The following is a 72089-nucleotide window of genomic DNA, read 5'->3' on the forward strand; positions in this document are numbered from 1 at the left end:
CACTTGTGGGGGACCTCCACTGCTTAGGCACCTCAGGGGTTCTCCTAATGCAACATGGCGTCCGCTATTGATTCCAGCCAATTTTGCAGTCAAATTGCACTCCTTCTCTTCTGAGCCCTGTAGTGTGCCCAAACAGTTGATTTCCACCACATACAAGATATCAACAAACTCAGGAGAAATTGCGCAATAAATTTCATGGTGATTTTTTTCCTGTTACCCTTGTGAAAAAAAAAGCTACCTGGTTGAAGTAACAATTTTGTGGTAAAATTTTATTTTTTTATTTTCATGGCTCAACGTTATAAACTTCTGTAAAGCACCTGGGGGTTCAGGGTACTCACCAAACATCAAGATAAATTCCTTGAGGGGCCTAGTTTCCAATATGGGGTCACTTGTGGTGTTTTTTTGCTGTTTACGTACCTTAGGGGTCCTCCAAATGCGACATGGTGCCCGCAATCTTTTTCAGCCAAATTTCCTTTCCAAAATTCAAATATTGCTCCTTCCGTTCCAAGCCCTCCCATTTCTCCAAACAAAGGTTTCAGACCACAAGTGAGGTATCACCGCGCTCATAAAAAAGTGGGTAACAAACATTGGGGTCACATTTTTGGAATTACCTCTTGAAAAAGTGAAAAAATTGATGCTAAAGCAACATTTTTGAGAAAAAAATGAAAATTTTCAATGTGACAACGTAACGTTATCAAAATCTGTGAAGTACCTGTGGATCCAAAATGCTCACTATACCCCTAGATAGAAGCCTTAAGGGGTCTAGTTTCCAAAATGGTGTCACTTGTAAGGGGTTTCTGCTGTTTAGGTACCTTGGCGGACATGTAAATGCAACATGGTGCCCGCAATCTATTTCAGCCAAATTTGCTTTCCAAAATTCAAATATTGCTCCTTCTGTTCCGAGCCCTCCCATTTGTCCAAACAAAGGTTTCTGACCACATGTGGGGTATCGGCGCGTTCATAAGAAAGTGGGTAACAAGTTTTGGGGTTCATTTTGTTGTGTTATTTCTTCTAAAAGTGAACAAATTTGGGGTAGAGCAACATTTTAGGTAAAATTTTATTTTTTGCTTTTTTTCATTCCACTTTGCTTTAGTTCCTGTGAAGCACCTGAAGGGTTAATAAACTTCTTGGATGTGGTTTTGAGTACTTTGAGGGGTGCTGTTTTGAGAATGGTGTCACTTTTAGGTATTTTCTGTCACTTAGGCCTCTCAAAGTCACTTCAAATGTGATGTGGTCCCTAAAAAAATGGTTTTGTGAATTTTGTTGAAAAAATGGGAAATTGCTGATGAACTTTGACCCCTTCTAACTTCCTAACCCCAAAACATTTTGTTTCAGAAATTGCGCTAATGTAAAGTAGACATGTGGGAAATGTTATTTATTAACTGTTTTGTGTGACATAACTCTCTGGGTTAAGGGCATAAAAATTAAAAGTTTGAAAATTGCAAAATTTTCAAAATTTTCATCAAATTTCCGATTTTTTCACAAATAAAAGCAAAAAATATCGTTCTAAATTTATAACTATCATGAAGTACAATATGTCACGAAAAAACAATGTCAGAATCACCGGGATCCGTTGAAGCGTTCCAGAGTTATGACCTCATAAAGTGACACTGGTCAGAATTGCAAAAAATGGCCTGGTCATTAAGTACAAAACTGGCTTCGTCCTTAAGGGGTTAAAGAGTGGGACTCTTTGACTAGTAAAATCTATGCACTAATTGCAAGGGCTGCCAAATATTAGAAGGAGGGACTGCAATACATCCTGGAAGACATGTAGAGGAGGGCCTCACAATAGAATTGTTTTACCATTATTAAGGAGTGGGACTCCTAGACTATTAAAACCTATGCACTATGTCCAAGGGCTGCCAAAGATTAGACGGAAGAGGAACTCCAATACACCCTGTATTAGACATAAAGGAGAGGCTCATACACATTCTGTAAAATTGTTAGGTAGTGGGCCTCCTAAAGCCTATGCACTGCTTCTGCAAGAGTTGCCAAAATTTAGAAGGGGGGCTGCAATACACCCTGTAAGACATGTAGAAGAGGGCCTCAGAATTAGAGATAAGTGAACCCGCAGATGTTCAGGTTCGGTGGGTCCAGCGGAACTTAAGAAAAAATCTGGTTCGGAACCAGACTTGAACCCGAGCATCTGCCCAGACACTAAACCCCATATTACCTGAATATTCTGCTGTAAACTGGTGGTAGAAAGGGCTACAGGGATTAGAACAGGAGCGTTATACTTACCGACCTTCCACGCGGCTGTCACACTGCTTCTGGGTCTGCTCATTAACCCTCATACATATTCACTGCTTCCCCCACCTACTGGCAGTCCCGGCGTCTCTGATTGGTTGAAGTTAGACTGATCCCTCACCCTGTGTGGCAGCGTCTCTGATTGGTTGGAATCACACACACTGTCTGCATCCCTATAGTGGTCTAAAAATAAATAAATAATTCTCATAGGGTCCCACCATATTGTGATACCCAGTGCAGATAAAGAATAAGGCTACAGTCTGCAGCCCTCAGCAGTGTGCTTATCTTGGCTGTATATCAAAATAAACTCTATGCAGTTTTTTTAACTATTTACATAAATATTTTTTTAAAAATCAGCGTGAATTCCACCCAATTTTGATACCAAGTCAAGAAAAGCCAACAGCTGGGGCTGGTATTCCTAAGCTGGGGAGACCCATGGTTATTGGCCCTCTCAGCCTAAAAATAGCAGCTTGCAGCCACCTAGAAATGTCGCATCCATTAGATGTGACAATCCTGGCACTTTACCCAGCTCATCCCGATTGCCCTGGTGCAGTGGCAATCAGGGTAATATAATAATAATAATAATAATAATAATATTTATTCATTTATATAGCACTGTTAATTCCACAACACTTTACATACATTGGCAACACTGTCCCCATTGGGGATCACAATCTAAAGTCCCTATCAGTATGTCTTTGAAGTGTGGGAGGAAACCGGAGTAAACCCACGCAAACACGGGGAGAACATACAAACTCCTTGCAGATGGTGCCCTTGGTGGGAATTGAACCCAGGACCCCAGCGCTGCAAGGCTGCAGTGCTAACCACTGAGCCACCATTTCTTTTAAGTGTTTTTAACAGTGTTGGTGAATAGATGCTGCGAATTAAGGATTTTTGAATTTTTCTACCATTAAAATATTGAACCTTTATAAAAGTCTCCGGTTGCTGGATTTTCTTTTTCCTCATTTATTATATACAGTGGCTAATGACAGCCCACAGCCGCCACTAAGCCCTAGCTTAGTAATGTGAGGCATCTATGAGATCCCCTGATTACTAGCTGTGGGCTGGTATTCTCTGTCTGAGGAGACCCAAGGCTATTGGGCCTGCCTCCAGCCTACAAGTAACGGCCAGCAGCCACCCAGAATTGTTGCATCCATTATATGCGACATTCCCTGCACTTCCCAATTGCCTTGGTATGGTATAAATCGGGGGAATATAAGAGGTTAATGACAGTGCACAGCTGCCGGTAAGCCATAGAGTAGTAACGGGAAGGGTATATAAGACCCCTCATTACTTCACTGTGTGCAGAATTATTAGGCAAGTTGTATTTTAGAGGATTTCTTTTATTTTTGATCAACAACTATGTTCTCAATCAAACCAAAAGACTCATAAATATGAAAGCTTAATATTTTTGGAAGTTAGAGTGGGTTTTTTTTAGATTTGGCTATCTTAGGAGGATATCTTTTTGTGCAGGTAACTATTACTGTGCAGAATTATTAGGCAACTTAGTAAAAACCAAATATATTCCCATCTCACTTGTTTATTTTCACCAGGTAAACCAATATAACTGCACAAAATTTAGAAATAAACATTTCTGACATGCAAAAACAAACCCCCCAAAAATTAGTGACCAATATAGTCACCTTTCTTTATGATGACACTCAACAGCCTACCATCCATAGATTCTGTCAGTTGCTTGTTCTGCTTACGATCAACATTGCAGCAGCCACCACAGCCTCCCAGACACTGTTCCGAGAGGTGTAGTGTTTTCCCTCCCTGTAGATCTTACATTTTATGAGGGACCACAGGTTCTCTATGGGGTTCAGATCAGGTGAACAAGGGGGCGATGTCAGTATTTTTTCTTATTTTAGATCTTTACTGGCCAGCCACGCTGGGGAGTAGTTGGATGCATGTGATGGAGCATTGGCCGCCATGAAAATCATGTTTTTCTTGAACGATACCAATTTTTTCCTCTATTACTGCTTGAAGAAGTTGTCTTTCAGAAACTGGCAGTAGGTCTGGGAGTCTCCATCCTCAACCCAAAAAGGTCCCACAAGTTCATCTTTGATGATACCAACCCATACCTGTACCCCACCTCGACTTTGCTGGTGTCTGAGTCGGAGTGGAGCTCTCTGCCCTTTATTGATCCAGCATCTGGCCCATCCATCTGGCCCATCAAGAGTCACTCTCATTTCATCAGTCCATAAAACCTTTGAAAAATCAGTCTTAAAATAGTTCTTGGCCCAGTCTTGACGTTTTATCTTATGTTTCTTGTTCAAAGGTGGTCATTTTTCAGCCTTCCTTACCATGGCCATGTCCCTGAGTATGGCACACCTTGTGCTTTTTGATACTCCAGTAACGTTGCAGCTCTGAAATATGGCCAAACTGGTGGCAAATGGCATCTTGGCAGCTTCACGCTTGATTTTCCTCAATTCATGGCCAGTAAATTTTCGCCTTTTTTGCCCAACACGCTTCTTGCGACCCTGTTGGATATTTGCCATGAAACGCTTGATTGTTCAGTGATCATGCTTCAAAAGATTGGCAATTTCAAGACTGCTACATCCCTCTGCAAGACATTTCATAATTTTGGAATTTTCAGAGCCCGTCAAATCTCTTTTCTTACCCATTTTGCCAAAGAAAAGGAAGTTGCCTAATAATTAAGCACACCTTATATAGGGTGTTTATGTCATTACACCACACTCCTCCTCATTACAGAGATGCATATCACCTGATTTACTTAATTGGTAGTTGACTCTCAAGCCTATACAGCTTGGAGTAGGACAACATGTATAAAAATTATCATGTGATCAAAATACTCATTTGCCTAATAATTCTGCACACACTGTAATCGGTAAGTGAAAAGAAATGAACACAAACACCGAAAAAATCCTTTATTTGAAATAAAATACAAAGAAAACACCCTCTTTCATCCCTTTATTAATCCCCAAAACACCCTGGTCGGATGTAATGCACATGAAAACCCATGATGATTCAGGCTCTGCTACATCCTGAAACAGAACATAACTGCCCGCTGTGGCTGCAGGCAGAGACTGACTGAGCTGCAGTTGTGTGCGGTGGCATCACTAAGTTTATCTGCGGTCACAGCTGGAAGTTTCCATGGTACCCCTCCTGTAACTGTAGGAAAACTCACTTCAAGTGACCTGAGTAAACTCAGTGACCTCACCTCAGGTGATCAGTTCAATCAGGCCTGCATTTCCTGGAAAAAAAAATGCATTTTTTTCCCAAGATATGCAGGTTTGGCAAAAAAAATCACATGAAAAGCGCATCACGATTTGATGCGATTTTTTTGCTAGAAGATGCATATTTGGTGCAGGAATTTAGTGTATAAATTTCTGCACCAAATCTACATCTCTTGGAAAAAAACCACGGTTTTCTTCCAGGAGATGCAGGTTGAAGTCACTGAGTTCAATCACTTCACCTGAGGTGAGTTTTGCTATGGTCACAAGTTGGGTACCGTGGGAACTTCCAGCTGTGACCGCATATTATCTCAGTGATGTCACCGCTCACAGTGCAGCTCAGTCAGTCTCTGCCTCTTAGCTGTTTTATTTCTTTCCACTTACAGGATTAGTAATTGGGAGTCTCATAGACCCTACTCATTACTAAACTAGGGCTTAGTGGCAGCTGTGAGCTGTCATTAACCTCTTATATTACCCCGATTGCCACATCACTAGGGCAATCGGGATGAGCCAGGTAAAATGGAAGGATTGTGGCATCTAATGGATGTGACAATTTTGGGTAGCTGCAGGCTGCTATTTTTAGGCTGGGGGCCCCAATATCCATGGGTCTCCCTAGCCTGAGAATATCAGCCCCAGCTGTCGGATTTATCTTGGTATCATAGTATCATAGTATCATAGTTTTTAAGGTTGAAGGGAGACTCTAAGTCCATCTAGTTCAACCCGTAGCCTAACATGTTGATCCAGAGGAAGGCAAAAAAAACCCAATGTGGCAAACAAGTTCCAATGGGGAAAAAATTTCCTTCCTGACTCCACATCCGGCAATCAGACTAGTTCCCTGGATCAATACCCTGTCATAAAATCTAATATACATAACTGGTAATATTAAATTTTTCAAGAAAGGCATGGTGGGGGACCGCATGTTGTTTTTTAATATTTATTTAAATAATTAAAAACAAAATGCATAGGGTCCCTCTTATTTTGACACACAGCCAACATAAGCACACAGCTGGAGGCTGCAACCTGTAGCCATATGCTATATCTGCGCTGGGTATCACAATATGTGGGGACCCTATGCCAATTTGTTTATTTTTATACCATCATAGGGATGAAGTCAGCATGTGCGAATCCATCCAATCACAGATGCTTTGACACAGGGTGGGGGAGTTGTCTGACTGCAACCAAGCAAAGCTGCTGGGACTGCTGGTGGGCGGAGGAAGCAGTGAATATGTATGAGGATTAATGAACAGACCCGGAAGCAGTGGGTTAGCCACGGAAAAGGTCAGTAAGTATAATGCTTCTGCTTTAGTTCTTATTTTCTTTCTTTTTCCTTTTTTTAAATTTTTATCATTATACGGGTGGCTGAACCCACACATGGATTTCCCTGAAAAGTCCTTGTTCGGAGTATATGTACCAGGTGTCCAGTACAAACCCCAAATTTTACAGTTTGGGCTCGCCCATCACTACACAGAACACAATTTTTTCCCATTATGAAGGAGTGGGACTTCTTGACTAGTAAAGCCTATGCACTATGTGCAAGGGCTGCCCAACATTAGGAGGGACTCGTGGAAGATAGGTCTTGGGAATAAGCTTGTTTCTTGTGATCCCACAGAAGGCAAAGTTTCAACTGGCCCACAGTTTCGGCCTCTGCACCATCAGCAGCATGTCCACTTCCCCATCTTTTACTGAATGTCTTGCACATATTAAATTAAGTAGATGATATATCCCTGCAAAGTTGTATTAATATGGAATATTATATATGTAGCCCTAACAAAGCACTTTTGCTTTTAGGTAGCATCAGCAAGAACTGTAAGGCTATAATCCCTGCCTATATGCCTGTAATCCAAACCTATCTATCCTATTGCAGCTATCCCTACATTGTTTCTGGCATAGAGTGTGCCAAGTGTCGCATCACCAGATCTTATATAGACCCGATGCATCCAGCCAATTACAGTTATGAAAGTAGCCAACATGGCTATGGAATTACTATGATTGGGAGACAATGCCTGTATATTTAGTGGCTGAGAAACAGCTACAAAACATGTGGGGCGGGGAGTAAATCATGGTGCTCAAACACCTACGATACTCAATCGAGAATTGAGCAGTACCAATTTTCAAATCTTTAACAACAGGTTCTCTGTAAACCCCGCCCACTTGAAAACCACACCTATTCTGTAACCACACCCATTTTGTTAACCACACCCATTTTTACGCACTTGACCAGGCCATTTTGTGCAATTTTAACTAGTGTCATTTTACGAGGTTATAACTCTGGAACGCTTCAAGGGATCCCAGTGATTCTGAGTTTTATCGTGACATATTGGGCTTCATATTAGTGGTAAATTTAGGACAATATTTTTTGTGATGCACAATTTTGGGGAAAAAAAAAATTATAAGGAAGTTATAGGGGTTCAAAGTTTATGAGCAATTTCTCATTTTTACAACAAAATTTACAAGGCTCTTTTTGTTTTTAGGGACCACATCACATTTGGAGTGATTTTGAGAGGTTTACATGACACAAAATAACCAAAAGGGACACCATTGCAAAAATGGCACCCCTCAGGTTACTCAAAACCACATTCAAGAAGGATATTAACCCTTCAGGTGCTTCACAGGAACTAAAGCAATGTGGAAGGAAAAAATGAACATTTTACTTTTTGCAACAAAAATGTTAATTTAGCCTCAAGTATTGCATTTTCACAAGGTTAACAGGATTATATGGACCCCAAAATTTGTTGGACAATTTCTTCTGAGCACGCAGATACCTCCTATATGGTGAAAAAGCACTGTTTCGGTGCACAGCGGGACTCGGAAAGGAAGGAGCGTCATTTGACTTTTTGAATGGAAAATTAGCTGGAATCGTTAGCCGCACCATTTTGCATTTGGAGAACCCCAGATGTGCTGAAACTTTGGAGCTCTCCCACATGTGACCCCATTTTGGAAACTAGACCCCCCATGGCATAAGAAAAAATCAGGATGCACGCACAGATGTGCTGCAAAAAGGGAGGGGGGGGGCTAGGTGGGATGAAAAAAAGAAGTCCTCTCCAAAGTAGAGTACGGCTGCAAGACGCTTGCTGATCAGGTACCTAATTGTTCAAGTTTTGTCTTTTTTTTTATTTGGGGTGCACAAAAAGCAAAAACTTAAGCAATTACATACCTCATCAGCCAATCACGTAGCTGATCAGCGCTTGGCAGCAAGCAGGCGGGGGGGGAGGTGGGGGGGGAGGTGAGATTGGGGATAGTTAGAAAAGAGCCACGAAGAATACTTATGGGATGGATCAGAACAGCAGCAGGATCACAGGAGAGATGGAGGCAGATCGATGAGGCACCAGATGGAGGGGCAGCGGTAGATGAAGGGGAGCAGCAGATGGGTGGAGCAGCGGCGGATGTGAGAGGGCGGCGGCTGGGAGAGGGTGGCGGCAGATGGGAGAGGTCACAGTAGATGGAAGGGGGCGGTGGTGGATGAAGGAGCGGTGGCAGATGGAAGAGGGTGCAGTGGATGGAGGAGTGGCAGAGGATGGGAGAGGGCACAGCGGATGGAGGAGCGGCGGAGGATGGGAGAGGGCGCAGCGGATGGAGGAGCGGCGGAGGATGGGAGAGGGTGCAGTGGATAGAGGAGCGGCAGAGGATAGGAGAGGGCGCAGCGGATGGAGAAGCGGTGGAGGATGGGAGAGGGCACAGCGGATGAAGGAGTGGTGAAGGATGGGAGAAAGCGCAATAAATTCAGGAGTGGTGGAGGATGGGAGAGGGCGCAGTGGATTGAGAAGCGGCGGAGGATGGAAGAGAGCGCAATGAATGCAGGAGTGGTGGAGGATGGAAGAGGGCGCAGTGGATGCAGGAGCAGCGGAGGATGGGAGAGGGTGCAATGGATGCAAGAGCGGCGGAGGAAGAGGGGGAGTGGGGAGAGTGAAATTTGAGTGGGAGGTGAGATTGGGGATAGCTACCTTACAGGATGGATCTAGGCAGCAGGCTCACAGGAGATATAGGAGGCAGGAGATGGAGGAGGCAACAGAAGAAGGAGGCAACAGATCGGGACGGGTGAGAGGTGGTAGAGGGGGCAGCAGATGAATAGGATGGGAGAGAGCGGGAAGCAGATCGGGGGAGGGGGGCAGCGGCTGATGGGGGAGAGTGGTGGCAGATGGAGGGGGGGCAGAAAATGGAGGAGGGCGGCAGATCGAGGGCAGTGACTGCGGTGGCGGCAGCTGAAAGGGGTCAGTGGCGGCAGCAGCGGCTGATCGCAGGCAGCGGTGGATCGGGGGCAGTGGCTATAACTTACCGATGGGGCACGCATAGGGATCACTCTCCTCAGTTTTCACGGATTGAGTGAAGCTGAGGGGAGAGGTCACCGGCCCCAAATCCACAGTGATTGGAGAGATCGGTCACAAGGGCGGTCTCTTCAATTAGAGCTGGGGGAGGGTGAAACAGAGGTCACCCAGCTGTAGCCAATGATCAGTGCTATAACTGCACTGATCATGGATGGATTTGGGTCCTTAAGTACCAGGGAGCCATAACATACCCAGTACGTCATGGGTTGCTAACACTAACACAGATGAATACAGAGAACCGGATCACCGGAGCCATTTTTTGCCGCTTCGGGGAACCGGCTGCTATTTTAACAACCGGTTCGCCCAAACCGGACAGAACTGGCTGAATCTCACCCCTGTGCACGTCCATCACTAACTGTGTTGTTTCGGTCTGAGCCGACCTTTATCAAACTTTACACTACAACAATAAGAAAATATATAGCGTACGAGTAACAAAAAGCCTAGATATAAATAAAGGGATTCATAGGTGAAATTATTTGGCGTATACAGTGTATCTTATCACGACAGTGCATATAAAAAGGGAATACACCCACAGGGGCATACTAACATGCTAATGGGGCCGACTAACAAGGGAAGCAGGACCTTTGGGACTAGTCCCTGAGCTCATTAGCACTTTAGAAATACTTTTTGTATACACTGACGGATAGGCAGCGATTAGCAATATGCACACAGAACTGGTCGTAGTTGGGTTGCATATTGCACCTTTAAGTTTTGTCACCACAATAGAACAGATACCTTTATACTATGTTTGGGAAATTCTCAATCTCCTAGTATTGAGGAGAACACGTGAGTGTGCAGATGAGTTGAGAAGAATGTGTCTAGACGGACATATATGTCACACACCGTATTTCTAGTTAATGTCTTATCATTACATACAGTGTCTTGCGAAAGTATTCGGCCCCTTGAATTTTTCAGCCTTTTCCCATATTTTAGGCTTGAAACATAAAGATAAAAAATGTTAATGTTATGGTGAAGAATCAACAATAAGAGTGACACAATTGTGAAGTTGAACAAAATTTATTGCTTATTTTAAACTTTTATAAAAAAATAAATAACTGAAAATTGGGGCGTGCAATATTATTCATCCCCTTTAAGTTAATACTTTGTAGCGCCACCTTTTGCTGTGATTACAGCTGCAAGTCACTTGGGGTATGTCTCTATCAGTTTTGCACATCGAGAGACTGAAAGTCTTGCCCATTCTTCCTTTGCAAACAGCTCGAGCTGAGTGAGGTTGAATGGAGAGCGTTTGTGAACAGCAGTTTTCAGCTCTTTCTACAGATTCTAGATGGGATTCAGGTCTGGACTTTGACTTGGCCATTCTAACATCTGGATACTTTTATTTGTGAACCAATTCATTGTAGATTTTGCTTTATATTTTGGATCATTGTCTTGTTGAAATACAAATCTTCGTCCCAGTCTCAGGTCTTTTTCAGACTCCAACAAGTTTTCTTCAAGAATGGTCCTGTATTTGGCTCCATCCATCTTCCCATCAATTTTAACCATGTTCCCTGTCCCTGCGAAAGAAAAGCAGACCCAAACCATGATGCTGCCACCACCATGTTTGACAGTGGGGATGGTGTGTTCAGGGTAATGAGCTGTGTTGCTTTTACGCCAAACATATCATTTGGCATTGTGCCTAAATAGTTCGATTTTGGTTTAATGTGACCAGAGCACCTTCTTCCCCATGTTTGGTGTGTCTCCCAGGTGGCTTGTGGCGAAATTTAAACAAAACTTTTTATGGATATCTTTGAGAAATGGCTTTCTTCTTGCCACTCTTTCATAAAGGCCAGATTTGTGCAGTGTACGACTGATTGTTGTCCTATGGACAGACTCTTCTACCTCAGCTGTAGATCTCTGCAGTTCATCCAGAGTGATCATTGGCCTCTTGGCTGCATCTCTGATCATTCTTCTCCTTGTTTGAGATGAAAGTTTGGATGGACGGCCGGGTCTTGGTAGATTTGCAGTGGTATGATACTCCTTCCATTTCAATATGATCTCATGCACAGTGCTCCTTGGGATGTTTAAAGTTGTGGAAAACGTTTTGTAACCAAATCCGGATTTAAGCTTCTCCACAACAGTATCACAGACTTGCCTGTTGTGTTCCTTGGTCTTCATGATGCTATCTGCGCTTTAAACAGAACACTGAGACTATCACAGAGCAGGTGCATTTATATGGAGACTAGATTACACACAGGTAGATTATATTTATCATCATCATCAGTCATTTAGGACAACATTGGATCATTCAGAGATCCTCAATGAATTTCTGGAGTGAGTTTGCTGCACTGAAAGTAAAGGGGCCGAATAATATTGCACGTCCCAATTTCCAGTTTATTATTTTTTACAAAAGTTTAAAATAAGCAATACATTTTGTTCAACTTCACAATTGTGTCCCACTTGTTGTTGATTCTTCACCATAAAATTTAAATTTTTTATTATTATGTTTGAAGCCTGAAATGTGGGAAAAAGTTGAAAAATTCAAGGGGGGGGGCGAATACTTTCGCAAAGCACTATATATACTGAACAAAAATATAAACTCAACACGTTGCTTTTTGCTCCCATTTTTCATTTGCTGAACTCACAGATTTAAGACTTATATTTTTCTCTCAAATATTGTTCACAAATTTGTCTATATCTGTTACTGAGCCTTTCTCCTTTGCTGAGATAATCCATCCACCGCACAGGTGTGGCATATCAAGATGCTGACAAGACAGTGTGATTTTTGTGCAGGTGTGCCTTAGGCTGGCCACAGTAACAGGCAACTCCAAAATGTGCAGTTTTACAGTATTGGGGTAGCCGGGGAGAAGGAGAGGGGATGTCAGAAAAACAGTCAGTGTCTGGTGTGACCACCATTTGCCTCGTTGCAGTGCAACACATCTCCTTCGGATAGAGTTGATCATGTTGGTGATTGTGGCCTGCGGAATTTTGGTTCACTCCTCTTCAATGGCTGTGCAAAGTTGCTGGATATTGGCAGGAAGATGAACTAACTGTCATATACGCCGACCAAGAGCATCCCAAACATGCTCAATGGGTGACATGCCCAGTGAGTATACTGGCCACACAAACACTGGGATGTTTTCAGCTTGCAGGAATTGTGTACAGACCTTTGCAACATGGGGTGATGGTTGTGGATTAGGGATGATCGAATACCTCAAATATTCAGCTTCACGAATTTCCAACGAATAGGTTGCCGCTATGCAAATATTCGATGCACAATGTAAGTCTATGGGAAGCCTGAATAGTTCCGAATAGTTGTTATTCGGGTTTCCCATAGACTTACATTGCGCATCGAATATTCTCGAATAGTTGAATAGCGGCGACCTATTCGGCAAATATTTGCAAAGCCGAATATTTGAGGTATTCGATCATGCCTATTGTGGATCAATGGCGCAACAATGGGCCATGTCACAGTATCTCTTTCAAAATGCCACCAATAAAATGCACCTGTGTTCATAGTCCATAACATACGCCTGCCCATACCATAAACCCACCGCCCATGGACCATTCGATTCACAACATTGACATCAGCAAACCGCTCACCCATATGATGCCATACATGCCTTTTACCATCTGCCCTGTACAGTGTAAACCGGAATACATCAGTAGAGAAAATACCTCTGCAACCTGCCATATGCCATTGAATATGCATTAGCCCACTCAAGTTGGTGGGACGAGGAACTGCAATCAGGTGGAGAGACCTTGATGAAGACGACGAGCATGCAGATGAATTTCCTTGAGATGGTTTCTGACAGTTTGTAAAGAAACTCTTTGGTTATGCAAACCGATTGTGGCAGCAGCTTTCCAGGTGGCTGGTCTTAGTCGATCTTGGAGGTGAAAATGCAATATATTGAAGTCCTGGGCTTGTGCGTTTACATGTGGTCTGCAATTGTGAGGCTGGTTGGCTGTACTGCCAAATTCTCTGATATCCCTATTAGAGAAATAGAGCACTTCTCCCACAGTGTCATTGTTGCATTTATATTTAGCGTGATTTATGCTTATTAATAATAATAATAAGTTTTATTAAGCTTTACAATTCAGACAGGACTTGTACAGACAATATGAGACAATACAAAATAACAAAATTCAGATACCAAGAGGAGTGAAGGCCCTGCTTGTAAGCCTACAGTCTATGAGGGAATAGGGGAGGCACAAAAGGTGAATGGGGGAGAAAAGCTTGTCATATATGGTCCAGCCATTGATTTAATAGGGGATTCAAAACCAGCTGCATGGACCGGTCGCTAGCCAGAATTTATACAGGTACATAGTGTAAAAAGCCAGAGGAACCAGAAGATACAGGGGACAAGAATTGGAAGTAAATTTTATGAAGGTCAGAAAGGGACTAGATTAGATCAGGGCGGTGAGGTGATAGGCTAGTCTAGCGAAATGCATTTTTAGTGCCCGCTTAAAGGTATGGATGTTGGGAATTAATCGGATTGTTCTTGGTAGTGTGTTCCAGAGCATAGACGCAGCTCGTGGGAAATCTTGAAGACGGGAGTGGGAGTTGTTGAGGATGTCAGTCTTAGGTCATTAGCAGAACGGAGAGCACGGGTGGGGTGATAGACAGAGATGAGGGAGGTGATGTAGGGCGGTGCGGAACAATGGAGAGCTTTGTTGGTGAGAGTGATAAGCTTATGTTGGATTCTGTAGCGGATAGGCAACCAGCGTAATGACTGGCACAGAGCAGAGGCATCAGTGAAGCGGGTGGAGAGGAAAATGATTCTGGCTGCAGCATTCAGAATGGATTGGAGAGGGGAAAGTTTAGTAACAGGGAGACTAATTAGTAAAGAATTACAGTAACCCAGGCAAGAATGAATGAGAACGACAGTAAGAGTTTTTACAGAGTCAACAGTAAGAAAAGGACAAATTCTAGAGATGTTTTTGAGGTGGAATTGACATGAACGAGCGAGTGAACGAATATGGGGAGTGAAGGAGAGATCAGAGTCAAATATAACCCCAAGACAGTGGGCATGCTGCTGGGGCGTAATGGTAGAGCCACAAATAGAAATGGTAATATTGGGTTTCGGAAGGTTAGGAGAGGGAGGAAACAGTTCAGTTTTTGACAGGTTCAGTTTTAGACAGAGGGAGGACATGATGTTGGAGACAATGGACAGACAATCGGTAGTATTTTGTAATAATGCAGGGGTGATGTCTGGAGAAGATGTGTACAATTGGGTGTCATCAGCATAAAGATGGTACTGGAAACCAAATTTGTTGATCATTTGTCCAACAGGGGCAGTGTATAGAGAGAAAAGGAGGGGGCCTAGGACTGAACCCTGAAGAACCCTGACCGTAAGGGGAAGAGAAGAGGAAGAGGTGCCGGCAAAAGATTCACTGAATGAGTAGTCAGAGAGGTAAGAGGAGAACCAAGAAAGAGCGGTGTCCTTGAGCCCGATAGAGCGGAGCATAGTGAGGAGGAGCTGATGATCCACAGTATCGAATGCAGCAGAGAGATCCAATAGGATCAGCAGGGATTAGTGACCATTAGATTTAGCTGTTAGTAGATCATTAGAGACTTTAGTAAGAGCAGTTTCAGTAGAGTGCAAGGAGCAGAAACTGGATTGTAGAGGGTCAAGGAGAGAGTTATCTGACAGATAGCGAATGAAACGGGAGTGGACCAGGTGTTCCAGGAGTTTGGAGATGAAGGGGAGATTAGAGACAGGTCTATAGTTAGTGGCACAATTTTGGTCCAGGGATGGTTTTTTAATTAATGGGTGTATGTTTGCATGTTTGAAGGAGGTGGGAAAGACACCAGAGGAGAGAGAGAGATTGAATATTTTAGTTAGGTGAGTGGTGACAGCTGGGGTAACAGATTTAAGGAGGTGCTTTTCAAATACCGCTGACCACCAATTTTGTGTAAAGTTTGATAAAGGTTGAGTTAGTTCTAAGCATCACAATAATTACTACATAAAATTTATGTTAGACTTCAGAAATAAGAAAGTCTCAACTCTTGCAACATACCTATCTGAGTGCGGGATCTTTTTTCTATGGCATAGCTTGAGCCAGCAGCATGACATTTCCAATGTTTTGAACTGTCAAGTAATTGGTGAAAATACTTAATGGGAGAGCCCTTTAAATGTCAAGAATCTAACTTGGCCATTCCAAAATACAATACAATTTTGTATTCGTACATCACAAAAATCACGGGGGCACAAGGGGCTGTGCAACCGCAATCGCAGCTGGTGACTCAGCTTACCTGGCAGCCAAGCCTCTGCACCGCAGCCATGGATGGTGCCCACACCGTCCCTTGCTGCTTAACCCCCTAATTGCCGCGATCAATACCGATCGGGACACTTAGGGGACAGAGAGAGAGATCGCCTTACCTCTCCCATCTGATCCAGACCCCCGTGATGTAATTGCAAGGGCCCGATCATTGTCATGGTGACCGGAGGTCACCTGACTCCTTTGAGCCTACAGAGAGAGTATGTGATCATTCCTGCTGCGTGATCACACACATTCTCTCATTGCAGCACTGACAGCGGCTATGTTGTGCAGTGATCGAGCACTGCAGAACATTGCAGCTGCGATCACAGCACTGTGTCGTGCTGCCCCATAAAGTGGCTTAGTGAAAAAGTAAAAGAAAAAAAAAGTAAGAATATTAAAAAAAAATCACAAAATAAAGAACAAAAAAAATGTTCCAATAAATAGTTATATTTGTGATTTATTTTTTAAAATAAACAAAAAAGTACCCATATTTGATATTGCCGCATGCGTAACAACCCGAGCTATAAAACTGTCACACTAGTTAACCCTTTCAGTGAACTGAACACGGTAAAAAAAAAATAAAAAACATAGCAAAAACTATGTCTTTTCATCATACAGCAGACAAAAAAGTGGAATAAAATGCTACCATATATAAATAAGTGTTACCGCTGAAAACATCCTAAAAACTTTTCTAGCTCTTAGAATACAGCAGAACAAAAACTGTTTTTTTTTTCCTATCAAATTGTTTTTATGGTGTAAAAGCGGCAAAAAATAAATATTTAAATACGGTATCACTTTAATTATACTGACCTGTAGAATAAAGCTATCTTATCATTTTTAGGGCACGGTGAAGATCATAAAAAAAACCAAAAAAATATTCCTGAGTTGCTGTTTCTTCTTGATTCTGCCTTACAAAAAGTGAAATAGAAAGCGATCAAAAATTATTATGTGACTAAAAATGGTACCAATAAAAACTCCAACTCATCCCGCAAAAAAAAAGCCCTCACATGACTCTGTCAGCAGAAAATAAAAAAAACTGTAGCCTTCAAAATCCAGTGATGCAAAAATCCTTTATTTTTTAAAAAGAGGTTTTTTTAGTGTGATAGTCACCAAACCTGAAAAAAATATATCAACCTGGAATTGCTATAATCGTACTGACCAGAGGAATAAAGGCGCCTAATCACCTATACCACGAGGTGAATGGAATAAAAAAGAAATAAATAAAGCAATTTTTTAACTGGTATTGATTTGTTCATTCTGTCTCTAAAAGATCACAGTACGGCGTGGCTCCTATATATCCTGCGTTCTGCGCTGAGTGTGTGCACTGGGATTACGTGTAGGGGTGCATGTCCACGGTCACGAAAGGCAGCATATTGGACGCAGCATTTTTCATTGAATCCTAACCACTGCGTTGTGCGGTACAAGCACAGTGGATGGATTTATAGAAATCCCATGCCCACTGTGCTTCTTTTCTCCTCAATGAAAACTCCTGACATGCAAGGCAGCTTCCCTAAATGCAGCATGTCAATTTATGCTACAGAGACAGGAGTGTCCTCAGCTTGGAAAACAGTCTGCTGCCTTATTAGTGAATAGATCTGTTATGGGTTTCGCCTGAATCACAAATTTCGGACATGTAGATGGAAACCAAGATGTAAGTGCTCAGCATAGAGCACAAGATAAATTTGAACTGATTCAAAATGTTCTGTACCAAAATTTTCACCAAACAGCATTCAACTCAACCCACAAAAATAGCCCCCACTCAGGTCCATCATCGGCTAACAGAAATATAGGGGACTCTATGTTACAGATAGCACAAAAGCTCTCAAAAACTCTATGGCTCCCCCCCCCCCGCAAAAAAAGAAATCCAGCTAAATCTGCACTACTCCCAATCCTAAATGCCCCCCTCTCTTCTGAGCCCCACAATGTGCCTAAACCACTGTTAGCATCCACATGTTTGCCATTATTGTAGTGGGGAGAGCCCACTTAAATGTACAGGGTGGAGGTTTACAGAAGAACAAGCTGGGCACTACAATGTACTGGGCACAAGATGGGTTTATTTGCAATTTTTAATTCTGCAACATTCACTGTGTTTAACACCATGGGTGTTTTTCAGAGACTAAATAATTACTACACCCATAGATGAATTACCAGAGGTGTAATTTCCAAAATCTGGTCACTTGAGGGGGATTTCTTCTGTTCTGGCATTTAGGGGCCCTGCAAAAGGATTCTGCAAACTATTCTAGGAAAATCTGTGCTCTAAATGTCAAATGGTGCTCCTTCCCCTCTGAGCCCTGTGGTGCGGCCAAATAGTACTGTCAGTTCACATGTGGGGTATTGCCATGTTCAGGAGAAATTGTGTAACACATTACTAAAACAACATTTTAGTGATAAAAATGTAATTATTTTGTATTCATTGCCATAATTGTATAAAGTTTTGTGACACACCTGTAGTGTCAATATGCGCACTTCACCCCTGGATGAATTAATTGAGGGGTACAGTTTGTAAAATGGAAAATAGGGTCACTTGTGGGGGGTTTCTGCTGTTCTGTGGTACCTTAGGGGCTCTGCCAATGTGACATGCCACGCCCACACCAATCCAACTAAATCTGCACTCCAATATGGCACTCCTTCCCTTCTTCAATTTGTGCTGTGCCTCAAAAGTAGTTTTCTACCACACATGGGGTATTGGCATTCTCAGGAGATATTGCACAACAAATTGTATGGTTCATTGTCTTCTGTGACTTTAGTGGATTTAAAAAATTTGGCGTTAACGCAACATTTTTGTGGTTAAAAATTATATTTTTCATTTTCACAGCTCAACGTTATCAAATTCTGTGAAGACCCTGGGGATTCCAGCTGCTCACCAACCATCTAGATAAATTCCTAGAGGGGTCTAGTTTCCAAAGTTGGGTCACTTGTGTGGGAGCGCCACTGTTTAGGCACCTCAGGAGCTCTCCAAACGTTACATGGCGTCTGCTAATGATTTCCGCCAATTTTTTAGCCAAATGGCACTCCTTCATTTCTGAGGCTTGCCGTCCACCCAAGCAGTTGAATTCCACCACATATGAGGAATTTGCTTACTCAGGAGAAATTGCACAATAAATTTGATGGTGCATTTTTTCCTGATACTCTTGTGAAAAAAAGCTACCAGGTTGAAGCAACAATTTTATGGTAATTTTTTTTTTATTTTCAATGCTCAACATTATAAACGGGGTTCACCAAACATCTAGATAAATTCCTTGCGGAGTCTCGTTTACAAAATATGGTCACTTGTGGGGAGTTTCTGCTGTTCAGGTAGCGTTCCAGAGTTATAACCTGTCAAAGTGACACTGACCAGAATTATAAAAAATAGCCTGGTCAGAAACATGTTTTAGTGGCCGGGAGTGAAGGGGTTAAGGTACTTGTGTGCTTTGGACTTTTCCCTTATTGCTTCACCCAACATATCATCTTAAGGTCATAGACTGCTGCCCTAAAATGTCTGGTTTACCTTTCAATCAATTATTTCCTCAATGATCACAAGACATCCAGGCTCTGGGCCTGAAAAGCAGTCCCAGGCCAATTCTTTGAGGATTGGCCATTGTGTTATTGGAGTAATCTTAACAAGAAGTCCACTAGTAGTCCATGTTTGCAGAAATATTTGCTGTGTTTTTTACCTCAGTATTTGTTTGTGAAAACCAGGAGTGGGTAAAAAATGCAGATGTGGTGCCGTGTTTCTATTACAGTTTTCCTCTGATTGTTCCTCTCCTGACTTAGTCTTAGGCCTAAAACACACGTCCTTGATAACCACGCACGTGTAATACGGGCCGTTTTTCATGTCCGTAATCCGTTTTTTGGTCCGTAAATAATGCACGTGTGGTGGCTGTGTCCGGCGTATGGTAACCACGTGTGCGTGTGGAATGGCCGTGTGTGCGTGTGAAACTTAACTGACGTGTGTGTTGTCCGTGTGAAATGTCCGTGTGTGATGTTAAATGTCGTTGATACATGTCGGCTGACAGCAGACAGAGTCGCGCGCTGAGAATGAACTCGGGTGAACTTCACCCGACTTCATCCTCATACCGCGGCTCTGTCTGTGTCGCGTCCTGATTAGCGGTCACCCGTGAAGGACTCACCGGTGACTGCTAATCACCAGAGTGACTGAATGGAGTACCCCTCTCCCATACTCACCGTTCCCCGATCACCGGCGCGGCGCTGCACGGCTGTTCTCTAAACTCCGGCGGCTTTTCCTCTTTTGAAAAAGCCGTCCACTCATTAATCAATCTCGTATTCCCTGCTTTCCCCGCCCACCGGCAAATATGATTGGTTGCAGTGAGACACGCCCACACGCTGAGTGACAGCTGGCTGAGTGACAGCTGTGTCACTGCACCCAATCACAGCAGCCGGTGGGCGTGTCTATACTGTGCAGTAAAATAAATAAATAAATAATTAAAAACAACGGCGTGCGGTCCCCCCCTATTTTAATACCAGCCAGATAAAGCCATACGGCTGCAGGCTGGTATTCTCAGGATGGGGAGCCCAACGTTATGGGGAGCCCCCCAGCCTAACAATATCAGTCAGCAGCCACCCAGAATTGCCGCATACATTAGATGCGACAGTTCTGGAACTGTACCCGGCTCTTCCCGATTTGCCCTGGTGCGTTGGCAAATCGGGGTAATAAGGAGTTAATGGCAGCCCATAGCTGCCACTAAATCCTAGATTAATCATGTCAGGCGTCTCCCCGAGATACCTTCCATGATTAATCTGTAAGTTACGGTAAATAAACACACACACCTGAAAAATCCTTTATTAGAAATAAAAAACACAAACACATTTCCTGGTTCACCAATTTAATCAGCCCAAAAAAGCCCTCCATGTCCGGTGTAATCCAGGATGGTCCAGCGTCGCTTCCAGCTCTGCTGCATGAAGGTGACCGGAGCAGCAGAAGACACATCCGCTCCTGTCAGCTCCACGCAGCAACTGAGGTGAGTAGCGCGATCAGCTGTGCTGTCACTGAGGATTCTTGTGGCCACCGCTGGATCCAGTGACAGCGGGTAACCTCAGTGACAGCTCAGCTGATCACGCGGCTCTCTTCATTTGCTGTGTGGAGGTGACAGGAGCGGCGGTGTCTTCTGCTGCTCCAGTCACCTTCATGCAGCAGAGCTGGAAGCGACGCTGGACCATCCTGGATTACGCGGGACATGGAGGGCTTTGTCGGGCTGATTAAATTGGTGAACCAGGGAATGTGTTTGTGTTTTTTATTTCTAATAAAGGATTTTTCAGGTGTGTGTGTTTATTTACTGTAATTTACAGATCAATCATGGAAGGTATCTCGGGGAGACACCTGACATGATTAATCTAGGATTTAGTGGCAGCTATGGGCTGCCATTAACTCCTTATTACCCCGATTTGCCAACGCACCAGGGCAAATCGGGAAGAGCCGGGTACTGTCCCAGAACAGTCGCATCTAATGTATGCGGCCATTCTGGGCGGCTGCTGACAGATATTGTTAGGCTAGGGGGCTCCCCATAACGTGGAGCTCCCCATCCTGAGAATACCAGCCTTCAGCCATATGGCTTTATCTGGCTGGTATTAAAATTGGGGGGACCGCGCGCCGGTTTTTTTAATTATTTATTTCTATACTCCATAGTGACACGCCCACCGGCTGCTGTGATTGGGTGCAGTGAGACACCTGTCGCTCAGCGTGGGGGCGTGTCTCACTGCAACCAATCATAGGCGCCGGTGGGCGGGGAAAGCAGGGAATACGAGATTGTTTAATGAGCGGCCGGCTTTTTCAAATTAGAAAAAGCCGCCGGAGCTGTGTGAACGACGTGCAGCGCCACACCGGGGATCAGTGAGTATGAGAGAGGGAGGGAAACTTCAGTCACTCGGGGGATTAGTGGTCACCGGTGAAATCTTCACAGGTGACCGCTAATCAGTACATGGCACACAGACAGAGCCGCGGCATGACAATGAAGTCGGGTGAAGTTCACGCGAGTTCATTCTCATCCCGCTACATTGTCTTCTGACATGTAGTAATGACATTTTGCATCACACACGGACATTTCTCACGGACAACATAACCACACAGCCGTGCAAGGAACGTTTTATTCGGACTCCCATAGGCTAACATTATGTCCGTGTGTGCGTGCTCCGTCCCAAAAATGAACATGCTTCCGTGCCAAATGGAGCAAAAAACGTGGGACGCACACGAACACACGGAAAATCAAATAACACGCATGTGTGCCTTTAAACATAAAAAAACATATGTGCACGTTTGGTCGTATCTCCGGTATGTACGGAAATGGACCAAACACGCACGTTTTCAACGGATGTGTGTTGCGGGCCTTACAAATACTGAGGTTAAATACTGACCAAATATTGAACATGTGAACGTGTCCATCGAGAGAGTAGAAACAGTCCTGAATTATCTCCATTAGTAGAAAGTTTGTCTAGCCTTGGATTCGGTCTTTAGCAAAGTGTTATATTCCTTCCAAGCTTCATATATCTCTTTTCTTATAGTCTGAGGTTTCTGAAAGTTGTTTATCTCAAGGTATGGTTCACTTTAACCAATTAATCCAGTAAGTAATTCTGACATTTTCTTCCGATTATGGCACTACTTGGTATTCAAAGTAAATAGCAATGCGCAGGTTCATCTCATGAGCTAAATGATATTTATATGTGCTCAGTCACTTTCCCTGTAGTCAGGTTTCTGTAATTCTCTGCAGAACCAACCAATAAAAATATTAAAATGTTAGGGAGGAATCTACTTCTATTGGATGCTTTATTGAATTTATTCATGTACTCACTTGACTTTACCTCCTCATATTAATTATTTTAGCTAAGCAAATAAACACAGACCCAGAAAAAAATCGTTTATTTGGCATAAAATACAAAAAACACCCTCTTTCACCACTTTAATCCCCAAAACACCCCTGCAGGTCCGACGTAATCCACACGAGGTCCCACAACAATTCAGCTCTGCTACATCCAAGTCACAGCGAGCAGCCATCGAGCATGACTGCCCGCTGTGAGTGAAGAAAGAGACTGAGCTGCTTGATCAGCGGTGACATCACTCAGGTGATTTGCGGTCACAGCTGGAAGTTCTCACAATCCTCCACCTGTGACAGCAGGGCTGTTATTAACCCCTTTTTACCCCCATTGCCACCACATCAGGGCAAAGGGAAGAGTTGGTTAAAGTGCCAACCTTGGCTTGTTGCAGCTAATAGATGTGACAATCTTGGGCGGCTGCAGGTTGCTATTTTTAGGCTGGGGTGCAGCCCAATAAGCATGGACCTCCCCAGTGTGAGAATACCAACTCCCAGCTGTCTTGCTTTATCTTGGCTGAGTATCAAAATTAGGGGGACCGCACATCGGTTTTATTACATTATTTATTTAAAAAAAAAAAAAAAAAAAGCCACATGCAGTTCCTCTTATTTCGATACACAGCCAAAATAAGCGCAGGGCTGTGGGCTATAGCTTGCAGCTGTGGGCTTGTGGGCTTTATCTGTGCTGGGTATCATATCATGCCAATTGTTTTTTTTGTTTTTTTTTATACCTCGATACTTATCCACATACAGTGCCTGTGAGTGGTTGCACTCAGACGCTGTCACACAGGCTGGGGGCACGTCTGACTGCAACCAATCACAGACACTAGGATGGCCGGTGGACTGGGAAAGCAGTGCATATGCAATGAGTATAATGCATGGCACAGGAAGTGAATGCGCGACCTGGAAGCAGTTTGCTGCTATGAGGGAGCCTCGGTAAGTATGAAGCGCGTGATTCATTCTTATTTTCTTTATTTTTCCTTTATTTATTTTTTTAATTTCTTGAGTGCTGGATCCAGATCAAACACCCAGAAGTCTGGCACCCAACTACCTTTGATACCACGCAAATCTGAACTTTTACAGTCTGAGTCCGCTCATCCCTAGTTATCACTTTCAAATACTATTTTTGTTACTGGCTGGATGAGTACTAAAAATCTACAACACTAGTGTGTAGATATGGGAACAATACCATACTATAATTTTTCAGTCTGTCCTTCTGTGAATTGTGCAAAGCAATAAGATATGAACAGTGCAGCAGCATAGATATACAATTATGCGCACGGTACAAACAAAATCTGATCAGTCTTTTGGCCAACCTTAGTCCTCAAAAAAAAAACCTGTCAACAGGTTTTTCCTACCCCATCTTAAAGCAACATAATACAGGGTACGAAACATATTTCCAATGATGTTTAACTTATTTGGTGCCTTGCTATGGGTATTTGATGCTGCAGATTGACCAGTTTTGTTTTAGTACTAAGCTTTGTAGAACCCCAAAGTGAATTGAGTGAGGTTGGATATGTCTAGCTGAAATGCGGCTGGAAGTATGCACGTCACATATGTCCGGTTACATGACTATGTTCCCGCTACCTGAGAATCATGACAATGCACACACTGCATGCTGTGGGTATTCACAAGTCTGCAGTCACATAGAGTGACTGTAGACTTGAACCCCATGCCTGGACAACCTCTTTAATGAGCTCCTACTTATCTCATACTTGCCAAGAGTCCTAATTTTGTTGGGAAAACCCTGTGAACAGGACAATAAAAAGACAAACTTTATGTAAACTCAGCTCAAAAGTTCATGGTTCTGGGATATTCCCCATTTTTATGTCTCATGGGTAGAGGCTAAAATGTCCAATTTTTTATGATTTGTATGAATAGTAAAAGAATAAGGAAAACTGAGTTTCATATGGCCGAACATAATATTGAAAAAATGGCTAGTACACCCAAGTAGATACATAAATATTTATTACAAAAAGATCACATACAGATGGGGGTACTGTTATAGAAACTGGATTTATAAAAGTGTATAACAGTGAAAGGTTACCGAACTAACAGAGATCACCCTTCCAGGGACCTAAACAGCATATATCAACAGTATATATAGGAAGACATAGTGCACAGTCTACAGGATAAAGTATCATGGTGAACCCCACCATACATGTCACACAAGAAAACCCATAGGCTGTGCATAAATTAAAGCAATTGCTTACCCATAGTAAATGCCTATATAGTTGCCGTGTCAGAGGTCCGGTAAAGAAGAGGGAGAAAAGCCCCGACGCGTTTCGCTTGTAGTGCTTCCTCGGGGGGCGATGATGGCTTTAATTTATGCACAGCCTATGGGTTTTCTTGTGTGACATGTATGGTGGGCTTCACCATGATACTTTATCCTGTAGACTGTGCACTATGTCTTCCTATATATACTGTTGATATATGCTGTTTAGGTCCCTGGAAGGGTGATCTCTGTTAGTTCGGTAACCTTTCACTGTTATACACTTTTATAAATCCAGTTTCTATAACAGTACCCCCATCTGTATGTGATCTTTTTGTAATAAATATTTATGTATATACTTGGGTGTACTAGCCATTTTTTCAATATTATGTTCGGCCATATGAAACTCAGTTTTCCTTATTCCTTTCATTGTCTTATTGAGTGGCCTTTTATATTATATTGAATATCCATCTGTTACCCTATCTAATTGCTCATTAACTTGTATGAATAGTAGTAGTATCAACCTCTCTAAGTGTTAAAGTAAGGCGTAAGGAGAGAGTTAATGTCTTCAGGCCTGGAAAAAAGTTCTTAGGGTGTGATATTTGACTTTTAGAACAAGGACTTGTTTAGGGGTTGTGCTAAGCTGGGTGAATGCATAACGTATGTATTCTACTATTTGCTATCATGTAAGGAGTGCCTAAATTTATGCATGATATGTATATATTTCTGAGGACTATAAAGATCTGAGTCTCATTAAAATCATTTGGAGAGGTTTGGAAATCACATGCCTGTGTATTTCTTTAATTCTCCTGATGCCATAGAATGAATCCCAGAAACTTTTAATTGGAGTAAGAATTACTTATACACTCAGTATTTACACAAGTGAGAATACACTTGTTTTTTACTATCCACGTAAACATGAGCAAGGTCGCAATAGCCGCTGATTTAATGATATGAGTGTAATACATTTTCAATATGAGAAATGATGTGAGATAAGATCTTACTGCAGATGAGAAAAAGATTAGAAGGCAACAAGAGGACCTCTCATCTGCTGTTCTTTTTAATTGAATTAGTTTCCAATATGAAAATATTCCCAGATAGAAATCTTTAATGTGAAAACTAAAGAGAAGGGACACCATTTCACTTGTATGCACACAAAGCCATATCACGGTATTATGGTTCCCTGGAAGCACCCTAACACCCTAATGTAATCGAGCACCAAACGGCGTTCATCTATTGCCTACTAGAGATGAGCCACCCCCTAGCGTTCGAGTTCGGTTCAGTTCGACGAACGTTCGACGAACCACTCAAACCCCATTGAAAACAATGGGAGACAAACACAAACACATAAAAACACATACATGTACACATACAGTTAATAAACATTGCCATAATACTTACAGGTCCCCGCAACGCGTCCTGCACTTTGTCTCCCGCCGCTTTTCCTTCCAATAATCACTGCGTCCTCCTGGTAACCAGCACTGATGATAGGACCTATCGTGACGTCAAAATAGCATGTTACCAGTCACATGTCTATTATCTCATTGGCTACAGACTGGTCACATGGCTAGATGTCATGCTAGGTCCTGTCAGTGTCTTCGATACACAGTGATCGTTCCAGCATCTCTGTGTACCGGCGAAATGCTCTGGCACATGGTCGGCTTCCCCGTTCCTGCATGTGTGCACTTTTTACAGAGTCAGCCCACATGCAAGGACTAGTTGCCACAGCCGGTGAATAACGGAGATCACCGTTGCTATAGCAACCCACCTGTCAGCGGTGACGTCACCGCATACAGCCCGCAGCTTCTCACTCACTGAGTGAATAGACTGCACGGGAGCAGCAGCGTTCTTCCTCCCATGCTGTGCTGTCTGATGTAGCAGAGCTGCATGGGTTGAAGGAGAAAGAAGACAGAAGACCATGGATCGTGGAGGGATGAGAGGGAGTAATAAACATGGAATCTCTAAGTGTGTCTGTGTATTTATTTCTATTAAAGTATTTTTTCTCTGTGTGGTGTCTTTTTGTTAACACTTTATTGGAGATTCTTAATGGCTGGGTCAAACTTGCCCGACATTAAGAATCTCTGGCTTAATACTAGCTAGTAAAACAAAGCTAGTATTTACTCATTATTACCCAGCAAGCCACCCGGCTTCAGGGCAGCTGGAAGAGTTGGATACAGCGCCAGATGATGGCGCTTCTATGAAAGCACCATTTTCTGGGGCGGCTGCGGACTGCAATTCGCAGCAGAGGGCCCAGAAAGCTCGGGCCAACCTGTGCTGTGGATTCCAATCCCCATCTGCCTAGTTGTACATGGCTGGCAGGCACTACAACCACCATCATCACCGCAGGCACTACAACCCCCATCATCCTCCACTCAGTGCATACTTAAATTAAATTATAAATAATTAATTATAATTTAAAATTAAAAATAAATTAAATTGTTTCCCGGGACGGCTGGGACTTGAACTAATGCTTCTTAGGCGAGAGCTCTAACCATTCAGCCACTGGCTCTAATGAGAAACATAGGCAGATTTGGTAATCTTGACGTCTGCATTGCAGACTGAAGTCTCCAGTGACAGCGTGGCTCATGTCAGGTGCTACATGGAGAGGACACAGAGCGCTTTCTATCATCTTCATGTAGCAGAGCTGACAGTGTTGTGTGGATTACTTCGGACCTGGAGGGGTATTTGTAGATTTTAATAAAATGGTGAAAGAGGGTGGGTTTTTTTTGTCTTTTATTCCAAATAAAGGATTTTTCGCTGTGTGTGTTTCTTTACTTTCACTTACAGTTTAATCATGGAAGGTATCTCGGGGAGACGCCTGCCATGATTAACTCCTTATTACCCCGATTGCCACTGCACCAGGGCAATTCGGGATGAGCTGGGTAGAGTCCCCGGACTGCCGCATCTAATGGATGCGGCAATTCCGGGCGGCTGCTGGGTGATATTTTTAAGGTGGTGGGCTCCCCCATGACGTGGCGCTCTCCATCCTGACAATACCAGCCTCCAGCCATGTGGCTTTATCCTGGCTGGTATCAAATATGAAGGGAACCGCATTTTTTTTTTTTTTTTTTTATTATTATTTATTTATTTATTTTACTGCACGATATAGAGCCGCCCGGCAGCGGCTGTGATTGGTTGCAGTAAGACAGCTGTCACTCATCGTGAGGGCGTGTCTGACTGCAACCAATCATGGGCGCCGGTGAGTGGGGAAAGCATGGAATAACTAATTGAATAATGAAGCGGCAGCCATTTTCAAAAGAGTAAATGCCGCTGGAGATTTGTGACAGCCATGCAGCAAGACGCCCGTGATTGGTGAGTAGGAAAGAGAGAGGGATTGTGCTGGGGACGCAGGACGCATGCAGATATGAAAGGTGCGCACATACTTACTGTGAAAAGCCACGCTTTTGGTGCTCGAACTGTTCTCGAACGTAACTCGAACTGCCGAACTTTTAGCAAATCGTTCGAGTTCGTCGAACGACTCGAACACCCCCCAAAATCACTCGAACATGAAATTGGCGAACCTCGAACATCACTCATCTCTATTGCTTACTTCTCTACAGTAATGATGAGCAAACCCGTGGATATTTGGGTTTGCCAAATCATTATAAACTAAACGAAAAGTCAGACATGACCCTGAACTTGACGCTGAACAATGAATCCCATACAAGTCAATGGTGATGACAAGTTTAGGGCTCTAAAATGGCTGTAATAAGTGCTAGGGGGCTATGGTAGAAGTTAAATAGTAGTAAGAGCAGGATAGTATTACATACCATGTTTCCCGGAGGATCACTGTCATGGGGTGTGATGGGATAACCGTGGCTTTTAAACTCACCCTCAGGTTAGGGGGGCCCTAGCTGTCCCTGATCCCAGAGATACATCTGATAGTGATGATCTCTGGGCCACCTTACTTGCCCTGCTCGTGTACAGCCTGATCTAATATCCCCTCTTCCTCACCCAAGAGGAGGACTAAGACAGGAGGGGTAGAACCCACAGATAAGGACAAACAGGGGAAACCAAACCTTGATTACACAGCACGCTCACACAGAGGTATTAGACAAAAAATGATAAGGAGGAAAATTAGAACAGGGAGGAAATAATGAGACAAAGAGAAAACTCCACAATAACTCCATGCAGAAAGCAATACAATCACCAGCAGGACTGTGATATAACAGCACATGGACCGATGTAGCTAAAGCTATAAGTCGGTATAGGAAGACAGACTCCTCCAGGTTAAAAAGGCTGGGAGTGACTGTAATAGGTCTCCCACAACATGTGATTCAATAGATAACCAGCAGGCTAGCAGAAATGAGCTCCTGGAAGCCTGATCACTAATAAGAACACTGCTGGTCGACACCCGAGCCTGTCTGTGTAACTCAGAAGCACCAAAGGAGGCATAGTGAGGAGTGTCAGACTGCAGTGCTGCAGTGGGAACAGCATCAGATGCTGCCATGAGAGTCAGCGTGTTTAGAGCCAAACATGTGACAATCACGCTGAGAGACTTTCTTCCAGGCCAGCTTATTAAGGGTCATAAATATTCATTGGTTCCCCTGCCCACCCTCTGTGTATAGCAGTCTTTGATTGGTTACAGGCTGCTATACATCCTGCACACCCTATGTCCCCGTCTGGGATTGGTTGCAGTCAGTTTTCTGTATGCTAGTGTAAAAATAATTTAAAAAATATAATAAAACATTACGTGTGCAAACTCCCTATTATGATAGCCAGCGCGGGTAAAACAGCTGCGGACTGCAGCCCACGCCTGTGAGCTTTACCATGGCTGAATATCAAAATAGAGGGAAAAAAGTAGGGTCCCCCCATTTTTCATATCCAGCCATGGTAAAGCAGACAGGTGGGGGCTGGAATTATCAAGATGGAAGGAGCCATGGTTATTGGCCCCCCAGCTTAAAAATATCAGCCTGCATCTGCCCAGAATTGTCGCATTCATTAGCTTTACCCAGCTCATCCCAATTGCCCTGGTGCAGTGGCAATCGGGGTAATATAAGATGTTATTGACAGCTGAGATTTGTCAAAAAATAACAGCTGCCATCAAGCTCTGGATTAGTAATGAGAGGCATCTATAAGAACCCCCCCATTACTAATCCTGTAAGTGAAAAGAAATAAAACACAATCACTGAAAAAAATCAAAGGATGAGAATAGCAGCCCATAGCTGTCGGCTTTATCTTAGCTGGTTATCAAAATTTAGGGAGAACAGCACATTGTTTTTTTTAATTATTTGTTTAAATAATTAAAAGAAGCCACATGGAGTCCCTTTTATCTTGATACACAGCCAAGATATCGCACACAACTGGGGGCTGCAGCCAGTAGCCGTATGCTTTATCTCCACTGGGTATCTATATATTGGGGACCCTAAATCATTTTATTTATTTATTTTTACACTTTACTTGGACAGACAGACACCCTCTATGAGGGGAACCAATCAGAGATAATGGCACACTGGCAGTCTGACTGAAGTCAATCACAGACACTGTCACAGATGGTGGGCAGGGAAAGCGGTGAATATGTATGAGATGTAATGAGTGGACCCGGAAGCAGTGTTACAGCTCTGCCGCGGAGGCAGCCTGCTTTAACCATTTTGCTTCCTTTTGTTTTCTTTTTACAGTGATTTCCCTCGTCAATCACAGCCATGCCAATATTTGGCATGGCTGCAATGGCCCTAGAAGTGCCCATAGCCTAAAAGCTTGTCAATCACAGACACTGTCACAGATGGTGGGCAGGGAAAGCGGTGAATATGTATGAGATGTAATGAGTGGACCCGGAAGCAGTGTTACAGCTCTGCCGCGGAGACATCCTGCTTTAACCATTTTGCTTCCTTTTGTTTTCTTTTTACAGTGATTTCCCTCGTCAATCACAGCCATGCCAATATTTGGCATGGCTGCAATGGCCCTGGAAGTGCCCATAGCCTAAAAGCTTGCTGCTTGGCTGCTGTGCATCTTTTCAACAAGCTTTATTCAGGTGACAAATCTGAACAGGAACTGGGCGTACAGTCAAAAGTCTGTGTTCGGTGTTCAGCACCGAACACAAGGTTTTCGGTACGGACACTGAACTTTACAGTTAGGCCGGTTTCACATCTGCGTTGTTTTGACGCAAACGGACTCCATCACTAATGTAGTACAGTTCATTTATTTACAGTGGAAGAGCGACAGCATGCCTCATGCACTACCCGCATGTGTCCACATGGTGTCGCGCTTACACTGTAAATAAATGAACTGTACTACATTAGTGACGGAGTCCGTTTGCGTCGAAACAACGCAGATGTGAAACCAGCCTTAGTGTACGCTCATTCTTACTCTACAGTACAAAACCACCAAGATTTTGATTGCCTCCATATAGCCTCTGTCCTTGAGACTTTTGAGAAAGTTTATTGAGAAGCCACATCAATGTGTATCCTTATCTTTATAGCATTTGTATTTGCCATAGAGAATAAAGATTACATTTTCTCATCATCTTGCAATGTACAGAGATATATTTTGTATATTTCTATTTTTGCACAACAAACTTGGGTTGATATTATGTTATTATGGGCTGGGAACAGATGCCCTGTCAAGTCATAGATCACGAGCGCTCATTAACTTTTACAATCCTGTATAAAATGCTGTGCAGTAAAGCATCATTTTCAATGGGAGGAATACGTTAAGCTTCTTATGCCATGAGCCCATAAGAACTATATAGTGTGAACAGCAAGCAGTGTATATCCTGCTTGACTGAGACAATGCCACTATAAAAGGTGGTAATGGCTGCTCTGTCTAGCAATTTTCCAGCATCAAGAAACCCCAGAAGTGATTAGATGTCAGCTTAAAAGAAATATGAAAGTTAAAGCACTTTGCTAAGATCCTGTTTAATGCATTTAAAGTAACCTCAACTATCTTTCAGCAACTTTCGATTTAATTTGATTCCTCCGAGGCGCCTTTTGATCCTTTGCCTTAGGTTATGTTTACAAATAACGGTTGTGGCTAAAAAAAAAAATGTCATCACTTGTCCAGATATTAGAGCTTGTCCTGCTTCTTTTTTCCCTCATGTAGTTAATCTATTATTGCGTTTTTTCAAATCTGCAGCAAATAAAAACGTTTGTTTTTTAAGTGATTATCACCCATTCAAATAAATTCAGATAAATAATCTGCAACTAAAATGCATAAAAAATGAGTGTTTCATGCCAAAAGCCGTGTTTTTAGTGCAGAAAATCCACTGTAAATACCTAACTTGTACACATACCCTTACTGCTTACCAATTAGTTAGAATCAAAAAATATGATGTAGACAAAATAATAAACAACACCGCAAAAAAAAATATTTTCCTTGTTCTGTAAATGATTAACCCCGATTTTCTGATTCTCATTTTTGTTTTTTCATCTCCTTCTTCCAAGAGCCAGAACATTTTTATTTTTCCATCAATATAACCTTATGAGAGCTTGTTTTCTTGCAGGATTAGTATTACTTTTGAACGACACCATTCATTCTGCCCCATATTTTACTGGAATATGGGAAAAAAAAATCCAAGTGGGGCGATATTGAAAAAAAAGTGCAATTGCACAATTGTTTTTCTTTTAATTTAAATTTACCTTGTTCACTATTTTTAGAAACTGACCTGGCATTATGATTGCCCAGGTCAGTACAAGATCGCAGATACCAAACATGTATCGGTTTACTTTTATCTAAGTGGTGAAAATAATTCATAAGTTTGTTAAAAAAAAAAAAAAAAGACTAGCGCTTTTGTAGCCATTTTCTGAGAACTGTAACATGCTATAAGAATGTGCCCGCTATCTGGAGTGTAAAGTTGTTGCAGTGTATAAGCCATTGAGGAAAGTGTTGAAACAAACTGTTGGTCTCCTTGTGAGTACAAGTCATCATCCAGTCCTGGCCACCCGACTTCAGCGCCAGTATGGGACCTGCTTGGGGTCACAGCCCATAGAAAACCTGGGAGGGGTGAGCATACCGCTGGTACAGCCGGTGCAGCTGAAATAGGGCCCTGAAGGAGGGGGGCCCAAATAACTGTCGAAAACTTAGTGGGTTCATTTTGGCCTCATTTGCAGACATAATGGGCCAGCTCTGCTGCAATCTGCAAATGACGCTGTGATGGGCCCCTTCTTCTATTGTTACTGTTGGAGATGCTAATGGCAGGGTCTCTGCAGGAGATGTGCTGCACTGCCAGGAAGGGGTGGTAACATTTACACAGTGTGACAGGACCTGCGGTGGGGTTGGGGGAGCTCTTTTTTCCTGGACACTATCCTTTATGGATGCTACGGGGGTGGGGTATTTTACCGCTATCAGTAGAGGAACAGAGGAACTAAATGGCCAGTTCAGGCCCTTCCTCTGTCTCCTCATATATGAATGTGTGAGCAAACCCATTGATTTCAATTGGTCTACATGTGTTGGTGTCTCTGGTATGTGTGGAAACGGACACCACATGTACCGGAAATGCGGACGTGCGAAGGAGGCCTAAACATCATCATATCTACATGAGTGCTTTGTGTTATATTCTGTTGTTAACCCCTAACCTCCCGATAAGGCTAAATTTTGCAATTCTGAGCAGTGTCAATTTTTGTGGTGCTAACTGTGAAATGCTTCAACGGATTGTGAGTTTGTTTCAAGGGATTCTAAGGGGTATTTTGCACACTACGACATCGCAGGTGCGATGTCTGTGGGGTAAAATCGAAAGTGACGCACATCCGGCATCGCTGTCGATATCGGAGTATGTGAATCCTTTTTACTACGATTAAGAGCGCAAAAGCGTCGAAATCGTATGGTCGGTGTAGCGTCGGTCATTTCCATAATTTCGGATGGACCGATGTTACGATGTTGTTCCTCGTTCCTGCGGCAGCACACATCGCTGTGTGTGAAGCCGCAGGAGCGAGGAACATCGCCTTACCTGCATTCTGGTTGCAATGAGGAAGGAAGGAAGTGGGCGGGATGTTTACGTCCCGCTCATCTCCGCCCCCCTGCTTCTATTGGCCACTTGCCGTGTGACGTCGCTGTGACGCCGCACGACCCGCCCCCTTAGTAAGGAGGCGGTTCGCCGGCCAGAGCGACGTCGCAGGGACAGGTAAGTGCATGTGAAGCTGCCATAGCGATAATTTTCGCTACAGCAGCTATCACAAGATATCACAGCTGCAACGGGGGCGGGGACTATCGCGCTCGGCATCCTACCATTGGCTTGCAATGTCGTAGTGTGCAAAGTACCCCTAAGACTGTTTTATTGACACATTGAACTTCATGTTAGTGGTAATTTTAGGTTGAGTTTTTTTTAGGTTTATTTATGCAAATATCATAATTTTGGCAAAAAATTTTACAATTTTGCCATTTTCAAACTTTTTCAAAATTTGTATGCCTATAAACTAGAAAGTTATTTCACACAAAATAGTTAATAAATAACATGTCCTACATGTCTACTTTACATCAGCACATCTTTTGAAACATATTTTATTTTGTTAGGAAGTTAGAAGGTCTAAAAGCTTATCAACAATTTCTCATTTTTCCAACAAAATTTTAAGAAAACAATTGTTTTAGGGACCAACATTTGAAGTGACTTTGACAGAAAATATCCAAAAGTGTTGAAACCCACATCTAAGACGTTTGCTAACTCTTTAAGTGCTTCACAGGAATTAAAGCAATGTAGAAGCAAACTAGGATAACATGGACCTTAAATTCTGTTGTGCAATTTCTCTTGAGTACATCAATACCTCACATGTGGTTGAAAACTACTGGTTGGAATTGAAGGAGCAAAATTAGACTTTTTGAGCGCAAAATTGGCTTAAATAGATAGCAGACACCATATTGTGTTTGTTGAGCCTCTGATGTCTCTAAACAGTGGAAACCCCTAACAAGTGACCCCATTTTGGAAACTACACCCCTCAAGGAATTTTTTTAGAGGTGGGGTGAGCACTTTACACCAACAAGTGTTTCACAAAATATTATAACCTTGAGCTGTGAAAAGGAAAACATACATTTTTCCCACAAACATGTTTAGCCCCAAATTTTTTATTTTCACAAGAGTAACCAGAGAAAGTAGACTCTACAATTTGTTGTGTAATTTCTCCTGAGTATGCGCATGCGAAAACTATTGTTTGGTACAGGGAATGGCTTTGAAGGGAAAGAGCACCATTCAACTTTTGGAGAGTAAAATTGGCTGAAATAGACTGTGGACGCCATATTGTGTTTGCCGAGCTCCTGACATTCTTAGGCCCGTTTCACACATCAGTGAAATACACTGACATTTTTCACTGGCGTGTAAAACACGCACATTTCCCTCCGTGTGCCGTGAATTACGGCACACGTGGGTTGTCTAAGTGCAATCCGGGCTCCGTTCTCCGTGGCTCGTGATTGCACTTAGAGATTAACCCACCTGTGCGCGCTCCCGCTCTCCATGGTGCTGATCGCTCCCGCAGTGCAGCATCCAGCCGGCGCTGACCCCCGCAGCAGCTGCTTCCGGGTCGGCTGTGTCGTGCATCATGAATATGCACGACAGTAATGAGCCGGCTCAGAAGCAGCAAGCTGCACGGGCTGCAGAGGACATCGCTGGAGCCGGGTGAGTAAAAATGATTTTTATTTTAAAAGCACGTTTTTTTTCTGGCACGTGTTTCACGGACCACACCACTGCGTGGTCCGTGGAACATCAGTGATGCCAGAAAAAAATGGACATGTCTCCATGCGGCAATCACGGACACGCGGGTACGCCGCACGGAGACAAGGTCAGTGAAAAATCACTGATGTGTGAGCAGACCCATTCATTATAATGGGTCTGCGTATGTCAGTGATTCTGGTACGTAGAAAAAAAAGCACAAACATACCAGAATCACTGACGTGTGAAAGGGGCCTTAAACAGTTGAAATTGCCCATAAGTGATTCTACTGTGGAAACTACACCCCTCAAGGGATTTATTTAGCCATGTGGTGAGTACCTTGAATCCACAGGTGCTTCACAGAATTATTTAATATTGAACTGTGAAAATGAAGACATTTTTTTTTCCAACAAACATGTTGCTTTTGCCTCAAATTTTTTATTTTCATAAGGGTAACAGGCTAAAATGGACTGCACAAATTGTTATGCAGTTTCTCCTGTGTTACCCCCATACTCCATATGTGGTAGCATTCTACTTTTTGGGCGCACAGCAGGGTTTAGAAGTGAAAGAGCGCTATTTGAATTTTGGTGCGCTATTTTGGCTGGAATATATTGCTGACATCATGTCACATTTGAAGATCTGCTGAGATACCAAAACAACAGAAACCTCCCACAAGTGACCCAATCTTGGAAACTACACCTCTCAAACAATTTTTCTAGGGATCTAGTGATCATTTTTCACCCTCAGGCAATTCACAGAATTAAATAATATTGGGTTGAGTAAATGAAAATTTCTGAATTTTTCAAATACAATGTTGCTTTGGCCCCAAGTTTATAATTTTTAAAAGAAACAATAGGAGAAATCAAATTGTTGCACACATTATTCCAAGTTCGCTAATACCCCATATGTAGTTCAAAGCTACTTTTGAGGCAAACTGCAAATCTCAGAAGGGAAGGAGCAGCATATTACAGTGCAGATTTTGCTGGAATGGTTGCCCTGTCATATTGGCAGTCTCTGAGGTGCAATAAAGCAGACCCTCATAAGTGACCCCTTTTACAAACTACGCCCTCAATGAAGTCATCCAGGGGTGCAGTGAGCATGTTGCCACCACATGTGCATTACAGAATTTTATACCATTGCATGGGTGGATGGTGTAAATGAAGAATTACATTTTCACCACTAAAATGTTTTTAGCCCCACATTTTTGAATTTTTGTAATTGGTAATAGGAAAAAATGGAGCACACAGTTTGATGTGCAATTTCTCCTGAGTGCGCCAATATACAACATGTAATTGTGAACTACTTTTTATGCATAGTGGAACGCTAAGAAAGGAAGGAGCGCCGTATTGTATTGCAGATTTTACTGTTATGGTTTGCCGGTGCCATGTCATATCGACAGAGCCCCTGAAGTGCCAGAACAGCAGAACGCCCCCATAAGTGATCTCATTTTAAGAAATACATCTCACAATTAATACATCTAGGGGTGTAGTGATCATATTGACACCACAGGTGTGTCTCAAAATTTGATACCATTGAGTGGTGAAGAAAAAAATAATTACATTTTTTTACCACAAAAATGTTATTTAGCCCCAGATTTTATGTTCACACAGAAAAATGGGTAACACTTGCACCAAAATGTGTCACACAATTTCTGCTGATCATGGCAATATCCCATATTTGGCTGTACAGTACTGCTTACTCACACAGCGAACCTTGCAAGGGAGGGAAGGAGCACTATTTGACCCTTGGAGCACAGATTTTCAGACTCCATATTAAAAGATCCTAAGTGCCAGACGCGCAGAATCCCCCCTCAAGTGTTCCCATTTTGAAAATGACATCTGTCGGTGAATTGATCCACAGTAGTGATGGGTGAATCCCTGATGTTCAGTATCGGGAGACTTCCCTGAACGTTTTGTAAAGTTCTAGTTCGGGGTCTGACATAATGCTAACTTGCGCCTGAACACCGAACTTGGACTTTACAGTTATGGGAAGGGGCGGGGGTGGGCTGTAAAATAAAGAATATAGTTAATAACAAACATTGTCATACTTACAGGTCCCGAGATGCGTCCTGCAGACCTACTCAGCCGCTGTCTCCTGGCTGCTTCTGCTTCCGGGTCCGATCATTGCTGTGCCACCGGTTTACCACAACTGACCTACAGGATGATGTCATAGCCATGTGACCAGTGAATGTTGTACAGACATTTGATTACAGACTGATAACATGGGTATCACTTCACGGAAGGTCCTGTAGCCAGCAAGGTAACAACATTCACACCAGATTGGTCACATGGCTATGACGTCATGGAAGGTCCTGTAAGTCAGATGTAGCAGAGCTGAAGATGCTTGCCTGCCTTTGGACTACGTCGAAGGTTTTTTTTTCGGGTAATAAAGATGGAGTCCTAAATGTCTTCTGTTTTATTTCTAATAAAATATTTTTTTCTCTGTGTTGTTGTTTTATTTTACTGTTAAAATAACAGACAATCACAGACGCTGTCACAGAGTGGGTATTTGTGATTGAATGCTGGAGTAACTTGAAACCAGCCCATACATTCTAGCATCTAGAATGTGTGGGCAGATTCCAGGTTACTCCAACAGCCAATCACAGATGCCTATTCTGCGTGACAGCATCTATGATTGGCTGTTGGTTCCCGTACACATATAGTAGTGTAAAAATAAATAAATAATTTAAAAAAATAACATAGTGCTCCCCGGTATTTTGACTCTCAGCGCAGATAAAGTTGACGGCTATGGGCTGCCACCCCTATCTGCCTGGCTTTACTGAAAATACAGGAAGCCCATTAATTTTTTTTAAATAATTTAAAACAATAATTTAAAAAAAAAAAAATGAGTGGGCTCCCGCTGTGTTTTGATCACCAGTCAGGTAAATCCAGGCAACTGGAGGCTGGGATTCTCAGCATGGTAAAGCCCAAGCATTCTGGGCTGCCACTTTAAAAATCGCAGCCCGTAGCTGCCCATGGAAATGGCGCATTGTTTCTTAGTGCCCTTTCTACGTGCTTTACCCGGTTTGTCCAGTGGCCCTGATGGCGGTGGCACGCTGGGTAATAAGGGGGTTAATACCAGCTTTGTATTTTCAGCTGGTACTAAACCCGAAATTCATGGTGTCACGCTATAGCGTCAAATTAGACACTCCCGTGAGTGCTAGCAAACATGTTCATACAGTTAGCGCCTGCAGGGCCATCTGCATATTCACACCTTAGACACTGAGCCACTGATGACAGTTAACTTTTTTGGGGCCTATCTGCCATCAAAGATTCATAATACACTAAACCAACAATGACAGTAAACTCAGTGATCAAGGCCATTCTGGCCGAAATGTCAGAGTAAAAATCTGTCGATTGTTGTTCATCTCTCTTGCATGGTTTTTGGCTCTTTTTCATGTAGTAATAAAAACATATTTTTTTTTCGTTAATCAGCAGATTAAGAGTGTGCAGTGTATTTGATTATATTTCAAGAGGTTATTAACCCAACTAGTAGCACCTCGCTTTTCGCTTTTTACAATGTGCACGTTCTTTCTCATATCTACAAAGCGAGAATCAGGTAGAGCAATGTCAGCTCTGCTTCATCACTCTGTACAGACAAGTGTCTCTACAGAGAAGCAGGGAGAGCATTGTTAGCCCTGCTTTATCGCTCTGTAAAGACAAGCGTCTCTACAGAGAGAGAAGCAGGCTGACACAGAGGGTATGATTCCATTTGCATATGACTCATGCATCATCCCGTACGTCCTGACGCTCTCTTCTGACAGGAGCGACTCAGCTACATGGAAATACATGCAGCCGACCCACTCCTGTAGGGAGAGTGTGCCCCGGGTGATGCAATGTGAGACTCACACAGTAACAGTCAAAGTTCAATCAACTCCATTAGCCATGGACTTGGATGAACCGTGACATCACAGCGAACACTGCTGAAAACAGCCGAAGACTGCCGAGTGATGAGCAGTGCAATGAATACCCCAGAAGTTAACATTACCTTAAATGACGTCATGGCCATGTGACCAGTGTTTGTACAACATTCAAACCAGACTGGTTACATGGCTATGACAACATGGAAGGTCCTTTAGTCAGTGGTGGTTACCTGGGGGCACAGCAATGATCAGATGCGGAAGCAGAAGCGGCCATGAGACAGAGTCTGCGGGACGCGTCGCTGGACCTGTAAGTATAATCATAATGTTTTTTTAATAATGTGCTTTTTTTTACAGCCCCTGGACCCGAACTGAACCCAAACTGTAACACGAGCTTCCCAGGAAAACTCGTGTTCAGGATCGTGTGCACGAACACTATGTGTTCAGTACGGACGCCGAACTTTACAGTTCGGGTTCGCCCATCACTAATCCACAGGTGTAGTGACTATTTAAACTCTATGGGTGTTTTCCACAAATCATCAGCAATAGATATTGTTGAGTGAAAATTGCAAATCTGCCATTTTAGTGCCCATATATTGTAGTGCCCATGAATTGTGCAAAGCGCATGCTTCTGGTTATGTGCACCTGGTAATTTAAGCGGTCTCTCCTTGCTACAGAAATGTGAAACATGTGGATGATACATGTGGTTTAGACACACTGTAGCGCTCAGAAGGGCATTTGGATTTGAGAGCACAGATTTTGCTTGATTTCTTTTTGGGAGAAGCCATAATGCTTTTCCAGAGCCCTTGGGTAACCAGTAACATGGAAGCCCCTATGTTTCCATTGCCATATGAGGTACCTAAGTGAAGGATTGTATTTTTTTGTGGAATGACTTGAAGCTTTTATTCAAAGCATTTTACATGACATTTTAGATCACATTTATCCTGTGCTTTACGCTGAGCGCTTACTTTCGGGTTTACATCTAAATCTCGAAATTATGTGATTTAGATGACACCCATGAGGGATTCATGCACTGTATTGAGGCAGTAGAGTTAGGCGGGCTTTGCACACTACGACATCGCAGGTGCGATGTCGGTAGGGTCAAATTGAAAATGACGTACTTCCGGCATCGCATGCGACATCGTAGTGTGTAAAGGCTCGATGATACAATTAACGAGCGCAAAAGCGTCGTAATCGTATCATCGGTGCAGCATCGGCGTAATCCATGATTACGCTGATGCGATGGTCCAATGTTGTTCCTCGTTCCTGCGGCAGCACACATCGCTGTGTATGAAGCCGCAGGAGCGAGGAACATCTCCTACCGGCGTCACAGCGGCTTCCGTAGGATATGCGGAAGGAAGGAGGTGGGCGGGATGTTTACATCCCGCTCATCTCCGCCCCTCTGCTCCTATTGGCCGCCTGCTGTGTGACGTCACAGTGACGCCATAAGACCCACCCCCTTAATAAAGAGGCAGGTCGCCGGCCAGAGCGACGGTCGCAGGACAGGTGAGTCCATGTGAAGCTGCCGTAGCGATAATGTTTGCTACGGCAGTTATCACAAGGATATCGCAGCTGCGACGGGGGCGGGGACTATCGCGCTCGGCATCGCAGCATCGGCCTGCGATTTTGCAGCGTGCAAAGCCCGCCTTAGTGTGGACTCTGTTCAGTGGTGTCTGTCTTTTCAGAAGTGCTCAAAACTGTGGCTGATCGCGCTTTTATGAACGCATAGAAAGATAGGCACCACTGGATTATAGGCCAGAGACAGTCCACAGTTTCTCCATCTGTCTTCTTCGGGGCGTGGGGATTAAAGTGATACAAGGTTTATATTGGGTTATATCGGATTTTTATGTTTGCCTACACTATCACACACTAAAACAAGGCTTTAAAAATGTTTCTGCACCACCATATTTTGAGAGCTATAATTTTTTAAATTTTCTGGTGGCAGTCATGTGACAGCTTGTTTTGTTGGATGATTTAATGTTTTTACTGGTTCCATTTTCAGGCACATAACATTTTTTTGATCTTTTTTTATTCCAATTCTTGGGAGGCAGATTGAAGATAAACCAGTAATTCAGATTTTTTTTAAAAATGTCGTTCACTGTTTGGTAAAAGTGGTAACACGTTTATTAGTTTGATCAGAACGATTACAGTGATACCACATTTATGAGTTTTAATACTATGCCTGATTCACATAATAAAAACAATTTTAGAGAATAAAAAATTGATTTTGCGCCCTGAACTTCTTTGGATGAGGAGAATTACTGTGCCTACACTCTTTTGACTGCTCCTTGTTTTCATGTTCATACAAATAAGTCCAGGTCTCATCCATAGTGACCAGTCAATCCAGGAAGTTCTTATCAATCCGGAAATGCAGACAAATGGACTGGGAAGTTTTCACTTGCATGCTTATCTGATCTGTTGTCAAACATTTGGGGACCCACTTTGCAGATAGCTTCCTGATATCGAAATGTTCATGTATAATGACACACACATTCATGGGAAATTCCCATGATGTCTGCTATTGCTGTAGCTGAAATTTGTCGATTTTCCAGTATGAGGTTGTGTACAGCATTGATGATCTCCGGAACAACCACCACTCTCAGTTGTCCAGGACGTTCCTCATCATTGGTGCTGAAATAGCCCGTTTTAAATTTGGGAACCCAGTTCTTAACTGTGGAATATGAAGGGCATTGATCCTACATTGTCTGCGACATATCACCATGAATATTCTTTGCGGACTTTCCTTGCAGAAGCAAGAATTTTATCACTGCTCTGCTCTCAATTGCTGTAAATATTGCATTAGACACAGCCATTTTGTTTTCCCGCATGTGTAGAACACTGTTGTCATGAGATTCAAACACAAAATTTTGAAAACATATATTAGAGATAAGGCTTTTATGTGATGTAACATTCGTTACCATAGAAACAAAAAGATCACAAAGCCAAAGACTTATCAGCAGCCCCTTGTATATTTTGACAGCTATAGCTTCTTTATTTTTCTGCTGACTAAGCTGAATGGCATCTTGTTTTTTTGTGGGATGAGATGAACTTTTCAGGGATATCATATTTTTGTTCGCAGTTTGTTCAACTTTTTACTGCAGTTTGAAGAAAAAGACAAATTTTTATACTTTTTTTATGGTGGTCACTGAAGGGTTTAACAAGTGTGTCAAATTTATAGATCGGGTGGTTCTGGGTGCCGTAATACCAAATAGGTGTACTTTTTTGTTATTTATATGAGGCTTTTGAAACAACATTTTTACAATTTTTTTTAAACCTTTTTACTTAGTCCCCCTATGGGACATTAACGTTTATTTGTCTGATTGCTGGTGTAATACATTCCCATGCACAAGCATGGCAATGTCTTATACCTGTCAGTTTGACACTGACAAAACGTTTGTTAGACCATGTTCATGGCATGGTCTTATTTGCTAACCATAGCAAGATAACTCAGAGGTCGTCATTTGATCTCGGGTTGCCATGGCAATGATTGAAAGCCTGTGATCACATTGCAAGGGTACTGATCAGGTGGGAGAGGTAGCCACGTCCCTGTCTTCTAAATGCTGCAATTGTGGCATTTAGGGCATTGAACAGACAGGGGCGGTGTAGGCACCAGCCTTGGCTGTGACAAACAGAGCTCAGCTATCATTTAAGCTAAGCTCCTGGTGGCAATCATGCATGCACAGTGCCTGTACCTGCACGATAGCCAGGAAATATACAGCAATATAGGATGTAAAAGTGCGTCCAATATCTGGAAGGGGTTAAATATGGAACTTGTTTATTGCTTAGGTTTGATACCTGTGACTATACTGTAAATTTATGTTTGTATGGTTTTAGATAACATCATTGGGGTATGAAGGTGGGTGGGGGGGTACAGAAGGCTCCTTGGCAATCTCTGTCTGCCCTTGCATGATGCGACACAAGTCCGCACACCCATCCAGGACTAGTTTTTTCATGTAGCGTGAGAGGGTGTCCAGAGTCAATCCTTCGCCAATGACTACTGCCCTGCGCCTATCTTTAATACCACAAAAAAACACACATGGCTCTGTGACTATTGCATGAGCACATGGTCCACAAAAAGCACAGGCATATGAATAACACCATAGATTATAATAGGTACGTGTTGTATTCGTGAAAATAATGGGTACAACACGTAAGTGCAAGACGGACGTCTGTTGAGGCCTATTAGAGAAAGCTAAAGCTTAATCCCCTAGGCTTTAAAAGAGATAGCTGTATCCCAGTGTGGGCATCCATCTATTTTTTTGGCAGGATAAGCTTATTTGAACACCTATCACAGGATGCCTGTCTTCTTGAAAGTTTAGAGTCGATCAGGTGAGCAGTGTATACACTTGTGACAAGTAGGAACTACACAGATGATCTAAAATCATCGAGCAACTGTGAAGTTAAGGCAGCAGCAGGAGACAAAAAATATCCAGCAGTGACCCAGAAGATGCTGGGAAACAGGGAGTGTGTATTTGTCTCTCTGCAAAAGGAAATAAGTGTTTTTGTCTCTCTGCAAAGAAGGAGCAGTGGTCAGAAAAGTGTAGTGTGTGTATCCAGAGGAGTCAAGCTACATAGACTAGCCAGTTTAAAAAAGAGATTGTCAGGAGTGGAGAATAGACAGGAGAGTTCAAGAGCAAACTGTGCTAAAGAAGGATAGTGGAGAGAAGTGACCCAGTACAGGATTCACCACTCTCTCTCACCTCACTGCATGATAAGGTACAATGTTCTGCTCTGTGTACATCCACTGTGTAAGTAGAAATACTCTGTGTAAGGAGAGAAGATATTCTGTGAACAGACAGTCATGTATGTTATTAAGTAAACCCTGTGTGAAGATTATTGTAGCCTTTCATCTTCTATGACTGGAACAGTGTTATATAGCAGTGTGCTTGCTTTAGACTGTGACATCACCTCATGTATAGAAGATGCTGGTTAAGTGTGCCCTGATTTAATCCTCCAAATTTCCAAAGAACTCATGTTTACTTTGCCCAGCTTCCCTATAGAGAGTGGCGGACATACATCAGAATGCCCCAAGGGCCCTTTGCTGTCCAATAGCTCATTATAATGCATAATTCCTCCTATTTTGGAGGTGTAAGTGTCTCTACTAAGTTGCAACCATGTATCCCCCCCTATACTGCCCATAATATGGTGTTAGTAAACAGGTTTCTAAACCAGATAACCTCTGTAATGATATATATATATTCATGACCAGGTGTGTAAATTATTTTTCAAGACAAGTTATAACAGGCATTAGACTGTACCCTTTGCCTTCGGTCTGTTTGCAGGATGCTTTACAGTTCCACTATTTCAGGCTGCTTGCTTTCCAGCATGGACTTCATTAAAAGAGTATCATAAAAACACAATAGTTAATTTTTGCAATGTCATATGATAATATAGGGTTCAGGCTCTGATACACTGCACCTTATGTACTGCTGCTGGCCCGAGGTGTCCCCAGATATTCTATTAGGTTGCTGGCAACTGTGCTTACAATATGTCTCCATAAAAATCCATTGACGTGGGCAGCATTTTATACCTTGTATGCCAGCGCTCTCCATAGAAGTTGTTATCCAGGCAATGATGCAAGCTCTAGCTCTTCTATCCAAATAATAGCACAGAGTCTGTGGAGTTATTAAATACGAAAACACCAAACCATTTGTGAACATTTGATATATTAATTGACTTATGCTGTGAAAATACATAAAGAACACTTCATTTTGTGAACTGTAACTGAACTTGATTTTTACAATTTATTGTGAAGTGTAAATATGTGTTTTAATAAACAGTAAGCTATGGGCTGATTTGTTCTGTGTATACTGTAGGCACATTTAATTAAAAAAATAAGTTAAATGATGAAAAAGAATGTATCATTTTCCAGTATTTGCTAACCACTGCGGGGTATCTAATTATGATAAATAATAAATATTCTGTTACCGGCTTAATATGCCATTTAGTATATGTGGCAGATGAACAAAACACTTAAAAAGGCATGTAACAGCTTGTGTATTAGTTTAACTAGTGTTTATAGATTTTTATTAGATTTCTTTATAGAGATAAAACCGAACAAGCTCTCACAAGGGAGATTCTGTTCTTTGTTTTCTATTTTGTGGTTCTATTATTATCTTTAACTTAGCAAAGCAACGTTAACTAGACAACTCGTTTAGATTTCCTTCAAGGAAATAGAAATATCAAAAAGAAGGGGTGCCATGTTCGCAACCCACTCTATTAACCAAAGCAGAAAGTGGTTCTCCTCTAAAGGGATTTAGACTGCTATAAATAATTTAGCAATCTTCTGTTTATACAGAATATCTCTATAAAGTACAGATTTACAGTTGTATGATGCTGTTTGGGTGGTATATAGCCACGTTTCTACCATAGGATGTAGTGTCTTCACTGGTAGAATAGCACACGATGGGCAGTTAACACTAGAAGTCCCAGAAATTTCGAGCTCTCTGGGTTCCAAAGGTAGAAATATTAAATGATCCCTCTCTGGGACTTCTAGTGTTAAGGAACAAATTTATTTCCGAAGAGGCGTCAACGTTGATGGTTAAATAAAGGTAGACAGTTGTGTATATAGAAAAGTAGGCTTGCACGTGCCATGTCTTCTTCTGATAGTAGTACAATACACACACAAACATAATTATTGAAACATATTGGTTATAATAGCTGAATTGATTATTTATTTTTTTAATCGCTATACCAACTCTACACTGTCACTTCTTCTCCCACTGAGTAGCTCTTAATGGGAACCTGTCATGTCGGATAATGCTATTAATCTGCAGATACAGGGTTATCTGCAGGAGAATAGCTTTAGAAAGGTGCCCGGCCGCTGTACTGAAGGTGCGGCACCCAAGAAAGAATTATCTGTATTCCTCGTGGGAGCTGCCAGTTGTCAGTTGTCAGTAATACAGGCATAATACTGGGAGTAACAACAAACAAGAAGAAAGGCGATCAGACATCCAATGCAATTAAAAATATATATTTTTATTGGTGCAAGTGCATGGCATAGGGATAGGCATATAGAGAGGGCATACAACGGTGGTGTCAATCAATCATAATAATGCTGACAGTGCTAATAACACCACTGGTGGTGGAGAGTGTCACCGGAGCCCCCCACCCGACGGACGTCAGTTTCGGCGGATGCCTGCGTCAGGGGTGGTGCTGAAACTGACGTCCGTCGGGTGGGGGGCTCCGGTGAGTGTATTATGATGTTCATGGTGGGTTATGTATATACATTGTTATGGGTATTTTGACCTGTTTGGCCGCCGGTTGGTGGGGTGTTTCTGTGGAATCCATAGACATTGTTATGTGAGTTATACCCCATGGTAGGGGATTCAATATGGAGGTTATTACCATTGTCTGCTGCATTCCCCGGACACTCTCCACCACCAGTGGTGTTATTAGCACTGTCAGCATTATTATGATTGATTGACACCACCGTTGTATGCCCTCTCTATATGCCTATCTGTCAGGTTTCCAGGTTTTCCAGTTCTCTTTTGAATGAGCTTGCCCTCAGTTAACATGGAGTTTAAGGTTCTGTTGCCCTACTTCCTGTCCAGCTGCTTAAAAGGCCGCCTCTCAGCCCAGTCCAGTGCCTGAGTATACTGCTTGCTGTGTGCTCCTGCTTTGCTGCTGCTAATCCTGATTGCCTCTGGATCCTCCTAAAGACTACCGACCGACTCTGGACCATACCCGGTTTCTTCAAAGCTGTGCCCGGATTCCGTCTGCCATCTTCGGTCAGCACTCTGCCTGGTTCTCTCCGGTTCGTAACCACTCTGGACAATCATCCCGTACGGACACTCCTGGACTTTACCGCTTGCCCCTTGTGTCCTGGCTGCTGCGCATTTAGGCCTTCCGGGGTGATTGCCGGACAGTCCCTGTATAGGGGTTCGCTCTGGTGGTCTCCCTGGGGGAGTCCGGTGCGTGGCCCCGGGAATTCCCTCCGCTCCGATTCGGGAAGGTATTACATGTGTTATTGTGTTACTGTGTTTGTTCTGTTGTGTATCTACCGTGGTTACATGTTATAAAACATCTTGTACCCAGAACTCGTCTCTGATTGTCATTGCCCTACGCTATCGAAATCCTCAGAACATATAATAAGTATTACACTATCCCTATGCCATGCACTTGCACCAATAAAAATATATATTTTTAATTGCATTGGATGTCTGATCGCCTTTCTTCTTGTTTGTTGTTATATGCTATGCGATTTATCCAAGGTCCTTATATACGCAGGCACCATTAACATAATATACATTGAGTATAAATTGGTAATATCATGATGGTGGAGTGTATGTTAAAAAGTTTATTTATAATACTGGGAGTGGCAGCTGTAATCGCGTCTGCCATTGTAACTAATAGCCAGCTTTTCAATAAAACTCTGCAGAGCATGTGATTGATATCAGTGACAGGATGTGCTTACAGCCACCAGTCACAGTGCTGTGAGCTGTGATTGTAGCCTTGTTCAAATTGTCTCTCCAGGAGAGAGACAAACTCTAGCGCCACCTATTGAAAGTAGCAATCCTAAAAGTCAAAAGTGGCCTTTTAACAAGCCTTTTCATATGACCTAGGATTTATACCAGCTCAGAACCCCAATTTGCAGACATGGTGTTTCTGGGTAATTGTCCCTCATCAGTGCAAAAGTATGGGATCTGATCTGGGTTATGAGAAGCTATAGTGGGGACCACTGGGAAGACTATTCTCCTTGTGGAGACCTGAAAAACCAGTCTAGCTGCCTGTGAGGGGTCTTATAGCTGCAAAGCCCCTCTGGGAAATATTCAAATTGTCTCTCCAGGAAGGAGACAAACTCTAGCACCACCTATTGGACGTAATAATCCTAAAAGTAAAAAGTGGCCTTTTAACAAACCTTTTCATATGACTTAGGATTTTTACCAGATCAGAACCCCAATTTGCAGACACAGTGTTTCGGGGTGATTGCCCTCGTCAGTGCAAAGTATGGGATCTGATCTGGCTTATGAAGCTATAGTGGGGACCAGCAGCTATAAGACCCCTCACTGGCAGCCAGACTGGTTTGTCAGGTCTCCGCAAGGAGAATAGTCTTCCCCGTGTAGCCTTGTTGGCACGCCAGTTTTACTGAAAGTTGGCAGCTCCTCGGAAGAATAAAGTTCATTTCCTCCCGAGTTCTGCATTTTCATTGCAGTGGCTTGGCTCTTTCCTAACGCTATTAACCTGCAGATTAGCCCTATATCTGCAGGTTAATAGCATTGTCCAATGTGACAGGTTCCCTTTTATTTGGATTTCTTAAGAATTAAGACCACTGTTTCTTTTTTCTATTCTTTCTGAATACAATTAAAACAATAGGCTCGAGGACCCAGCAGCACACAACTTATAGTTTTGTCGTGTCTGCATTGTCCCATACTACATATAACTAATTTGGTATTTATCGTAATCTTACAGAGTGAATGTCACAAAAGCGGTACAGAATTGCTGATTTACTCCTCCTGGGCCTCAGAATATAGCAACACAAAAATATTCTTTTTATTATCTACGAAAGTGGTATAAAAAAGGGCTTACATTTGGTAATATTGTAACCTTATTGAACCACAAAATAAGAAATGTTGCGCAAAATAGTGTATGTAAAAAAAGAACAGAATTGTAGTATTTTGTTTATCTTACCTCCAAATTTTTTTTTTTTCAAAAAATGATCGTCATATTTTTCTCCAAACAGTACCAATGGAAAAATTATTGTGCAAAAATAGAATACAAAAAATAAATAAATTAATAATAATAATAAAAAAAATATTTAAAAAATACAGAAATTTGCTCTCAGTGTAAACATGAGCTTAAGAAAATATAAAATGAAAAATTGCCACGTCATTAACCCATTCTGGACTTGCACCATATTTGTACAGGACAGGCAGTAGTGTTCAGATTGTGTGGGCAGCGTAACTACATCCAAATGATCAGCAGCAGGTTCACAGCTGTAATACACAGCCATGTTGCTGCTCGTGATCCCAAGTCACTCAGGCTATGTGCGCACGTTGCGTCGGAGTACCTGCAGTTTATTCTGCACGTTTTCCTTCCCTTGGTTTTTGACCAAATGGCTTTTGACTATTTTTTAGCGCTAAAAACGCATGCGTTTTTTTCGCGTTTTTAGTGCGTTTTTAGCGCTTTTTACATGCGTTTTTCTTCTTAAAAACGCATATGCGTTTGTCATGTCATTGAACTCAAAAATAAAGTTAAATGATTCAAATACAAAAATGTCTGCCTTTCCTGTCTAGTTTATGTTAATTTGTTATGATGTCATTTCCTGAAGCAATGATAACTCTAAAATCATCAAGTTTGAACATGAAAACACTTCATATGTAGCAAAATTAAAGTATACAAACACAGATTTTGGTTCAAAAAATTAATTTATTTCTTTACAAAGCTTTATTAACGTAATAAAGCCATTTTTAAGCACATTACAACATATGTGCAACATATAATTTATATGTATGAAGAATACATAATTTTTTATAAACAGCACACAGAAAAATAAGATTAGAACATTATGAAATTAATGATCCGAAAATAATTGGCTGCTGAAATATCCATGAGGTTGTTGTTGTGAATGCAAATTTACATTTAACGGGGGTTGTATATTCATTTGGCTAGATTGGGGTTTTTGAGTTTGTATGGCTTGTTGCAAATATTGTTGGTGCACATTTTGATTATAGGTATTTTGATTTAGAGAATAAGGTTTGGGTATGTAGATTGGGTTGGTGGCCATAGTTGCAGTATTCTTTTGGGATGGTGGGTTTTTGACTTCGTCAAAAATTTGTTCTATTTTAGAAATGATTGAGCCTGATGAAGGGAAACTACCCTCTTCCTCATAGCAAGTCAGCATCCCACATATGGCTGTCATGCATGTATTTTTTTTCTTCACATCTTTAATTTTTCTAATTCTACCTGCAATACTAATGCCAAAATGATCAATGTCATCTTCTTTGGCACTAGTATTCAATAATTTTAATGTTTCGTTACAAATAACTTCCTCCTCTAATTGTATATTTTTGGTGTTTTTTTTTTGTTTTTTGGCTTGATATATTTTGTGGGACCTGAGGTAATTGTTGTAGGTCTAGGTGGTGATTTCTCTGGGACACTACCAATTTCTATCTCCCCTTCATTTTCAGAGGAAATTTGATCTATATTGCCTGATGGCCCTTCCTGGTGTTGTTGATGAAGGCTCTCTTGCCCTTCTTCATCATCAACAGGTGTTTCTGCTGCTACATTTCCTGAAGTTCTGTTGAAGGGAAAGAAAACATAAAAATCAATTAAATACAATGTAATTTATTGTGATGATAACATTATTTTTATAAAACAATGTTAACATACTGTTACATGAATACTTACTCTCTAGTTTTCCGACTTGTGCATAAAAATGACAGTTCATCATAATAGATGAAATTGGGTTTTTTAAGTGAACTGCCACTTTTCATGCCCTCATTCCTTAGCTTGTGAAATCTGTCCTTAACAGAACGCCACCTTTTCCGCACATCAAGCTCTATTTTATTTTTTCAAGGAAAAAAAAAACAAAAATGAAAAATTAATTCTAAAATGTATAGTAAAATTTTTAAATAATTAATTTAAACCACAAATATACCAATTTTATGTTGTAAGGCTGCATCAGCCTCATGCCATTGTGGGAACAGTTCTGCACAGATTGTTCCCCAACAGTCCATCCTCTTGTTTTTTTGCATATATTCAGGGCATGTGGGATCCCATAGGCATGGCATGGATTCAACCTGTTACATAATTTATAAAAATTGTAATGAAGTGATTACTAAATTTATAAGATTATAAAGCTTGACATTATCATAATAACATTTTTTAAGCAAAATCAAGAAACAAACATCATAGCACATATTCAACAATTAAAGAAGGTATGTATTTCTAACATGTTAAACACACAATTTACTGTAGTTTTAGGATTGCAACAATTTGTGTAGTTGTCAAGGAATATTAAGGTTATTTTTAAAGGCATTTATCAATAAGTTATAAACTATATTTAAAGATAAATATGTATAAAAATGAAAAAAAATCATGTACTTACCATAGCAATTAATTTTGCCACATCGATCTTCATTCGCTGAAACCAAGCCATTTTAAATTTCAGTAGCTCAAACTATTTATATTATGATAAATCACAATAGTAGCAGGCACTGAAACATACTAAACTCTGTATTTATAGTAAAAAGGAAGTGATGTAGGTAATGACGTTTGTGCCTGGGTTCTTTCCCTACTGCACCTGCGTTTTTGATCAGGAAAACGCTGGTAAAAAGCATGTAAAACGCACATTAAACGCAGCATATTCACTTCAACATGCGTTTTGCCATTTCTCATTGACTCCAATGTTAAGGAAACGCTGCAGAAATGGCAAAAACAACTGACATGCTGCTTCTTTTTCAGCATGGTTTTTGACCACAAATATGCAAATTAAACGCTGCTGAACAAAAAGCAAAGTGCAGACAGGATTTCTGCTTTTCCCATAGACTTTGCTGGAAATCAAAAACGCATGCGTTTTTGCGCAAAAACGCTGCAGCCAAAAACGCTGCAGAAACGCGCAAAAAACGCAACGTGCGAACATAGCCTTAGGCTCTCTTTTCCAAATAAACAGCATCTTTTAACAGAGTCATCACCCACGCTGTGATCCTTTCAGAAGTGTATAGAGAAGTACAGCACAAGCCTGATATGTTGATGTGTTTTTCTCTTTCCATAATCAATTGTTTCCAATGTGTCACACGTTTTATGTCATGAATCATTGGAGATGTTGATGAACCCACCCACATGACTGGCAACTAATATTCTTGACTCTCTTTCAGCAATTATGAGCATTTAACAGCACATCCGACCTGTGACTAAACACTAAGCTGGAATAATTAATCATTAATTTGAGATCTGTTATCTCTTGTTTTACCTCTATAACACTATTACCGATTACATTTTTAGTTTTATTTCATAAATTACTTTTTTTTAATAACTTTTATTATTTATTTAAAGTTTCATAACTTTTTATTCATGAAATCCAGGCCCTAAATATTATTTAGTTTCTGACAGTGTAGTTATAAGCATGTTCTATTTTTAAGATTTGGCCAAAATCATACAAGGGTATTCCAGCATGAACGTTTAGAATATATCCACTGGCTAGCTGATGAATATGAGATTTGTAAGAACAGGGAACCCCAGTCTCCCTCTCCTCAACCACTTAACTGTGGCGAGAAGGAGGTTGTATGGAGTGATGGCTCAGGATATGGGCTCTTTTCCACTTGCGATTTTCATGTGCGAGTCTCAGTTGATAAAACATTGGATCGCACTCCCACCAGTGTTAATCAATGAGGCAGTTTCCTCTTTCTTTTTAGTTCTCATCACGAATTGTGCTCTCGGAGCAATCGCAGTATGCTACGTTTGGCAGCAAGTCTCAGCTCATGCACCCCAATGCAAGCCTATGAGAGAGTGTGAAACATCGCACTGCACTCACATATTATGTAACCGCAGTGCAATATACGCAGAGACAGACAGTGGAGGAGATGGAGAGAAAGTGTTCCCTCCCTCTTCTCTGAGGCTGGGATATGATCGCAAGATCGGATCACAGTCACATGACCCTCTGCTGACACCCGCAGCAGAGGGTCATTAGCATATCCCTTCCGATGCTCTCGCAACAGAAGCTGTGCGCAAGTGGAAAAGAGCCCTAAGTGCTAGTCTCACTCATGTGCGCAAATTTCATCATTTCATTTCAGTGTGCCGCCCCCATGCCAGCAGCCGGTGCTGCTCGGGTCCGGGCCCACAGGGGTGGTGGCTCGAGGGTCTCCAGACCCGGGGGTCTCGCGGACATGCCGAATAAATGGGGGGACGTAGATGTACGGGCTGGGCCGTAATAAGTTTGTGACGCCACCCACGGTGTGTGGTGCAGTCATGGGGCACCCGGGGGAGATGTTGTGCAGCAAGTTGTTAACCCCTCCGTGGGCAGGGATGGTGGCACCGGGACCCGGTGGCTCGGTGCAGGGGATGGCGACCACAGGGGGTGCTGGTGTACTCACTGTTAGTAAAACACACAAGTCTCTGGTAAACCAAGGTGATGGTGGCCGGTGTTGCGGCCGGTTGCGTTCAGGTCCCCCACCCGGCTGGTGGTCTCTATCCTGTTCCTGCACTTCTTTGTGTAAGGTGGACTTTCCTGGTGTGAAACACAGGAGTCCACTCCCGGCTGGATGTGGCCTAAGGAGCCGTGCCCGCAGATGCTGGCCCGTGGGATCTATGGGCCCTGGCGGTGACCCCTTATCCCTAATCGGTGGGCTGTTGTCTTCTATGAGGGACTTTGGGTGGGACAAGACTTCCAGTGGCACCAGGGCTCCTACCCTGGTACCGTTCAACTTGAACTCTCTGCTGGAACTACACTTAGCTCCAGCCCACACTCCTCTCCAAATTGAACTTCAGCCTAAGACTCGACTAGACTCACTGTTTTCCCGCCTCGGGCTGTCTAGACCCCTGGGTGGGCATGTCCCAACCACCTGGTCATGCCCACTGGTGTGTCTATCTTTCCCTAAGGGGTTGACTAGGGTTTTTTGGTTGGCTGTGTGTTTCCTAATGAGGGAACGGTGTAATGCGGGGGCCTAACTGTGACTACCTGGTTTTGCCAGGGCGCCACATCAGTGCACAGTGAAGTCGGGAAACAGACACCTGATATTACTGCTCACTGACATGAAATGATGCACATGCGCAAGGCTTGTAGGGGGCCAGCAGGGACCCCGACTTTTGCATGTCCTACTATCACATCTACAGGGACGCTGAGGAAACCAAAGGTCTCTAAACTGGTATGACAATAATTATGATATTGGAAGTGTAGTTTAGCATTCTTTTTTTGCCATGTAGTGCATTTATACTCTACAAAGGATTTGTTAGGCAGTGTGATAACATAAGGATAAACACATTGTCGGGTTTTCTGGGCATGGGGAGCCTGTCAGGGCTAGCAATGTTCTCTGAGCACTCAAGATTTTCTACTTTGTTTATGACATGCCTGCGAGGTCTCTGGGGTTACTTGTCACAGGGCCGGTGTCGATTTGAGATGTCACAGCGGCCTATCCCAGTTTCGTGACCCCGCTGATGTCAATAAAGATGGGGATGGGGGATGATAGGTGTAGTAGTTATTTGTGATGCCACTTGTGGTGCTAGTATGTGAGCTTCCGCTGCAGGGATGATGTCCTCTGGGGCTGATGGTGACGCAGCTCAGATGTTGCAGGTCTCCACAGATAGTGTTATGCCCCAGGGAGGATGTAGGGAGCAGTTGTCCACCCCAGTGTAGGAGCGTGGGTGCAGGAAGGATCAGACAACACAGCGGTTGAAGTTTAAGTTGTTTAGTCACTGAGTTACTCCTGCCGTTGGACTGCCAGACACCACTGTGATGGGCTCCAGCCATTCCCGGATAGTTCAGAAGCCAGAACCGTTTTTTCCTCCACTGAGTCCTTTCTCCCTGCGCTATGTTGTGTGAGTCCCTGCGACTTGAAGCTACGCAGGGACCCGAGTCCTGGGGGTGATTAAGTTCCCCTTCCCGTAAAGCAGGCAGCGCAAGTCCGTTGATGGGGTCGCCCTATGGTCATGACTCCTGACTCTATATGCTGCTTTGCACTGGGCACTGTTGTGGACCAGAAGACTTGAAATCCTCTGCCTGGCGGATTCTGCTGACAGGCCGTGAAGTGCCCACCAGCCTAGGCTCCGCACCCTGAGATGAGCACTGGTCCTGAGGGAGCTATGAGCTCTCCCCTCAGTGACTGTGTTCTTCTGCGTCTCACTTAGTTCTTGGTGGTTTCTCAACAAATTGTGTGTGAGTGTGTCACCTTGCTCCCCAAGTCTGTACTCACTCCTAGTCCTGGGACAAATTCCTCCAGCCGCCTGTCCCAAAGACCTCTCTCCTGCAGCACTGCTCCCTTCTGCCTTCTCAGACTGTCTGCCATGAAACTGCTGACTCACTACTCCCTCTCTCTCTGTGCTGCTCGCCCCTCCCCCCCAGGTTCCTGGATTAGTGAGTAGAAGGTCCACTACATTAGTGATGGCCACCTTCCAATGTCTCTTATCTAGCCCAGTCACAGTGAGAGTGCATCTAACTGTGTGTTGTGGTGGATTGTGGTAGTTTACTGGCAATGACCTCCTCCGTACCTGAGATGAATACTGCACCTCTGGTTAGGTGCAGTACCCTGTGGTGACTGAAGCCTTAGGGGCGCCATATTTACGTACACACTTTCTGCAAGTAGCGGCTGTACTTTTAAAGGGCTAGTAGTGTTTGGTGAGCATTGTAGCCATTTCTGCCATGTTTACATGCACTTTTCCTCCATGTAGCGGCTGTGTTTTTAAATGGCTAGCAATATTTGGTGAGTGTTGCAGGCTCCTCTGCTACATGTACTGTACATGCACACTTTTTGCAGGTGGTGGCTGTGCTTTTAAAGGGCTTATAGTGTTTGGTCATTGTTGCAGCCACTTATACCATGCTCACATGCACTTTTTTTTCACATAGTAGCTGTGTTTTTAAATGAGTACCAGTATTTGGTGAGCGTTGGTGAGTGTTGCAGGCGCCTCTGCTACATGTACTGTACATGCACACTTTCTGCTAGTGCTGGATGTGCTGTCAGTGTTCGTTGAGCATTACAGCCTCTTGTACTATGTTTACATGCATACTTTCTGCAAGTAGCAGCTGTGCTTTGACATGAATAGCAGTGTTCAGTGAGCGCTGCACCTCTTCTGTTTTTTATTGTTATTGGTGCTATATTTTACCGCATTATTGACAGACATGTTTAAATACATGAACTCAGTAGGTTGCAAAAGTGTTATTGTTATGGCATGCATCCAGTGAAATACCAAGCTCAAACTTTCTTGCTAGATGAGGAATTATGAAGTCAAGTCAGTGAAATCTTTCCCTTTGGATTTGTGTTTTTTCAGCTAATGCTACTCACTCCAAGGAAGAACAGATGTTGAAAACCCAATCGTATTATCAGTAATCATATCTTATTAGCTGGAGATTGTGATTCCATATGTGTCAACAAAATCCTAATTAAAGTCATTGTAATGGCACAACAATATATTTGCTGACAGATTGCAATGATGGCAAGTAAGGATATCTTTTTAATAAGGAGATTAATTGTTGACATATAATATATTGTACAGTCCTCCACAGATGTGTATTAAATTACGTATAGGAAATCAACATTCTGAAATTGCCAAATCCTTCTGTGTATTTGTATGTTTTCCTTATTTATACAATAATTTTAGAAACAGGACTGTGATTTTATATTATACAAAAATGATGCATTGTAAATTGTCAGGATCTTCATTCAAAATTATAACTACAACTTTACATAGGATTTTACAGATGGTTAGAAGAATAAAATAAAAGGGTGCACCTGTATCTTCGCATGCAGTTATGGAAGAGAACATATTACCTGATCAGTAGTGTGTACAATATGCTGCAAAAACTTCAGGGTCCCATATATGTATTTAATCAAGAGCAAGTTTTGAATATAGCAATTGGTAAGTCGCCCATAACTTTTAATACCTATGGGTCTAAGGGAGGACATTTCTCCTTCTGGAGAATGCTACGATAGCGTAAGGAGACTTATAGGCCATTTCTGGGAATTTAGATATGTAAAAAGTCACTTCAGAGACGAAGAGTAGTTGGTCTCTAGTGCCACCTATTGGATGTAGCAATCTTAAAAGTCAATATCGAGTCTTTATGACTCTTTAATAAAGCCTTAGTACATGACTTAGGATAAGAAGCCAAACCAGACAAACCATTTGCTGCCATTTTTTTTTGCCCCTCATCAGTTTCAACACAGAGATTTGATTTACATAAATGAGAGACCTCTGACTGTGGGTCTAAGGGTAAATGTTTCTGTGGGAATTTAAATATGCATTTTTTGTTGCAATCTTATTCTAATCATGTGGTAAGGCTCGTTAAAGTGTCAATATGACATTTAGGATTGCTGTATTCAATACTGTGTGCTAGAGGTCATGTCAACATGGGCTGGATAGGTGAAGAGGTGCATATGCCCCCTGGGTTGCTCCAACAGCGACTTTGCTGAGCCGCTGGTTCATAAATCAGCTGGGCCGATCCTATGACTTCAATTGTGTGTGTATGTGTGTGTGTGTGCTGGTCATAAAGCATTGCACATAGCATACGTGGCTACATCTGCTAACTGTGGTATCATGTAGCTTGGTCTGCACTGCAACTTCCTGCCCGAGAGAATTATTGCTAGAGCATGACGGCCAGACTGGTGACAAGCTAGGAGGAAAAAAAAACATGCACAATATGTGTGTGTGTCTATGCTTGTGTATATTTACATGTCTGTCATATATGAAGTTTTGGACATCTGTGTATCAATCTAAGTATGTCTCTGGGTCTATGCATTTGTGCATGTGCATGTCTGTCTGTGTGCATGTGCCTATCTGCTTTCTTGAGCATGCGTTTGCATGTGTGCATGCATGTGCCTGTCTGCATGTCTACATGTGTATGTTTGTGTTCATGTCTGTGTCTATGTATGTGTGCATGTGTGTGCCTGTCTGCATGTCTATGTATGTTTTTGTGTCTATACAAGTGCATGTGCCTGTCTGCGTTTCTGTGTATGGTTGCTTAAGTGTGCCTGTGTGTGTGCTTCTTTACGTATTTGTGCATGTCTCTGTATGTGAATGTCTATGTGTGTCTACGTATGTGTGCATGTATGTGCCTGTCTGTGTGTTTATGTATAAGTATGTATGTGTACGTGTTTCTGTGCATGTTTGCTTGCATGTGCCTGCCTGCTTGCATGTGCCTGTCTGTGTGTGTCTATGTATGTGTGTGTATCTGTGCATGTGTGCTTGCATGTGCTTACCTTTGTGTCTATATATCTGTGAGTGCCTGTGCATGTCTGTGTGCATATGCATGAGTGTGGCTGTCTCATGTATACTTGTGTGTGCATGTCTGCAGGTGTATGTACAGTATGTGTGCATCTCTGTGCTTGTGTGCGCCTGTCTGCATGTTTGGATGTTTTTGTGTCTTCATATCTACATATGTGATTGTGTGCATACCCGTCTGTGTGTGCATGTTTGTCTGCATGTGTGTGCATGTCTATGTGTGTGTACAGTTTTCTATGTGTCTACGTATCAGTGTTTGTACCTGTCTGCGTGCGTGTGCCTGTCTTCATGCATGTGTGTGCTTGACTGCATGTCTGCTTGTCTTTGTGACTGCGTCTGTGCATGATGCCTGTGTATATGTTGTGAGACTGTGACCGGGGTTATCTATGACGGCCGGTACGTCTCGCCCCGGTTGTGCTCACTCCATGTATAGAAAGCAACTCCACTCCAGGGTTAATGCTGTTTCCCGGCAGGCTGAAAGGAGGGTTAAAAGGAAACAGGAACATGGGCGTGGGGCCTTAGTGTGAGGGAGTGAACACAACTCCCTGAGTTTCTGCCCGGGGAACACATGTATATTGTTTTTGGACTTTTGGTTTGTGTAATAAACCGTGTGCTGTGACCCTTGGTGCCTGGATCCCGTGTCTTCTGCCGCGCAGCCGACCACGCTACCTCACAGATGGTGGAGAACGGCGGGCATGCCAGCCCGGTGAGGTGTAGCATCCATCCCTGATGACCCGGTAGCACATGTCCTGGATTCGAGCGGCTATACTACAGCCCAAACTCGGCAACGCCATGGAGGACATACTAAAGCAGCTGGCTCAGGCTAATGCACAGCAACAACAGGCTAATGCACAGCAGCAACAGACCAATGCACACCTGCTCCGGTCGTTGGATCGTCAGCAGCAATCCTTGCAATTGCAGGAACAAAGGCACCAAGAACAGATGGTTCTCCTGGCCAAGTCGATCCATGCCGGACCGGCAGCAACAACCCTGGGACCGGGTGACGACGGCAGCGTCCGGAAAACGGTGAGACAAGCGTTGCAAAAGATGACTCCGGGGGATGGTGTGGAAGCGTTCCTGGCGGTGTTTGAGCGGGTGGCCGAGCGGGAAAAGCTGCCGACCCCCCAGTGGGCTGAGGTATTGTCGCCCTATCTGACGGGGGAGCCCCAAAAAGCGTACCTGGACCTCTGTACCGAGGACGCCATAGAATATGCGACCCTGAAAGCCGAAATACTTGCTCGGTTGGGGGTGAATACCTATGTACGGGCTCAGCGGGTAAATCAGTGGTTCTATGAGGAAGCCAAACCCGTACGCTCCCAGGCCTATGACTTGTTGCATCTGGTAAAGAAGTGGTTGCAGCCTGACATTCTGAGCCCTGCGCAAATGGTGGAAAGGGTAGTAGTTGATCGCTTTGTGCGCACTTTACCCGTCACCATTCAACGGTGGGTAGGACAGGGCGACCCAAGTACCCTGGACCAATTAGTGTGCCTGGTGGAGCAGCATGTGGCTACGCAGGACTTGATACGGGACACTGAGACTTTGCGTGCCGCCCGTCGGTCCAGCCCCTCCAAGCCTCGGACCAAGGACCCACCGCGGACACCGGTGCGGGAGTCCGCTACCATCCCGTCTGAGGCCGCGCCCGCCGTCCCTGAGGTCCGGAAGGTTATGTACCCTAAACGACAACTCGTCAAGGGGGTTTCCTTCCCTATTAGATGTTGGCGGTGCCAGCGGGTGGGACATATGGAAGCCCAGTGTCCACTCACCACGGAGCCCATGGATTGTGGGGTTACCCGGCGGGGTTCAATGTATGCTCAGGCGGTGTGTACCGCGGACCTTGTCTCCCCGGAGACTGAGCCCCACTTGTGCCAAATACAGGTGAATGGATGTCCGGTTACAGGCTTGTTGGATTCCGGAAGCTTAGTGACCCTTGTGCGATCAACCCTAAGGGCTGAAGTAAAAGCCACAGGACGTACCGTGGGGGTGGTTTGCATACATGGGGACCGCCGAGACTATCCCACGGGGATTGTCACCATCACAGCACCATGCGGTCAGGTGCAACATGAGGTGGGACTTATTAACACTCTTCCCTATGATGTGATCCTAGGAAGGGATCTGCCGTATTTTTGGACTCTGTGGAAGGGGCCTCCTAAGTCCCCTCAGGTATTGGACAGCCCGGGACCTGAGCCCGACAATCCCGAATCCGGGATGCCTGCCGTAGGGGTCCCCATGATAGGGACAGAATGTGAACCCGATAGGTCGCCCCTAGAGGTATTGGCAGGAGAGGCTGAGATGGTCGAGCCCATCCCGGAGTTGGAGACGTCCCCGGATACGTTTGGGACAGCCCAACTCCAGGACCCTACATTAATACATGCCCGGAGTCGGGTGACAGTGGTTGACGGGGTGGAACAGCTGCCCGGTGCCCAGGTAAGGTTACCCCCATTTCGCTCTTAAACAGGATTTACTCTACCGGGTAGATGAAATACGGGGCGTGGGGGTAGAGCAGTTGGTGGTGCCCCAGCCATATCGCCGGCGGGTCCTCGACTTACACCTGATGAGTGGCCACCTAGGGGTCAAGAAAACGCAGGAGCGAATATTGCAAAGGTTCTATTGGCCCGGGGTCTTTGGGGAGGTAAAACGGTTCTGCGAAACCTGCCCGGAGTGTCAGCTTACCGCACCCCTGGCCCACTTTCGCAGTCCGTTGGTACCGTTACCCATTATAGAAGTCCCTTTTGAACGGATAGGGATGAATCTGGTGGGGCCCCTCGTAAAGTCCGCTCGAGGGCACCAACACATCCTAGTGATCGTTGACTATGCCACCCAGTATCCAGAGGCGATACCTCTCAGACATACTGCGGCGAAGCTTATAGCTCGGGAGTTGTTTGCTGTGTTCTGCCGGGTGGGGTTGCCCAAGGAGATCCTTACGGATCAGGGGACCCCATTCATGTCTAAAGTGACCAAAGAGCTATGCCGGCTACTCCAGATCAAGCAGTTGCGTACGTCTGTGTATCATCCTCAAACGGACGGTTTAGTGGAGCGATTCAATAAAACCCTGAAAACCATGCTCAAAAGGGTGATTTGCAAAGACGGGAAAGACTGGGATATGATGCTTCCCTATTTGATGTTTGCCATCCGAGAGGTGCCACAGGCATCCACGGGGTTTTCGCCTTTTGAGTTGTTATACGGGCGACATCCCCGGGGATTGTTGGACCTGGCAAAGGAAACATGGGAGCATTGAACACATTTTAGGAATGCAGAACCGCATAAGCGCGGTCATGCCAATTGTGAAGGAGCATTTACAGGAGGCTCAGGCCGCGCAAAGCGGTCGCTACAATAGACAAGCCACCGTGCGGACCTTTAAACCCGGGGATTGGGTGTTGGTATTGATCCCCACGGCGTAGAGTAAATCCCTGGCTCAGTGGCAAGGCCCCTACGAGATAAAGGAAAGAGTCGGGGTGGTGAACTATAAGGTATTGCAGCCCGGTAGGCGGAAACCTGAACAAATATACCATGTCAACCTATTAAAACCTTGGCAGGAACGGGAAAGCCTGATGGTTGCTTTTTCCCCATCTCCCTCCTCTTCGGGTCGTTCAAACCCGGCTCCAGCGACCTCCGGAGAGGACGAACCGGAAGTAAGGATTGGAGAAGCCCTCACCAAGCAACAGAGGCGAGAGGCCAGACGGCTGGTTCAGCAGAACCCCGATGTCTTCTCCGAGCTGCCTGGTAGGACCAGTCTGATAAGACATGACATTGTCACCGAGCCTCACCTGAAGGTACGCCTGAAGCCATACCGGGTGCCGGAGGCTCGAAGACAAGCCATATCAGAGGAAGTGAAGACAATGCTACGCCTGGGGGTCATCGAAAAATCCCGGAGTGAATGGACTAGTCCCATTGTCCTGATACCAAAACCCGATGGCTCCTTAAGGTTTTGCAATGACTTTAGGAGATTGAACGAAGTATCCAAGTTCGATCTCTACCCCATGCCCCGGGTGGATGAGATATCCTATAAACAACAATCAGGTCCACACAGCAAATATACGTGTGATCATACTCAATTTATTAAATGTTACAAAAACATACATATAAAATTGTGACAATGCAAATTCATAGATAGAAGCTACACAGATATGGAATAGGGAAAGAGTCGCACTACTCAGGGTGACCACACGGGACCAGTGCACTCCGCAGACACAATTGTATAATGGCAGATTATCTATGGGCTCTGATTAACATTGAGGGTACTGGTGGTATCAATACACACATAGTTAATTAAGGTTCATCATCCCTTATTAAACCGAGATCCTCAGAATTGCGCTATCACTCAGCCGTCTCTATTAATCATCTATAGTGCCCCTACACTGATACAGGACTATAATAATAAGTTACCTGCAGCCATGTGTCTATTCGGTATGCACCTGCCCGTGTAGCCACTCCCACCTCGACGCGCGTTTCACCGCTTCCGGTTTCGTCAGGAGGCATCAAGACGGTTGGTTCAGCAGAACCCCGATGTCTTCTCCGAGCTGCCCGGTAGGACCAGTCTGATACGACATGATATTGTCACCGAGCCCCACCTGAAGGTACGCCTGAAGTCATACCGGGTACCGGAGGCTCGACGACAAGCCATATCGGAGGAAGTAAAGACAATGTTACGCCTGGGGGTCATCGAAAAATCCCGGAGTGAATGGGCTAGTCCGATTGTCCTAATACCAAAACCCGATGGCTCCTTAAGGTTCTGCAATGACTTTAGGAGATTGAACGAAATATCCAAGTTCGATCTCTACCCCATGCCCCGGGTGGATGAGCTGATTGATAGGCTGGGACAGGTGCGATATTTCACCACGCTCGACCTGACCAAGGGGTACTGGCAGGTGCCACTGACGGAGTCCGCCAAGGAGAAAACCGCTTTTGTTACGCCGGAGGGTCTCTTCCACTATGTTGTCTTGCCTTTTGGGTTACATGGCGCTCCGGCCACGTTCCAGAGGTTGATGGACTTGGTGCTGGAACCCCACCAGGCGTATGCATCAGCGTACCTTGATGACATCATTATTTACAGCTCTGAGTGGCAGACCCACTTGGAACAGGTACAAGTGGTGGTGAACGCGCTCCGAACAGCCGGATTGACAGCCAATCCCAAGAAATGTGCGTTGGGGCTCACGGAAGCCCGCTACTTGGGCTACGTAATAGGCCAAGGAGTGATTAAGCCCCAAATTAACAAAGTTGAGGCGATCCAGAAGTGGCCTAGACCCCTGACCACGAAGCAGGTTAGGGCCTTCCTGGGTATCGTGGGGTACTACAGGAGGTTTGTAAAAAATTTTGCGGGACTTTCAGCCCCCTTGACGGACCTTCTCAAAGGAAAGAAGTCCGTCATGGTGCGCTGGACTCCGCAGGCCGAGGACTCCTTCCGGGCCCTGAAGGGGGTCCTGTGCGGACAGCCCGTTCTTGTCAACCCTGATTTCCGGAAGGAGTTCATAGTACAGACTGACGCCTCGGAGGTCGGCCTGGGGGCAGTGCTGTCTCAGGTGGTTCAGGGGGAGTAACACCCCGTCACCTTCTTAAGTAGGAAGCTCACCCCTCCCGAGCGGAATTATAGCGTAGTGGAGAAGGAGTGCCTGGCGATCAAGTGGGCCTTGGAGTCCCTACGCTATTACCTGCTGGGACGACAGTTTCGCTTGGTGACTGATCACTCTCCGCTGGTCTGGATGAGGTCCGCCAAGGAACGGAATGCCCGGGTTACCCGGTGGTTCCTTTCTCTGCAGAACTTCTGGTTTACGGTTGAACACCGGGCCGGTAGGTTGCAGGGCAACGCCGATGCCTTGTCCCGCGGCCCGTGTTTGATGGCGGGAGTTCAACCCCGCTCGCTTGAACTGAGGGGGGGTATGTGAGACTGTGACCGGGGTTATCTATGACGGCCGGTACGTCTCGCCCCGGTTGTGCTCACTCCATGTATAGAAAGCAACTCCACTCCAGGGTTAATGCTGTTTCCCGGCAGGCTGAAAGGAGGGTTAAAAGGAAACAGGAACATGGGCGTGGGGCCTTAGTGTGAGGGAGTGAACACAACTCCCTGAGTTTCTGCCCGGGGAACACATGTATATTGTTTTTGGACTTTTGGTTTGTGTAATAAACCGTGTGCTGTGACCCTTGGTGCCTGGATCCCGTGTCTTCTGCCGCGCAGCCGACCACGCTACCTCACAATGTGCACAATTTTCTGCCTTTACATTCTTACTTCATCATTGTGCATAAATCTCTAATGAAAACCCCTTAACACCCACCCAACAACACACATAAGTTTCTATCTCACTTCTGTAGATGGGATTTCGCCAAGTACATACATTTATTTCTGTTACTAATGTGTTAACATGTTGTTACAGTCTATGGCCTGATAAGTTTTTGCATTCTTATTAGAATCCATTACTTTTAGTTGCCCTTGTCTTCCACATATGTCGTCTAGTAAATACCACTTTGTCATTACAAAGGGTGTCATGATCTTACTGATCTCATCTTCCGAATAATAATAGAGCAAAAAGACCTTCCATTTTCCAATTAATGATTTTACACCGCTTTCTTTATTTCACTTCTCCTCCAACTATTCCACATGAAATAATGCCTTGGATTGGTTAATTATCTTTTTCTGACTAGGTACAGTTTCTTACAACCACCGTCTTAACAACCATCTCTTAGCTATAAGGTATATGGAGTGGAGTAAGGCTAGGAGAGACACCTGCCTTCTCTCTGCTTCTTTACATCTCCCACCCAATAGTGAAAAATGAACAGAAGCGAGTATTGTGGTATCTCTGTATTCCATCGTTTATTTCCCAAAAAATCCTCTACTCTCGGACATCCCCATAACCCATGTAGAAGGTTGGCGCCTCAAAGTTTACATTTATGGAACTGTGTTAAACGGTTTCTCACTGACATGGAGACTGTGATCTTAAATGCTATAATCGCTCTATGCATAATTCAGGCTTTGCAGCACCCGGGGCAAGAATTCAGTTTGGCGCCCCCCTAACCAAGCAGTTTGGGTTGTTGTCATGGGACCAATCATTCATATGTGATTTGCACACTTAGGGGTACTTTGCACGTTGCGACATCACTACTGCGATCTCATCAGGGTCAAATTGAAAGTGACGCACATCCGGCGCTGGTAACGACGTCGCAACGTGTAAAGCCTAGAAACACTGATAAACGATCGCAACAGCGTCAAAAATCGGTGATCTGTGTAGTGTCGGTCATTTCCATAATTTCGCTGCAGCGACAGGTACGATGTTGTTCTTCCTTCCTGCGGCAGCACACATCGCTGTGTATGAAGCCGCAGGAGCGAGGAACATCTCCTTACCTGCGTCCCGCCTGCAATGAGGAAGGAAGGAGGTAAGTGGGATGTTTACGTCCCGCTCATCTCCGCCCCTCCGCTTCTATTGGCCGCCTGCCGTGTGACGTCGCTGTGACGCCGCACGACCCGCCCCCTTAGGAAGGAGGCGGGTCGCCGGCCAGAGCGACGTCGCAGGGCAGGTAAGTGCGTGTGAAGCTGCCGAAGCGATAATGTTCACTACGGCAGCTATCACAAGATATCGCATCTGCGACGGGGGCGGGGACTATCGTGCTCAGCATTTCTACAAGCGGCTAACGATGTACCATGATATGATATATGATATGATAATACCATGCCTGATGAAGAGACCTGAGTAGTCTCAAAAGCTTGCTATTATTACCATCTTTTCAGTTAGCCATTAAAAGGTATCAACCACTGAGGACTTCAGTTCTTTTAAACAATTTTTTACCAGCTTATTGAAAAACAAGTTATCCATAGTATTTTTTCCAGTTTCTTTCATGACCCCTGTTGTCGCGGGCGGCGGGGCGCTGCGCTCACCACGCTCGGGTCCGACGCTGCTGCTGCTCGGTGGCTCGAGCGGTGGGCCGGATCCGGGGACTCGAGCAGCGCTCCTCACCCGTGAGTGAAAGGGGGTAGTTTGGTTTGGGGATTTGGTCCGTGACGCCACCCACGGGTTGTGGTGAGGTTGGGCACCACCGCTGCTATTGACGGGGATCCCGGGAGCGATGGTAGGGAGCAGCTGGAATGTTGTTTCCCCCCCTCCGTGGGTAGGGGTTGGTGGTCCCGGGGCCCGGTGAGGTGACGGGGAGGCAGGGCTGGCAAGGTGCAGGGTCGCAGGGACTGCGCAGCGCGGTGCCGGAAGGCACGGTTGTACTCACTCAGCCACATATGTACGCAAAGTCTCTGGTAAACCAAACGGCTGGATGGACGGGTCCCGCAGCCGGCTGCTGTGACTTCTCCCGGATGGTTGGTGGTGGCTGCCTTTCCTTGGCTGGTTGGTGGCTGGCTTCACTTCGCTCCCCGGTTCGGTACCGGCGGGCCACCACCCGTCCCGGGTTCTACGGTTCCGCATTGATCTGCCTTTCCTGCAGACGGCCATCACCTTCTGCCAACCTTGCTCTAAGTGCCCGGGCCACGTACCCGGACACTGTCAGTTTGCTCCTCTACTTCTTCCCTAACTGTTCTGACTTCCTTTTCCCACCTCCAGGACTGTGAACTCCTCAGTGGGTGGAGCCAACCACCTGGCCCCACCCCACCTGGTGTGGACATCAGCCCCTGGAGGGAGGCAACAAGGATTTTGTGTCTGGCTGATGTGCCTGTCTCAGGGTGGGGGTGTCGTGTTGTAGTACCTGTGACGACCTGGCTAGTCCAGGGCGCCACACTGTCAATAGTGACATTCCCCCTTGATTTGCCCATATTGCAGACCTTGCTGCGTACTTCATTCAAATTTTGATATTATTTCCTCCCTCTTCATCCATCTACACTCCTCCTCGTGAAGCAGATGCATTATCTTATGGACCACTTTCCTTTCTCATTCTTGAAATTTTCCTTTTTGTTTGGAAGGGCAGGGATCCCTATAGTGGTAGCTCTCTGGAGATCTTCCATAACAGGCCAAGCTTCCTTTTAACTTCCTTCCAGGTTGCAATCATGTCTTGGTACCCTATTGACAGTTTAATTTTGGTGGGGAGATGACCCTGAGGCGTATGAAGCAAAGAGAACCAACCAGCAGGATTTTCATATATAAAGTAAAGGCAGTGCTATACTGGCGCTAGTATGCTGAATCTAAGCTTAGCTTTTGCTTCTAAACCCTGTTGCCTCTGCTGCTTTAATATAGGAGCCAGAGATAAGCAGAATAAATCAAAGGCCTCTGCTTTATGATTGTCCCCCAGGCCAAAATTTGCCAGCCTGTCCCTGATTAATGTCCGCTTCCTCTATGAAGAGACTTTAAAGGGGTTCTCCAGGAACTGAAAAAAATTAAATAACTAAAGGAAATGTCATTATAAGTAAGTTCTTAAATGCATTTAACAAGCAAAAACAGAATTGTTTTCTCAATGAAGCTAATCACTATAGAATTAAAATGGCTACCACCTTGTTATACTAGCTGAAACCTGTCTTAGGCCTCTTTCACACGTATGTGCCTCCGGTACGTGTTTGGCAGTTTTCTCACGTACCGGAGACATGTACACACGTAGGCCTAGGTATTCCTATGGTTTTGGACACACGTAAGTATTTGCGCACGGAACGTGTGTCCTTTCCGTACTTACGTGTGTCCGTGTGTTTCTCACGCCGACATGTCCGTTTTCTCTCCGGCATCACGGGTGTCACATGGAATGCAAACGTGTCACACGTAACAGACACGGACCACACGGATGTGTTCCTTGTCACACGCACTGGAGATAAGACATGTGTCTGTGAGAAAAAAAAAACTTTACTCACCTTTTCCAGCCTTGCAGTCTCTGCCACTGCTGTCGCTTGCTGCCGACCGCCGCTCATTATGCTCATTGAATATTCAAATCACTGCGGCCGAAAGCAGCAGCAGCGGGGAGTTGGCAGGACTGGAGACCGAAGATCAGCACCACGGAAAGTGACGCCAGGGACAGGTGAGTAGAAAGTTCCCGTTCTCCGTGTGTTATCACGGATAATACACGGAGTACACACATAGCCCATACACACAGCTCACGGAGGGCAAAACGCACCTCTGACATGTCCGTGAAAAACGTGCGTGGTTTTTCCCGAACGTGTGAAAGAGGCCTTAGAGTGTTAGGTCAGGTATATGTGAGCAGGTGCAGTAGGAAAGTAAACCCCTTTTATGTGTTGGAAGATGTGTCCTTAGTGGCTATTCTTATTTAATACTGGAAATACTAGGGATGCTGGGGTAAGAAGAGGCTGCTCACACTGCTGTCTACCCTGTCTTTCTGATTTAATACTGAATATACCAGGGGTGCTGAGGAAAGAAGAGGCTGCTCACACTTCTGACGACCCTGTCTTTTTGATTAAATACTGGAGATACCGGGGTGCTGAAGAAAGAAGAGGCTGCACACACTGCTGTCGACCCTGTCTTTCTGATTTAAGGCTGGAGAGACCAGGGGTGCTGAGGAAAGAAGAGGCTGCTCACTCTGCTGTCGACCCTATCTTTCTGATTTAATACTGGACATACCAGGGGTGCTGAGGAAAGAAGAGGCTGTTCACACTGCTGTCGACCCTGTCTTTCTGATTTAATGCTGGAGAGACCAGGGGTGCTGAGCAAAGAAGAGGTTGCTCACACTGCTTTTGACCCTGTCTTTCTGATTTGATGCTGGAGATACCACTGAGGCTGTCCACCATGTTTTTATTAAGGGCAGTACATGAAAATGATAATCTTCAGGTTACAGCAGTGGAGCTTCCTACTGCACATGCTCACAGGCCCCTGTCCTAACATCTTAGGACTAGAGTTGAGCTCGGTTCGTGGTTCTCCAGTTCGCGTGATTTTGGGGGCTGTTCTATATCGAACTAGAACTCGAGCTTTTTGCTAAAGCTCGATAGTTATAGTTACGTTCGAGAACGGTTCAAGTAGCCAAGCTAATTACTTGCTGGCTTTCCGCTGTAATAGTGTAAGTCACTCTGTGACTCACACTATTATAAAATTTCAGCGTATAGTGTGCGGGAACAGCGCATTCAGATCACTGCTGCTCCTTGTCTTCCTTCCCTAAGCGCGCGCGTGTAATGGGGCGGGCCGGCATGTCAGCCAATCCCAGACACACACACAGCTAAGTGGACTTTTAGCCAGAGAAGCAACGGCATGTGTGATAGGATGTCCATGTCACATGTCCCTGCATTATAAAAATGGGTATCTGCCCGTCAGGACGCCATTATCTGCCTTCTGCGTCTGGGTGTCAGTCACCGCAGGTGCAGCTCCTGTCTCCGATACTGCTGTGTATGCTCTACACACAGCGCTATACAGAATAGGGACAGAAGTTTCTTTTAGCCCTTGTAAGGGCTAATAATAGCAGGCTCAGAGCCATAGGTGACAGTCAGGTCCGTGGAAACAGATTGTAACAGCTACAGATAAGAGCGTCTGTGTAGCTAAGGTCAGGGACTTCCTCGCTGTATTTCACCATTAGGAGGGATAGAAAGTGAGGCTTCCTTTCCTCTACACAGACCCACAACCCTGCCACTGTACCCTCCAGCCCTTTGCACACTCAAGCTCATTGTTACTAAGCCATTATACTAGCAAACACTGAGGAAACTTAGTGGCATCCTAAAAGTGGCTGTTGTACTCCATTTGTGCCCCACTGGTGCCAAGCTATTTGCAGCACCACTGCATTGCAGACTCAAATTCATTTTTACTAAGCCATTATACTAGCAAACACTGAAGAAACTTAGTGGCATCCTAAAAGTGGCTGTTGGACTTCCATTAGTGTCCCACTAGTGCAAATCTATTTGCAGCACCACTGCATTGCACACTCAAACTCATTGTTACTAAGCCATTATACTACCAAACACTGAGTAAACTTAGTGGCATCCTAAAAGTGGCTGTTGGACTTCCATTATTATCCCACTGGTGCAAAGCTATTTGCGGCACCACTGCATTGCACACTCAAACTCATTGTTACTAAGCCATTCTAATAGCAAACTATGCTGCCAGTTTAAGGGACGTAGTTGCATTGTCAGTTATAGTTATTGTTGCTTATTCTGCTGTTAATAAAGCTAGACCACCGCTGCAATCTACACCACCTCTCAAATTTTACTACCACATTTTAAGTGCACAATCTTGTCGCAATCAAAATGAGTGGCAAAATGACAGATGCTGGTGGAAAGGGGAAGAGGCGTGTTGGAAAAGGAAAAAAAGGGTTTGTCGGTGGGGAAGGTGGCAAAGCTCCATTAACATCTGCTGAAGATAGACCATCTTCCAGCAAAAGTAAGATGTCTACTACTTACCGTGGACAATCAGATGTGCTCCCTTTTTTACAGACACGAACTGGAACAAAGGTAGATGATGGACAGAAAAAGAAAATGATTGAATGGATCTCAAGTGGTCCAACAAGTGCCCTCTCCGCCACCTCAACTACCGCATCCAAAAAACACCAGTCCTCTGAGTTGTCATCCCACTCACACTTGCTTTCTCCCAGCTCTGAAGTCTCCATCCGCCCTGCACAGTATGGTGGAACTGAGATGGCTGAGTCTGCAGAGCTGTTCAGTCACACTATAGCCTGGGAATCAGAGGTCTGCTCCCAAGCTACAGTGAGTACAGACCAGGAAATGGTCTGCAGTGATGCCCAGAACCTTTGTGACTCTGATTCAGGCCGTGAGGACCAAGTTTCTGAGCATAATGTTGACCCTTATCACAAACTGTAACACCTGTGGTTATAGACAATGAAGAACATACTGATGACGATGAGACGCAGATACCAGATTGGGATGACAACTTAAATATTGGTTCACGTCAGGAAGAGGCTCAGTCTGAGGGTGAGGGGAGTGCAAACACAACGCTTGATGAGGAAGTTCTAGATCCCACCTACTGTCAACCCACAGTCAGGCACTCGAGGAGGTCAACAGAGGCGGTGGAGGAGGATGCTACTGACGACGAAGTTACCTTGCGTCTTTCTGGACAGAGGAGTAGTACTGGTAGCACGTCTACAACTGCATCCTCAGCCACCACTCTGCCTCTGAGCACTAGTCGGGGGGGCTCAGCAGGTCACATGCCCTCTAAGCCTTGCCTAGCCTGGACCTTTTTTGACATAGAAAAAGATCGCCCAAATCATGTGATATGTAAAAATTTGTCGTGATTCTGTTAGTAGAGGGCAAAACCTCAGCAGTTTGACAACTTCTTCCATGAATCGTCACATGAATAAATATCATATGTCCCAGTGGGAAGCTCACCGTGCTGCAATGCGGTCTAGCGGAGCGAACCATCCACCGCCTGCCCCATCAAGTGCATCCGCGCGCTCTTCATCTTCTAGGACTGTGGGGACAGCTGTCACACCTGGTTTTCCACGCACAACTTCCACCACTGTAACCGCAACAGGCAGTTTGCTTGGTAGGTCGTCATTTCGTTTGGAAGGGGAAACAAGTGCGTGTGTACAGCTCTCTCGGACATCGATAGCATCAACGTTGGATGATGGCAACATCATGTCTACGCCTGCACTTTCCTCACAAACCTGCATTTTTTCAGGGACACCCTACTCACCACCGTCTACACACAGCAGCCAGATCTCTGTCCCTCAGATGTGGACTAATAAAAGGCCATGTCCTGCGACCCATGACAAAGCTAAGAGGTTGACTTTATCCCTCTGTAAGCTCTTGGCTACCGAAATGCTGCCTTTCCGCCTGGTGGACACACAGGATTTTAGAGACCTTATGTCTGTCACTGTGCCCCAGTACCAGATGCCCAGTCGCCACTACTTCTCTAAGAAAGGTGTGCTTGCGCTACATCAGCATGTCGCACACAACATCACCGCTTCCTTGAGAAACTCTGTGTGTGAACGGGTGCATTTCACCACCGATACTTGGA

This window comes from Anomaloglossus baeobatrachus, chromosome 3, assembly GCF_048569485.1.
Source record: "Anomaloglossus baeobatrachus isolate aAnoBae1 chromosome 3, aAnoBae1.hap1, whole genome shotgun sequence".
Lineage (NCBI taxonomy): Eukaryota > Metazoa > Chordata > Amphibia > Anura > Aromobatidae > Anomaloglossus > Anomaloglossus baeobatrachus.